Source organism: Limanda limanda, chromosome 22 (genome assembly GCF_963576545.1).
Source record: "Limanda limanda chromosome 22, fLimLim1.1, whole genome shotgun sequence".
Taxonomy (NCBI): Eukaryota; Metazoa; Chordata; class Actinopteri; order Pleuronectiformes; family Pleuronectidae; genus Limanda; species Limanda limanda.
In genome coordinates this window covers 9091914-9164002 of record NC_083657.1, presented here as the reverse complement: position 1 = coordinate 9164002, position 72089 = coordinate 9091914, and the positions used below count along the sequence as shown (strand labels likewise).

Here is a 72089-nt window from a genome sequence, read left to right as displayed (position 1 = left end):
TTATAAATGTATGGATATATAGAAGCTCTGGAAAATCCTAAATGGAATGCAAAATGTATATACATATTCACCAACATGTTATAACATCACAATTATAAACTTTTTAGCGTTAACGTTACAAACAATGAATACAATATTTTATACAACTAGTCACCATGGTTACTTAGAAGAGCCTGGCGATACTATTAATAATTTTAATTTATAGCAGTATAAAAAATCAATATATCGATATATTGCTTATGGGTCGTGGAGCTTAAACCACAATTGATCTTCCTCAGATTCAAGAATTTCAAACTTCAACCTTCACTCGTGTGCAAAATTTGTACAAACTTTTAATAAATAATATTGTGACATATATCGTGACAAGTAGAAAAAATTTACCGTTATGGCCCAGCCCTACCATTTAGCATTCTTTCATGTCAGGTAAGTTTAATGTGATTATAACTCTTCTTTATAGGCTCTAATTACCTTTATTAGGGCCTCTACAGGAAATGCTAACACTAGATGCAAAACAGGTCTTCATGTCAGCATGGGGTTGTTAAATGCAAAGTGTTCAGTGGTGGTATGGTGTGGGGGGGTGTTGTTGCCCCGAGTCTTTTCAAACTCACCAAGAAACAGTAGGTGAGAGACGTTCACACCTACAGTACCACAGCAGTGGGCCAGAGCTCTGCTGATGAATGCTCCTCACTCGAGGGGATCTCTCCTCCCTCTTCAAACTACCCTGAAATCCCACCAGTGCCTGTGTAATCACCTTTCCAATCATTACATGCTTTTTATCTGCTAACCCTCGGCCATAAATCTTCCCTTTTTTCTTTTTTTTTCAAATGCCACGCTTGTTACAGAGTCAAAGCAGAGGGCCCGGCAGTAAGTAAGGTCACAGAGGGTATTAGGATTCCTGAGCAGATGGCCGAGTTGACCGAGTTTTGCAGACTGTGGCAGAGCTGTGTCATCGCCCTGGGACACTCTGTCTTGATAGGCTTAGTTGGATGTTGACGTGACGGAGCACTGAGACGTATAATTAGCTCTGGGTTTGTCTTTGCACATGTAAAAACCTTTTCCCTCAGTTTAAAACTAACTTTTTTACGAGTATATGCAGCCATTTGAAGACAAAGGATCTACTTTTAAATATGAATCGACTCATTCAGAATCCGAGCCATCTTGGGCCTTCTTGTTGTTGTGGCCCGCTTCACCACCAATCCAGCCAGCTGCTCGGTTTTGGTTGTGCACAAACACACACTCCTGACTCACCCACATTAAATTGAGAGGCTACAATAATCTACCGCCTGTCAGAGGAGCAGATGAACTCTGAAATGTGCCGTTCCCAAAGAAAAAGAGATCAAGGCCAGCTCTTATTAGTTTCATATGACTGAACGCTCTTGCAGCTTCACTGTTGCCATCCAGTGCAGCACTAATTGTGTTTCCTAAACTCATTCTGTGATACTGACGCACTGGGGGCCCTTCCGACATGAAAAAGCCGCTTGTGCGCCACTCTGTGTTTGTCTAAGGCTTGTGGTAGCACACACAAAACAAACACACTGGCATGGCCGGTTTTAAATCCACAGAGAGAGAGAGGCTGCCGGGGTGAAGCCAGCTGTCTGTAAACACTGTACCAGCCTCGTCCGGCCTACATCCGTCTCAATGACTTTTCCCCGTGGCAGGATGTTCCAGCTGTTCCGACCGGGCGTCTGTCACCCGGTCGACGCAGAGGAATCCCTCTGAATGGCTCCGCAGGCTGTCCCCGTCCATCCACAATCAATGGCAGGGCTTGTCGTGGCGGGGGGAGTTGAGTTAATGGCCATGCTGTGTAAAGTGGGCCCGTCATTCATTATCCTGGATGGACCGCGTCTCCTGGCTGTGCAGCTCCACGGCGATTATACGTCCTCCTTTCTTCAGCCACGCATAGTTTGGCGTCTTTGTTCCTAACAAAAGCCCGATAGTCCCGACAAAATAGCACAAAATGTCCCAGACGTGAGACGACAAAAGGGAGCTTACAGTCGAGGAAGCCGCTCGGTGTAAGGTCGTGCTGCTCCGGAGCTTTCAGTCGTGTCATGCAGTTTTCATTACAGTTCATCATCTTGAGGTTTCAATCGCTGATGACGTGATGGAAAGCTCCGGGTCAGTCGCTCCACGGACCTCGTGGCGTGAGCAGTTATCTCACCTGCTGCTCTCCGGGGTCTAACCACTGCACTTTGAACCTCCAGGCTGACAGTAGTTAACAATGCAGCACTTGTTGTATTTTCTGCTGACTTGTATTCTACTTCTGAAGCCACAATGTTGCATGTTGCAGCTGCGTTGACGTTTCTGAGGAATACGCGTGAAGATTGCAAGTTCTTGTGTTTATTTGTTATTTTACAATAGGAGGTTAGAGCTTGCAAAATGGTTCAGAGTTCAGCATATTACCCAAGCCCTCGGTTGTTTGTCTTTGAAAGTGTTAAATTGTGACCTTTAGACGTGCTAATTGGGGGCTTAGGACAGAGCTAGCATTTACCATATTGATGCCAAGCTAACTGGCTCTTTTGCATAGCCTTATTGATACAATGACTTCTTATAAAATATGATAATAACATCAGCAAATGGGTGCATTCCCAAAAATATGTTAATCCTTTTTAAATGTTGATCCTCTGTATGTATCGTGAACCTGACTGCCATGTTCTCGTCCAACAGGCCCATCTCCGAGCCATCGACGTGAAGCTGATGCAGCAGCTCATGTCCATCAACGAGGGCATCGAGTCCATCCGCTGGATAATCGAGGACAAGGGAGGTGCCGCCAGCCAAGATGGCAGCCTGACGGGCAGCTTGTACAGCCTGTCGGACAGCCAGGACGGCACGTCACTGCGCGGCAGCTTCAACAGCCTGAACGACGGCAACAGCGACGACTCGGACGGCCTGTCGGTCGGCAGCTACCTGGACACGCTAGCGGAAGATCTCCCCGAGGATCCGTCGCCCACGGACCTGGAATGCTTTGTGGAGAAAACTGTTATCGAAGGCGACTCCTTCAGCAAGTCGCCGCTGAAACTCAGGGTGGAGGCGGACGAATACTACTGCTTTGGATAATGATGCTGAGCTAAATGCGGTGTTCAAAGACTGAAGTTGTCGTGTTGTTTTTTCCCCACACGCATCACATTTTTTTCTAATATCTTACCAAAAAGGTCATTTTGATCTTGACATTGAAACCAGCTTCCTCACGTCGTTTGGAGTCACAATATAGCCTTCGCTGATTCGTCTGGCTCCAACCCCCTTCTGGAAGAAAAACAACCATCATTAGCCTCGGCTACTAGGGAAGAACGCAACATGGGTTATCATGGCTGAACTCTATACCAGCAGCTGTTGTTAAACTCTGTATTTTACAGTGATACTACTGCTTTCATGTGTAGGAGACTATCACTCATGCTTTCCTGTTTACACCGACACGCACATGCCCAGTGTGCATGAGCCGTCACGTGATATAAGTTTTCAGACGGGGATTTAAACTGATATGGAGCCAAAACTCTTGTGTGGACAGAGTCCGGTTTTCAAATGAAAACATAGCTGTGTGGATGTCGCCTTAATGTCCAAATGCAAGTTAACATGCTGTAACTGTTCCTTTATGTCTTAATTTTCTTTTAATAATTCAGATTGATTAAACCAAAAAGGTGCAGGGAGACCAAAAGTTAGTTTATTTCTTCCTAGCCAAGGGTGGACTGAAGCAGTTTCCTTCTCGACCTGTGGACCATTCGACTGGTGTGATTGTGCCGTGACGTCCACCGCAATCCCCAGATCTGAGTCAAGGAGTAGATTAGGATTTAGCAGCCATTTGGAAAATTGGACATTTCTTGCAGAGCGATTCGAGAGATCTCAAGTGTTACAGCAAGTGCAATTTGTTCCAACGCCAAACGCCGAGCACCACCTACTGTGGGTGTTATGCTTTTCATTGTTTCTCACTTCATTGTTTTTGACTGATGCAAGTCCCCTAAACTGAGCCGCCGCACTCAGCGAGTAGAGAATTCACAACAAGAAGTCTTACACACGGGAGATTAGTTGCACATTGAAAAGCACAGATGCTTGACTGAAGAAAAAAAACAAAACACAAAGCAGTTTCATTGTCTGATAGATCATTTAGGCCTGAGGCGAGAACCCTGTTAACACCAGATGGGAGATTTGCTGCTGGCGGACAGAAGAGAAACACATGTTTGCCTTGTGGGCACATTTTTTTAATTCCCGGTTGTGCAAAAAGGTTTAGTAAGAGCTTTACATCGCTGTGCTTAAGTGTGTTGTTTCGGTTTTTTAATTCCCAAATGTGTTGATTTGTGTGTATTTGTAATGCTGCCTGCTTTGGAAATGGCTTTATTGACTGCTGATGATTTTTTTGTTGTCAGAAATGAATTAATAATATATTGTAACTCGTCTCTCGGCTCAAATTGTGTTACGTTGTGAATGCAAAGAAACGCACACGATCCCCAACTGAACTGGGTTAGTGTCCATTTTTAGAAAAAGCAGTTCACTGCCCTTATTATGGAATCTTAATGGGATGGAAAGTGAACATTATGTCACGTTCCCCTCGTGGTAAAATTGAGTTAAGAATAATCTGTTAATAATAAAGTCCGACTTGACGGTGCCCTGTGAAATGTGCCGAGGATAATTACCCTTGTTAATTCACTTTGTCACATTCCTTCGATAAAACACAAAAGCAGGAAGAGGGTTTCGTAATTTGGGAGACGTGCTTATTTGTACCTTTTTCTTTTTTAATTAGCAAGCTCTGGGCGGAGGACGGTCTTAAAAACGTCAATCACAATTGAGGAATGATGTTCTCGAAGGCTTATAATTATCTTTCATCTGTGCAATGCTTGAACTGAATGACATTTAAAATAACGCTAGACTTGAAAGTGAAATGCCAACCACGTCGAATATGTGCCTGCAATGCTATTTTCTTTTTTTTCTTATTTCATTTCGCCAGCTTCTTATCTTTCACTTGATAATTGAAGTTCCAGAAATAGAATACAGGCGAAAGTCATTATTGGAAAAACGGGAACCTTGGTATCTTTGGCTTGCAAATGAATGAAGGCACGATACTTCACTTGCTGTCACACTCGGGTCCTGACATCATGATACACTTTTGGAAATGCTGTCTTGTTAGACCAGTAATTCACAGAGTCCATATATGTTCTGGTTTTATTTGGAATGAGCAGCTGGGACGAGTGATTCTGTGGATTGTTTTCTTTAGCATTGTGCAAAACTGGCAAACTAACAAGATCGGACATAAAGGACACTTAGCGTTACATTAGTTCCAGACAGATATCGTGTAATCGCTTTATCCAGGCACATTAAGCACTTGTAACTTTGTCTCACTCCAAGTGCAAAGCAGCTTTATTTGGTTTTATGCTGCCTTCCCTTATCTCCACCTCCCAGAGGCTTTTCCTGAGCTTAAGCTCCCTGTCAGGCTGAACCAGACTAAGGCCACTAAACCAAAAAGAGCCTTGTGAGTGGCACCATGACCCGCCTGTCAGCGATTCAATTAAAAACACAAGGAGGGTTTTCTTTTTCCTTTTCAGCTTGTCTAAATTCCATGTCTGAACAAATATAACCATGTCTCCACTGATTGGGGGCTGGTGTCCCTTGGGGTAGCATGTTGAGACGTGAGCCAGTGGCCTCGAAATAATTGGACGGATGGAACAGGTTCTGCAGGTTTATGTTCTAATAAGTCTTGAGTAAAAACCCTCCTGAGAGCTGCATGGTACAGCACACATGAACAGAAGTTTTCCTATAAGTGTGTATGTCGTACATGAAAGGAAGAACCATTTAAACAAGTTGTTTGTGGCGAGGAGAAGTGCAGTCTTTCATCAAATCCTCCAGTCACGTTTGGAAAAATTGCATTTTCCCTGTATTCCGAGCTTCTGGCTTAAATCTTTTTCCCCCTTCGTCCCAAGTCCATATTATCACATAATTATTCCTCTTAGAAAGTAAGGGAACGAAAACCTGCTATTAGTTTCTATTGCAGAAGGGTTAGGGTTAGGGTTAGTTAAAGTAAAAACCCTCCTGTCAGCATTTGTAGTCCCGACGTGCTGAGGGTGAATGACATCCAGGCTCTGTGGGAAAAGAAAAAACAAGAGCAAACAAAAAGAATATCAGCTGCATCTCCCCGTGTTTGGGAGCAGAGGGCGAAATAGTGATTTATTCATCCCTCCATTCCCCCCCCACTTACAGCATTGGAGCACAATTACGCTCGCATGCGGTCCAGACGGCAGCTTCCAGCAGGGATCCATTAGCAAATTAGGCACTGGAGTTGGGCCTTTGCCACAAGATGAAGGGAAACCGATACCGTCGGGTATCTGGGAAGCTGTCACTGGGCGACCAATTGAGGATACAGGATCTGGGTTACTGGAGTAGGTTTTGAGCCGGGGATCAAACGAGCCGGAGACACAGTGGACCCCCTCAGACAGGAAGCCACAGACACCGAGTATACACACACACACACATGTTAAGGCACTTTATTCTGGTTTAATTAGGTGATTTTCCCAGTTGCCATTTCTCTAACAACTTAAGAAAGACCAGAGAATAAATCTACATCTATAACCCGTTTAACCAAAGTGGATCTGAGTCTCGTGCATTACGCGATCACCCTAAGTCTGAACGTTAGTGATGGCTCGGCGCTGTGTGGTCATGCTTACGCCCGTGATGGATGTTGCACATTAGATCCACCGTGTCAGCCTTATTGCATTCCCAGACACGAGGAGCTCCATGTCGGGAGATTTATGAAGCCGTGGAAAACTTAATAAGCCACCGTCCCGTTGAATGAATATCTCGTTTCGTTACGGAAAAATACTTAACGGACGTCAAGGGGGTTGTAGCCACAAGCCTGATGCTGAACCACACACGAGATGTTCCCTCATCGGAGATTCAACGATGGCGTTCAACGTCAGACTGGGCACGTACGTCATTACTTCATTACATGAGTGGAAGTCATATTATGTCAACTCAGTACTTGGGTAGATTATACAGGACTTCTCAGTTGGCCTCGTGCCAGCCTGTGCAGCCATGAATCACTGCAGAGCCACGTGAAACCCGCTCGTCCACCGCTGCGTTCATTCCAGCGGTATCAGGCCAGGGCCGCTAGTTCCTTCAGTGCACAATATATTAGACTCGAGAGATGCCCTCTGGAAGCTTCTGTAAACATCCCAAACAACACACCTGAAACCAAAACAAATAGAGAGAACTTCAGGAATAGCTGTAGCCGTGAAAGTGGATAATAAACTCAATGACTTGTTTTGAAATTATGTTCCGATGGAACCGGTGCAGCCAGTTACACACTGTGACCACATCTAATGTCAACATAGGATGTACTTTTCTCTATTATGCTTTCCCACACAAAGGCCCTTTCATAAATCATTGTGCTTGGAGCTCATAAGTCATCATTAGTCATATGAGGGTAACCGTTACCCTGGAGACGAGTGTGTTTCACCATCTGTGGAGAATAGGTTGTCTTCTCTGAACAGTGCAGGTAAAGGAAACAGTGAACCTACAGGAAGAGGACAGAGAAAGTCCTTCTGGGGTATTTGGCTCAGACACCTTTAGTATTGTCTTGATTCATCTTCCATTAGCTGCTCCTGTGTTAACTTGGTGTCTGTTGATTCGCCGTGTGATGACTCCCCGGCGTTCTGAGCCTTTCCCGACTTCACTTCCGCCGGCCGAGCCGTTGAGCCGGGCTGAGATAAAACAGCAGGCCTCATCAGCCAGGAAACCTTCGTCACATCGAGAGGAGAGAACAAAACAAACCTCTATCCCATTTGATCCCCCCCTCCTTTTTTACACTCCCCTTTTTCCTCTTTCTACTCCGGCCAGGGAGCCTTTCTGTGACGTTATTAGAAATCAAAGGGACTTCTACAGAAGGTGCCGACCCTGTCTGAGCTTTTGAACTTCTGCTTCGCTCTCTGACAGTCGTGTTGGGAGTCATGAAAGAGACGGAGAGAAATGTGTTATCACGGTTGCTTTGAGGTTTACAGAAGTCGACACATAATCATTCCTGCTGTATTACAGATGTCTTTGGAAGGGCCATGTTCATGTTTTTAACTTGTAATGTAAAAGAGGAGAATTATGCCATCACAAATGGACAGGGACCGCCTGTGGAGATATTCTCACTCTGAGAACTTCCTCTCTGACTCTGGGATGAGAAGCTCTCCCAGCAACCGGCACCATGAAGGCAAAATGTCAAAAATCCTTTCAAGTGTTACCCGGCAACCGGCTGACCCCTGTCCATTTAAGGAGGCAGGCAGGGGAAAGGCGGGTTGGTTGGCAAACAGGGTTGACCGAAACGTTTCCCGGTGGACCAGTGCTTTGTTATTCCCTGGACGCTCATTCAAGTCGAACGAGGGCAGTTTGGGGTCAAGCAGGACAGCGTTACAATTGATTGACCTGCAGGGGTCAAGAAGTGATTAAATGATTTGGATATTCTTCCAATTTGCTGGATGTCACCTCCAAAACCATGTTTTTGGTTTGTCTGCCCAAGAGGAGGATGTTTTTTCAGGGTTGTGTTATTCTAAATGCAGAACATTTGTCCTCAGCGAGAGTAGTTACGCAAATACTATCATTACCTCCAGCAAGGAGGTTGTGTTATCACTGCTGTTTGTCTGTTAGTAGGATTTTGCAAAAACCGTCAACCGATTTACATGGAATTGAGTGGAGTGGATCCGCTTTTCCGTTAGTGGAGGTGTAAATTATTTTCTGAATGCTATGGTTGTTCCCTCTTATCAGCTTTGGGATAGTTGCCGTTCGAAGGCCTTATTTAAAACTGCTATACTGTGGAATTCAAAGTAATTCAAATTAATTAGCATGACCGGTTTGGCAGGATCTTAACTGTAATGGGGCGTTCATTTACATTTGAAAGTCTGGGACTCCACCTTTAACTGGTGCTTGTTTGCATTTGTCATCATGCGAGTTAGCTTCGTTTCCAGTCACAACATTGCATTTCAAGTGAGTGGGGTGGAAAAAAATAGCGGTCGTAGATCATGTTTGTTGTGTTTGCTTCTTTAATTTCCTTCCCTTTATTTTCCAAGTCTCATAAAGAATTCTTCCGAGGAATCTTGTAATTCAATGATTGTTGCCTCCAGCTCCTCGATCTGTAATTTTCTACTCATATGAGTTCATGGGAGGATTTGCTCTTTTTTATCTTCATTACTGTTCACACACACACAGAGGGTTGTGGAGCTCTCTCGTCACTGTGGGATCCCATTTTCCCAAAACTGCCCGCCCTCATAAACTGTCATCCTTCATGGGAAAGAGATGTGATCCCCTTGGGAAAGGAAAAAAAATGCAGCATCAACCCCTGCTCCTATCACTGCCATGGTCCTCTCATGGCACTTGTATAATTCTTCATAGCTTTTATAGATGTTCCTATCTGATCAACAAATGTGTTCAAACAAATCCACTCACACAACCGGACAAAGTATTCTTCTCTCAAGCCCCTGAGATTCACCATTTAGCTCCAAATCTCAACCCAAAGTAACATAAAAACATTCCTGGTGCCATTTAAGTTCAAACTTCAGGACTTGTCACCGAAACCATTCCTCTGCAACTCAAAGCAGGTGTAACACAGCCTGAAGATTTGGCTCAAGTGATTTGGTTGAAGAGGTAAAGGACCTCCAATATCCGGTGAGGTTTCCTTTGGCACCCTCTTAAAGCCCCCCCGATCCCAGAGCTTCAATGAAAACACGATCAGGATTTGGATGGTTTCCACGGCAGCGGTTGTAGTTTTGGGAGGTTTGAGTTACCATCAGGCCTCATGCACCTGAAAGTCTGCATGCAGAAGACAGAGCTTGATTTAGAGTCCGGGTCAGGCTGGAGATACAGATGGATAGAGTGTCAACATGTTGCACAAATATGATACGAGATCGATTTCCTGTCTCTTTTGATAATCCATGTTTGTCATCAACTCTTATGGTTATGGACGTTTTCTGAAAGGCACTGCAGGAAGGGACCTGTTAATGTGAGGGAGTGTGGGAAAGATATTGAACCTTACAGCTCTCAGCTTTCAGTCCTGATCTTGACTTTGGAAAAGCAAAGTATTCCTCATTATAATCAAAACTTGTTTTTAAGGTTTCTTCAGTATCAACTAATTCAGCGTGAAGTAGAAGTAGAAAGTACTTCCTTTTGAATTTACTTTATGTATTAAAACTATAAAAATACTTGCAGAGAGTTGCCTTTTTCCTAATGTAATGCAAAGGCCTGTGAATAAATACACTTGAGTATAGCTGCATGGAAATTATACAAAGTAAACACAGTAACAGAGGAAATGTACTTTTTTGCACAAGAGATTAACAAAGTAAACAAGGGGTTTAAAGGATTAAATAATGAATAGGCAATTGTCAAATCTTTTTTTACTTTAAAGATAAGCAGATAAGTGTTTTGTTGCCATAGAGTCTGGATAGTTGTTGATCGGGATAATGTTCAATTTCCTCACAAAAAAATCGTGCAATTATAGTCACCAAAAAGAAAAATACATGACTACATCCCAAAAATAACCTAATTCAGTGTGCAGAAACTTTGACTGCTTGGTGACATTAAAGATGGTTAAACACCCAACATGCTTTATTTCTTGTTTCCCTCACTGTGCTGTGGTGTTGCTCTTCACCAAACATTTAACACCAGACTATTGAACAGTTGGAAACGCACACCACTGACATAACACCGCGCTTTTGTCTTGACTTGTCTCTGATTACTCCAGCGTTCAGCCCCCCAGCCCCCCCCCCCCCCCCCCCCCCATACATCCCCTGTGGGGATAGCCACCTGTCCCAGATGACTCCTGGGATGCCTTCCTGGCCCAACACACAGCCCTTTGTGCTGGGGGAGGGGCTGCTGCTGCTGGTGGTGGTGGTGGGTGGGGGGTGTAAAGCCTCTTAGCAGGCTGTTACTGATAGGACTCAGGAGACCTAGTGCTGTCGGGTGGGGAAGGGGGCGTGGTTACAGCAGTGTATAGTGAGGTAGTCCACCTCCTGTCTTTTTGTTCCTCATCAAGCGTGTGGACTGGGTTCATATGATGTCATGCAACCTTGCTGGGTTGTCGTGCATGTGAAGGTTTGCCCGGGGTTATGGTTGATCCATGTGATCAATACGGCAGCACCCGCACGCCAGGGTGACATCAGCCTCAACGCACACAGTCGGGGGGGCGAGTGCAAGCGAGAGGGAAGGCTGACTTCACAGTGTTCAGGCCGCTGGCTGTTAATGATTCCCTCTGTACGGGATCATCGCTGGAATCGCCGGTGCACCACTCGGTGACAGCTCGTCTCCCCCCACACCCCCACACACCCTCCTCTACCTTCCCCGGGTGCTGCGGCCACATGGGTGTGGACGTTGTACTTTTGCAAAAGAGCCTAATGAAGACGAATGATGGCGCCGGTTGCTAATAGGGTAGAAGTCCTGAAAGAGCAAGGTTGATTCCCTGGCCTTACAAAAAAAAACGAAGAAGCCATTCAGTGGTGAATTTCTCCACTAATGGCTTCTCAGGAACATGTCTAGGCCTCTGGAGCTTTTGAGCTTGTGATACTGCTTTCTTTAGGGGAATGCACCTTTTCAGATATGACCTGAGTAAGGAACTTTGGTCACGTGATAAGATATGGTCATGTATATGAAGGGAACATGACCCCAGGAGATAACATTTGCTTTTCAAGAACTTAATTTCTTTGCCTTTAGTCAATAGTGAAAGTATGAAATAAGTCCTCGGATGGGAAGACACCATATGAGGAGGACCTATGAGACTTTTGTTACACCATCTTATTAACGCCTACACCACCCAGATACCTAATTTGTTATCTTTGACCCAGCATGCAATGAATCCTCGGATAAGTTGGCCCAAGAGGGATCCACCTGTTGGTTCTTTCTAAAGGACGTATGTTGAAGGAGCCCTCAGACTGGGACGGCCTAGTTGCTCCCCTGTGACACAGCCAGTCTTCAAATGCATCCTCTGAGTAATGCAGCTCCCTGAACCGAGAGACACAGTTATAGTTGCTGAGGGAAATTCTAGTAAGTGATTCTTGAGTTGTGGATCTTTTAGCACAGACACTGAACGTGTTTCCAAGGTCATGCTGCACCTCTGACGCTGCACTTGATAATATCTGAATCATTTTATATAATAATACACTGGCACAACAGAGCAGTGAAAAATGGGTTGAAGAAAGTAAAATGAACCATTAGCTTCTGGTTCTCCGTCTCTCTTACACAGGGCTGGAAAACTGAATCCATGGGGGATTTTCTGGATCTTGGCAAGTGAGGCGGCATAGCAGGGATTCCACTGCAGCCCACTTCTGAAAACAGTGGGAGGAGAGATGTGCGGCTGCAGGACTTTGCACAAAAAAGATTTCCAGTTGTCGCCGGGACGCTGATGTCCTGTCTTCAGATTCAAACATTGTATGTCACCATTTATAATTGCGAAGGATCCTTTTTATTTTAATTTTCATTAACTTCGGCACTGAATGTGTCATGGTTTATTGTTGAGAGTCGTGTGTTTTGCTTATTGAACTTATCACAACTGTTGGTTAAACACGGCCTCTGTGATATTCAGCAGCTCAACCATCAACAAATGCATGTTGATGGTGTCGCCATGGCGAGACCAAGCCTGTCATGTGAAAGTGCCCCCCCCCCCCCCCCCCAATGATGCCATGTGTTAGCACGGCCCTGCAGCCGCCTCTGTTGTCAGCACAGCAGTTTGTCTGTCAACAAATAGAAATCGTGCTTTCACAACAACAGCCGACCGGGGCCCTAGAAGTCATTACACACATCAGCCAGGGCAAAGTGGCAATTTCACCCGAATCAGTCCCGTTTCACCGTCGTAACTGAGGAGGAATCGTGGGGTCTCTGATCGTTTGATTATTCTTCAGGAAACGAGATCGACGCAGCAGCACATCAGGAGACTTCCATCTCTGCAGCATGTTCCCAATTGTTTTTATTTGACTTGTGTTGTGTAGGTGTGATCGGTATTCGCTTGGAAATTCCTTTCAGTTATGCACCGCGTACCCGGAGTGCAGTTCCCGTGTCATACTGTTTTTTTAACAGCCCTTTATAATCTCTTCCCCTGAAGTAGATTTACAGAACAAGCCCGAACGAAGCATGTGCTGTCATCTTCAGACGACGTGCAGCATTGTCACCGAGTCACATTTCTGTCTTTATTACTCACGTGCCCTTCAGACATAGGCCTGGCAGACGGCTATCGATGGATTCCAGTCTCAAAGCCACCCATGGGTGCTCCTCTTGGCAGAAAGGCGCTTTATAAATACAAAACCATTTACCATTTAAACATGTTCCTCTTCCTCCTCGGCCTGATTTATCAGTGATAAGAGGACACGGTTCCACCTGTTTAACGCTTGGAATCCACTCAGGAAGTAAAAAGCAAAGATCTATCTGGCATCTGTGAGTTTGAGATAGAGGAGAAAGAACGAGCAGTGGCAGAAAACGCTTTAACAGCACACACACCAGGCAGGAAACATGTTCACCTGGTCAGGGACATGAAAACAGGCTGTAAAGCACTGCTGAGGCCTGCACTCTGCCTGTTGTGGTCTCATTCAGAAGCAGGTGGGACATCCTCGCGGCTTCACCCCCCCGCGGGGCCATCCTCATAAATCAGAGCCGGATTTAAAGCGCAGCGGCCCATGTGCTGTCACGGCAGCGTTTTGCAGAGGCGGCAAAACGGCTCCATTAATTGCTGCTGTTGGACAAACAGTAATATTTTCAAGCATGAAACTTATGTTGTGGGGCTTGTGAGGTCCGGTGGTTTTCGTTTGTCTGTCTGAGAACTTTACAACAAAGTCTAGAGACTCGGAACGTTCCCCTCCAGCAGCTGCTCGGCTCCCGTGAAGCCATCGCTTGGATGCCGCTCAAACAGATAAGACGTTAACCCAAATAAACCCTGCAGGCTTCAAAGTGATGAGTTGCTCAACTCCACAGCGGCTGAGCTTTTATGACTCTATCGAGCCTTTGTGACACTGGAACAACAATTACAGGTGAGGTGATATAAGGGTTTGCCGGTAATGACTTGGTGAGATGCCACATCAGAAGAAAGCTACAGGTCAACAGGTTTGAATGCGAGAGTGAAGTATTGTCCTTATTTCTCACCGGGGGTTGACAGCTGCCGAATGACTTATGGGTCACCCCGCCACCTCGCTTTTAAAATTCACAATTTGTAACCCAGTTTTAAATAGAGGGGTTAAAGCCCAGGCTGTAACTCTGAGACTGATAACGGCGGCACTAAACATGTCGTCCTCGGAATAATAATAAAAGGAGCCGGGCATGAATCAAAAGTTAAGACACTCGAGTCAGAGCCTGAGCGAGTATTACTCTCAGAAAAAGGTTATTTACGGCACGCCGTTTAATTTAAACGCCCGTTCCGATGTAATGGCGCAGGCGGGTCGGCGGAATGAAGATGGAAAATGGGCTCGACACTGCAGCAAGGGCCGGAGGCGTAAATGGGCTTTTATCGCCGGCTCATTTTTCCATCCTGCCTTAAAAAATCAATAGGATGCCTTTATTTTGAAACCAGCGGTGCGAGGGAGATGGGAGTCGTCAATAACACAGGCCATTAACAAATGTGGGACAAGCACATTGCTGTGTGGCTGCAGGGACTCTGGTATGTCACGCTACTGCATTTTACCCACATTAGAGGTTGATTGTATTGTGTCGGGTTGTCCACACCTTTTGTTCACGATATTACATCTCAGCTAGTGGATGGCTTGTCGTGAAAGTTTATACAGAAATTCACGGGCCCAAAAAGATGAATCCTACTAACTTTGCTCATTCCACGACTTTTCTTGTAGTGCCACCATGTGGTTGAAACATGCACTTACATTACATTACATTACATTTCTTTTAGCTGACTTTTAGTCCCTTTAACCCCCAGGGTACAAACCAAGAACAACAAGAATCAAGAAAGTACAAATTCTTCAAAAATAAAGCAAAACTACAAAATGCTATAAGTAAGTGCCATTTAAGTGCTACTAAATTGTTAGTTTCAAAATTTTGTTAGTAATTTTTTTTTATTCAAGGTATAGTCTGAAGAGGTGTGTTTTTAGTTTTTTAGCAGCAGAAGATGTGTAAACTGTCTGATGTCCGGATGTCGATGGGGATCTCATTCCACCATTTAGGATTAAGTAAAACATCCTGATAATTATTGGATAGATTGGCAAACTTGTTTCCGATGTTGACGGTCCCCTGATGGTGAACCCTTATTGTGACTTTTCATCTAGTGTTCCCAACGTATAAAAACTTTCAATGACCCAGTTTTCATTGTCCACAGAGGAGAATATTGAATGTGGTGATCCCCTGACTTCTCTAGAGCCAGTATGAGGTTCTTACAACTATTGGATACTTTGCTTAAAGACATAGAACTTGGAAAACTTGAATGCTAATCTGCTTTTTTGCTTGAGCATCACACTTTTTCTTTGATTTTCATTATGTAAATATTGAAGCATCGCACTCAAATCACCACTTTGTTATAATAAGGGAATAATTCTTTGTATGCGTCATGTGATTCCTTGCTGTCCTTTGGTCTCCAGGTTCCACACAGTCCTTCAGCCTCGTCCTTCACCGAGGTCGGATCCCGGCGCCTCTCGTTTGGCAAACACAGGTTGATTCTTCTCCCCCGGGCTCTGCAAACACTTCCCAGGAGCTGTGTCACCACATTGCGTTACACACAGCTCATAAAGCGGTGATTACACACTCGGCCTTATCGGCTCTCGGTGATGTAATTTGGGAGCCGCGACTGAAATGCAAACATTCCGAATGAAACACGCAACGGTGGAGTTTGTAGACACGCGGTGGCCTCATGGTGGAGGAGCTGCCTGTTATCAGCACGGTAAAATAGAGATGGACTGAAGCTTACATTAAAAAAACGTCTTGTCCTCCGTTTTGTTTTTGTCTTGGCCGAGGCGACTATTTGCTTTGGTAACATGTAATAACCGCGGTTAAGTGCTCTCCAGCCGGCGTTTGGCGTGTCCTCATCGAGCACGCGGTCTGTCGTCTGTGTCAACACGCTGCAAAAAGGTGAGGAGGGAATCCAATCCTGCATGATGTCATCACCCACTTTGGTTCACTCCAAGATTTATTTAAACAGTGAAGGAACGTGAGACCCGGGTGCTTGAGCTCTGGCTCTGTCTTTGCAGCGTGGAGGAAAAAAAACAAACCTCACCGTAAATCATGATTACATCCAGCTTCCTGCTCGCAAAGTATGACTCTGGCATAATTTGGGGTTATGAAGAAGAAGAAGAAGAAGAAGAAGGGAAGCATGCGTGTGTGTTTACTCAGGAAACTGCAGTTACCATCTATTTTAAGAGCTCTGGTCATATTTATTTTTGTTTGTTATGGAAGCAAGACACCAAAGTGGCATTTGTAGAAGTAAACAATTGCAATGCGATACGACGGACGGGTAAAGTTTGTCAGGCAAAATATTTTTTCATTACTTGTTCATTCGACTGGGAATAATTCCTCACTCCCGGCTCGAGTTGAAAGACTTGTTTAGCAGACTCAGGTAATGTTTCCCTCAAGGTTTGGACTCATTTCCAGTTGTCTGTGCTTATCATTAATCATTAAGTCAATAACGCTCCATCAAACATATCAGTCTGGCGATAACCACAAACTCAGTTAATGAGTCTCCTCCTCGCATTCCAATCCTTATCAGGCCTTTAATTGACCGGATTCAAAGACATTAGAAGAAATGACATTTGACGTGTTTGTCTCGGCGGGTGGATTCCATCGTCGCCGACAATCACCACTTGATCTGTCGACAGTTACACCATTGTGCTGAGAGGAAGGAGCGCTGAGGAGAAACTAATGCACGCTGACTCAGACAGTGCGGATCTTCCGACGCGCCTGTGATGTGCTAATCTCCCTGACAGCCCAGAGAAGCTCTGAGGCAGCAGTCAACGAGCAGGAAGGTCAAACGATTGCCGCAGGAAGCTGTTTTGAGTAGCTTCTCAAATGCCGGTGAAGGGAAAGTCTCGTCTTGCTTGTAGAGAGGGAGCAGCGTTTTTTTTTACACCGCTGCCACAGTGGAAACTTAATTATCTTTGCTAGTTTGTGACGCAAGAGCGCGGCATTGTGTGGGAAGGCTCGGATAGACGACCTTGTTAAGGGCCTCTGTTCTCCGAGACAAAAAAGAGCCTGGCCGTGTAAAGGAGATGTCTGATCCGTGCACGAGATAGCAGGCTCTCTCTTCCATGACGCTGGAGAATCCACAAGGCCGATCGGGCAGTCGGGAGATGAACGGGTGAAGGGTGGGTGAAGTGTTTGAGTCCACAAAACACTTTTGGAGTTTCAGGCGTGAACAGGGATGCAGCCAAATCCAATCCAATTTAAGTAAATGGTGACATAAATACACAACAGAAAAACAGAAAATGGCTTCATACGGCTCCCGACCATAGATATCATATATAAAGGCTAGATGTCTCGTCCGAGTTGTCGGCCAACGGAGACGAACGTCCGCACATGGCGGCCATCTTGCTACGGGGCAGCTCGCTCACCCATAACAGCAAACATGCATAATGGAACATCACCAAGCCGGTTTGCCAATTTGTTTTTTTGAATATCAGAGATCAAACGGGGACACATATGAATTACAGCTTAAAGGGATAGTTCGCAGAAAAATTCAAATCCACTCAATATATATACACACCGTTTGGAGTCAAATTTTAGTGTTAGGAGCATAGATATCATATATAAAGGCTAGATGTCTTGTTTGACGGAGCCGGACGTCACCACATGGCGGCCATCTTGCTACGGGGCATCTCGCTCACCCATAACATTGTGTTGGTAGTGGTAAATAACCATAACTTTTAAACGATCTGGTTTGTTATAAACGTCAGAGATGTAGTTATGACACTGCATAAATTATTCATTTTTTTTAGAAATAACATAATTATTCATAAGTAGGCAGTGTCATATCTACATCTCTGCATTTATAACAAACCAAACCGTTTAAAAATCGGTTGAAAATTGAGCAAGTTATGGTTAATTACCACTACCAACACGATGTTATGGGTGAGCGAGATGCCCCGTAGCAAGATGGCCGCCATGTGCGGACGTCCGGCTCCGTCGAACAAGACATCTAGCCTTTATATATGATATCTATGCTCCTGACACTCAAATTTGACTCCAAACGGTGTGTATATATATATTGAGCGGATTTGAATTTTTCCGCGAACTATCCCTTTAAGCTGTAATTCATTTGGGTCCCCGTTTGATCTCTGATATTCAAAAAACTAAATTGGCACACCGGCCTGGTAATGTTCCATTATGCATGTTTGCTGTGTCATCATGACCCAATTATCCACCAGTGTGCTTTGTCGTCTTGCTGGCCGGAGCCACGGACGGTGATACCGGCTCTTAAATGTTTAAACAGGCGGCAACACGCTTCTTTCTTTGAAGCCTTGTGGGTCAAACTGCATTAGTGACGCAGATGACGGTGTTTGAGCAACAGGGCGTGAAAAGCGTCTGTGATATTCACGTGGTCAAGAAGTCTTATTATTGGAAAGTCCCCGTTCAGCCCTTTTAAGTGAGGTTAGCTTTGGCGCCATTGTCGCTGAAAAGTGACACCAGGTGCCGGCGTCCCAGTGGAGCGTGACCTCACAGCCGCAACATGTGATCTCACATCTGAGGCCTGTGCAGACGAGCCTTGTGTAAACCAGCCGGCGTCTCCTGAACCTGCGGTGGGGGGGGGGTCCTTGGGTTTTTGTATCTCCAAACCGCTGGGACCGACGTGAACAGGTGCTTGGTCGGACGCTCAGCTGTCGAGTGCAGACCGGAGCTGAGGGTTGTGGTGGAGGTGGCAGCTGCTGGGGGGGGGGGGGTAACGGCGCTGGGTCTCGACCTCAGGGTGAAGGAGCCGAGCAAGTGTGCTTCCACCATACAGGCGCTGCAGTGTTCGTCTCTAAGTAGAACCCCATTAGACACAGGACTTCAAAGGTCCTGAGTGATGAGTGGGAGGAACTGGTAGCCCCCCCCCACCCTCTTTGCCATAAACCAACGTATGGACGTCATGCTTCGGGTTGTGAAGCAGCAGCTGTGCATGTTCTCTCAAGTCTTTGGTGACAACAGAGGGTCTATTCAAACGGGACCATACGTGCAGCTCCTCACGACCGTCCATCCTTTATCTCCTAATCTCTGCTCAAGTGCTAATAAAGACGCCTTATTATCTTTTTTTTTTTCTATTAATCTTTTTTTTTTCAAGTGCCACCCATTTAATTTCAACTGTACGTTGCTTTTTATCTCCCGGATTTAAAGATAGAAGTGATCTCAGTGATGTTCTGGCAGAGGAGATGTGTCCATCGCCCGAGCTTTCCACCAGGAAGCGGTTGAGATCGACCAGAAGCCGGTGCACTTGGAAAGTTGCTCTCCATTTTTTTTACAACGCTCAATGACTATCACTCATTTAATAACATTATATGGTTGTGTTAAAGTTTATGGTTCGTTTGTCCGAGGGTGTGATGGGTTGGTTTTCCCGGAGGATTAACCGGTGACGTGTGTAATTGACTCACATTAACTCGACAACGATGGAATCCAAAGGTCACTTTTATTTATTTCAGTGTGAATAAAATCCAATACCGTCCCCTTGACGGTACCGGACCCACATTTTAAGGTGAGAAGAAAGAAAACAGTCGACTTTCTCCCCCGACACTAGACAACAAGACAGAATCCTTCAGGACTTCCTAAAAACACTGGATGTCTTTGTTCTGGGTAAACACAACATGGTCAAAATGAGCTCAGGTCCGTTATATAATCCACCTGACAACAAGAACCACTCGTCCACTCCGACCCTAAATAGCAGATCGTTTGCTTTTCTGTTCACTTTCATCAAGCGGACACAGTTTAATACTTTAAAAATCCGAGTATTTTGACGTAATAGTTTATATCAGCTTTAGCAGCACTATATCTCAGTGAATAGGTCACACACACGTACATGCACACGCTCACAGTTCCTCAACTAGTCAAGTGTGTACAAAAAAACCACAAACAACACTCCAAGGATTTCACATGTTTCCCTTCAGAAATGTGTCAACACACAGTGTATTTACAATAGCAGGCGTTTTCGCCCCTGGAGCAGAAATGCTCTTCAGGCTGCGTTCGCTGAAACAACAGAGACTTGGTGAGGAGTTCAAAACCAGTTACAGCATCATCAGCCTTTCGGGGAATTCAGAGTTTTGTGAATTACCTGCGGCCGTGCAGAGTAAAAGGCCAATAATGCTGTTTTCGGCTAATACAGTAATTAGCTCGGTCCTACTAATTTGTTTGTCGCCTAAAGGAAAGAATACTGTCATGCTCTGAATTTAGCTGTAAAAATAAAACAAAAATAGACCTCTGCTCTGTAGAAATAATCTGATATTGCTTCTATTGCTTAAACGTGTGTATGTCAATCCAGAGCCATGGAGTTTCTAATACTGTTAACCACATGATTACTAATCCAAATAAGATAATACAAAATTAAAGTATAAATTCATATTTCTACAAGACATACGATTTGATCATGATTGGTTTGATTGATTCTTGTGAAATATGAGATATAAGTCTCCATCTAGTCGGCTTCATGGATCCCAGTGTTCAGAGCTACATGGGGCAACAGGCTCCTTCATTATTATCGATGTGTGGGTTTGTTCATATGTCAGTTTGCATCTGGTGCTTTGGACACAATCGCCCAGATGGGAAATACTGCTGGTGTGAGCTCTATTGTGTGAGTGTGTGTTTGTTTGTATATGTGTTTGTCTATGAAAGCACAGTGAGCGTGACAGTTCCTTTGGTTCTCTTCAGGATGCCGACAGCCTCTTCGTGAGTGACGCCCTCCAGGGTCTGTCCGTTAACCGCCATGATCTGGTCTCCTCGTTTCAGCCGCCCGTCCTCAGCCGCTGCTCCCTGAACACACGGATTGTAGAACTTTGGAATGACGACAACCAAACGTGTGGGTCAGGAGGAGATTTGCTCTTGCGACTTTCTCGACTCACCTTTCCAAAGACGGTTTTCACATAGATAGGCAGGTCTCCGTGAGGGCTCCCGTACCCGCCGACTATACTGAAGCCAAGTCCGTCTGGTCCTCGGTCCAGAGTGATGCTCTTATACTGAGGGGGGCTGATGGGAAGACAGAGACACAATTTTAAATGGTGAACTATTTAAAATCTGGTTTAACAGTTCATACATTCAAGCTACTCTATTACACATCTAACGGCTACGAACAAAAAAAGAGGCTACATCCACACGACTACTTTTTTAGTTACATGCCCCATTGACGCCACATTTACAGCTTACAGAGTTTTTAGAGCCTTTCAAAACCGAGAAATGTGGAAATGCTGCTGGCCCTGTTTTTAGTTCGAAAATGTTTGGAAGCAGTCGCCCGTCTCTTCTCCCTGATTGATTGTTATCAGTCACATCTCGAATACCAGCGGCGAAGGCAGAAATGCTGTGAACAGTTACTGTCAGCAACAGTTAAAAAAAAAAATCCCTGCTCATAAACTCATAAATACTCGTTGTTAGTATTTTTTTCTGCAAGTGAGCAAAAAAACTGCTGATAATCTGCTTCCTGTTTACACCGGCACACACATGCCCAGTGTATGTGAATGGTCACGAAAACAAAGTGACATGGGTGTAGCCACAGACTGACACAGGGTTAGGATGGATTATTTTGTATGACATATATATGTGTAATAACCCGTTCATACCCGATGTCATCCTGGAAAATGCAGCTGGGCGTGAGTCCTGCTGCTGCCTGCTCCTGAGAGGGACCCGTCACGGTCGTGTCACCACCTGCTACCACCTACAGGTGCAGCAACAACCACACACTGTCACGGTCACGGTACACTTCACACACTGACAGGACAAAAGACAATGATTGTGATAGTGGTGGTAGAGAGGGAAGGACGGAGGGTTTATGGTATTTCAAAGTCTGCTGCTAGTAACCTTAGACTGTTCTTTTTAGGGGAAAAGATAAAATGTACGTATTCAGCAGAAGTTTATCAGCAGATTATCTAACTGTGTTTGTGGGTTATTAGCTAATAAGAACAGAAAAGGTAAGAGAATGTGTCAGTGTGTTAGTGTGTGTGCGTGTGTGTGTGTGTGTTTTCAGCGAGACCTGCAGCTGGATGGTGCCCGTGGCGTTCTTCAGCAGAGTGACGGCCTGCGAGTGGCTCATGCCTTCAGCAGAGGTTCCACAGATGCTGACAATTCGGTCCCCAATCTGGAAAAGTTTAAAAATAAAGAGTGAACATGAGGGAAAAATGACAAACCTGACAAATTCTGCAGAGGAGCTCGATCTCAGGGAAAGTTCAGAAACTGTTCGTAACAATAACACAACGAGAGGATACAAGACGCTACTCGAAAATGTTTAATTCACCGCCACATAATACAAATGCACGACTATGCCTGTGCTGAGTAATTTCATTATGTGGCGTTCTCATCTCTCTTTCTGTCTGAGAAGACAAAGCAGCATGAATATACGATCCAAAACCCACCCCCCATCCCCTATTCATTTCAATGAGCCCTTCTGTAGACTTAATAATGTGAATGCAGCAGTGGGAGATTTACGATGGATGTTCCGGCGAGCCATTGTCCTGCTTGCTTCTGTGTCGCACACACAGACACAACTGTTGGTTTCTCTGTCGTTAAACCGCAAAGGTCACGGCTACAGGCGGCCGGCTCTTGACCTTTTGGGACGCTGTAAAACTCCTACTGGCCAAAAGCGAGTGGGAACAACTCCGGCGTGAGGAACTGGCTTTCACATTCAATACCACCACAAAAATGACTGGTGTGACTGGAATGCAGTTTATGCGTTTATTTGTTAGTTAGCAGGATTTCACCAAAATACAGATTTACCACGAAACTCGGTGGAAGAATGTGGTGTGGGTCGGGAGAGAAGCTGTTTAATTTTGGTGTGGAACCGGATCAGGGTGCAGATGTTTTTTATTCTGAGGGAAAAATAGTTCATGGATCTTGATGGTAAAAAAATGAGGGAGGTTTAGGGGTCTGATAATTATGAGTGTGAGCAATTTGCGGAAAATGCTTTTCCCTTCTCGCTGGTTTTGTATTCCACGGCTGCTGAGAGGGAGCAGGATGTCCGGTACCTTAAGCTGCTGGGTCTGAGCCGCCAGGCCCACGGGGTTCATCATGGCGATGAAGATGGGTATATCACCCAGGGGACTTCCCACTCCGCCTGCTATGCTGATCCCCAGGGAGTCGCTGGGACCTTTGGTGAACTCCACCGCTCTGGTGTCCTGCGGCTCCGGGGCTGAGAGGAAGTGAAAACAAACACAATGCTGTGAGCGGATTGTTGTTGTTTTATCACATGGCCCGTGGATTAAATGTCTGCTTGTTACTTTACGCTCGCAGAAGTCGGGACACTTACATTCCTGGCATTCCTCTCCGGTCTTGTCAGGGTCGACGGGAAGGTTTCCAGAGTCTGAACACGACTGGGAGGCGGCCACCTTGGAGATGCCTGTCTCACTCATCTGAAACAGAAAGCGTTTAGGGATGTTATTTTCCTTTTCGGCCGTTTTCTGCCGTTACCGAAATGACAGATGTTAGAGGAGAGGGGAAATTACCTGACTGGTTTGAGACAGCCTTCTCTCAGAGTGGAAGGGACCAGCTTTAAACCTACCCACCTCCATGCTTATAGGCCCCACGCAGCACTACAACATGGAAGAACAACTTATTTAAAATGTCCCGGTCACACACAGTTAGAAGATGTTTTATTCAAATACACAAGGTATACATTTACAGGGTTCATACACATTTTGACCAATGGATTTCCATGACTTTTCCATGACTTTTCAATAACTTTAAACCAAATTTCAATGACCAAAGATTTTGTGAAATCTCGGTGTATACATGAAAGTGACAAAATTTTGTATTTAAGATAACAATGAGAATTTCAAAGCATACAGTATACCTTAAATGACACAAATGAATGAGACAATAGTTTGATTGGTCTTTGTCTGTTGTAACCCATGGCATGTACTTTTCCATTTGTAGCCAAGCATGGCTAAATCTACACTTCCCTGGCATAGTGCATTATCCCACCTGCTTCCCCACTGAATTTTTCAATAAGTATGAGAGAGTATGCCTGCTTATATTTTGAGCGTATTTATTTTAAAAGCCTATGAATTATTTAAAACAGCGTAAATGAACGACATGGAAATATGAATATACCAAATTTCCATGACATCTCCAAAACTTTTGGGATTTCATTTTTTTCAAGCACTTTTCCAGGCCTGGAAATAAACATTTTACAATTCCATGACTTTTCCAGGTTTTTGATGACCGTAAGAACCCCGCGTTTACCTTCAGCAGCGCGGCCACGGCCTCCTGAGTGGCCGACCGGACATCCTCGCCGTTCACGGACATGATCTGGTCGCCCTGCGTCAGCCGACCGTCCGTCTCCACCAAACCTCCTTTCACGATATCCGACACAAACACTCCTGTATCGTTCCTGGTGGGAGGGGTGGAAAGAAAAACTCTGGGTTACTGCCTGAGCCTCCATATCACTGAGAATCTCACTGAACCCCTTTCTACTCGCTGACCTTTTCCTTGATGATACACTATTGATCCAGCGGTTTCACATTTTTTCCCTGGGCCTTCGCACAATTGTGGCTTATGCTTTTTTTTTTTTTTGGGTGGGGGGAGAAACCACTGCCACACAGCTTAGGAAATGGAATATCTAATAGCTAAGAGTGTGTGTAACCTCGATAAATGTGTTTTCCATCTTGGATCGTGTGTATATTCTTACTGAGGACATTCTGCAGTCAGACACAACTGAGACTTTACTGTGTTTAAAGAAAACATAACCTGGCCTGTAACTTGTAGTTTTTTTTATCTAATTATATATGAGAGATATATTTTGGGTCTTTTTTTACTAGAATGAATGAATGATGGTTGTCGACACCTTCCAAAGTTAGCTGTGATGATTGTCACATGTCCCACTACCAATTTTGGTTTTGATGCTCTGCTATTTGACACAGTGGCTGCTTGTGGTTCAAATCTACACCTCCTACTGTCTGGCCCACCACAGCTTGAGATGTAAAATGAAAAATACGGTTTGTAGAGTTTGTCCGGCTACAGCCAAGGTCAACATCGTCAATATGTCTGCTTTGCTCTGAGCACAGCCCTTTGGGTTGTTAACCGGAGACAAGTTGACATATCCTCGGCCTGTGTCTTTCTTTCCAGATACGTATGTGAGGTGCCAGCCTCCACGTGGATGAGGACTCACAAAAAGCCGGGAGGCGAAAAGCAACTCGATCCCACTTGGTCTCCACTGCCAGAGATGCTTGGCTGTCACAGCTCCTCACCACAAACTGCAAGCTTGCTCTTTCCGATTTAGCAGAGGGATTTTCGGTTGTTGGTTAAGTTGCAGTTTTTTCCTTCCTATTGAGCATTTTAGTTGAGTTTTTTTTTTTTTGCACTTCTGTAACAGAGCCGCTGCGACCGAGGCAATCGATTACAACTAAATCGAAAAGTTGATCTGCCTACAGCTGTGCAAACTCTTCAACCTCTGACCCAAACTCAAGGCTTTTTTCGTGCAGTTACGACGACCCAGACATGTGTAATCCAGAGACTGAGGACCTCAGGGTATATAAATGTAGTTCACAGGTTTGTGCGGTCTGTATAAATCGTTCCTAAGGCTTCTCCCCAAGGTGAAATCAGTCATCACACACTGAGCAGGAGCAAACTGTCAGCCTGTCGACCAGCGGGCCTTTTCCCACATGTCTCTTAACTCATAAACGCTCTACCAGAATAAAAGCATGAAATGATTTTTACGTGAAAGACAATTCCTGCTCAGGCCGCTTTAAATCATCCTGCACAGCTGCGGCGGGAGCAGCATTCCTACACACAGTGAACATGTGGTTACAGCCGTGGCCGTGGCAGAACTCTGGGGTACTGGTCGGCACTGGTGCCACTGGAAGTGACTGTAACAGAACTGGTTGGGTGCTGACTCACTTCTCATTGTTAGAAATCCATCCAGGAAGATAAATACAATATTGAGAAAGTATTTAAAAGCCACAATTTAAGATTCTGTGCTGTCTACGTGAGAAAGGAGGATTTTCTTCTCAATCTACTTGGAACCAACAACTACTAAATACACTTTTCACTGGAAAATAAACCCAGTAAAGTTGAGGTTTAAAGGGGAAAGGGCCTCATGACTGCATCTGATTCTCTATGTATTAGTCTATTTCATTTCTCTACTCTATATTTAAAGTTAAAGGTTTTTAATGACGGTTACCTCTCATCCCGCGATCTGCGTTTTAAAAAAGAAAAACAGAGCAGTCCCTAATTACTGCATAATGTCACTCACAGAACAAGGTGGTTATGTTCTTCGTTGGCTTCACCTCCCTTATTATAACCTCCACCAAGATTAAATAGAAACTAAAGAACAGCTTTTCTTGAAACTTGGTGTAATGGTGGGGTTTGGGCCAAAGAAGAACACAGTTCATTTTGTGGTGGATCCATTTCCTGATAGACCAGTAAATAATTGATGGTTCACGATGAAGAAAATATATCTATGACTCAGTGAAAGTTGGTGTATACTCTCATTACTTGTTTATATACTCACACTGAAATCACCAGCAGCTAATTACAACAATCTGAGTACATTAAAACATATTCTTAGTCCGGCAAACCTATTTCAAACTATTTGAACTTGATTCCTAACACTCAACAAGAAGGTAGCTTGATCAAAAAAGCTTTTCGAGTATTCAGCTGACTGCAGATCTGTCTCACCTCCTCCCCACGATGCTCAGGCCCAAACCCTGGCCGGGCTTCTTGTGCAGCTCCACGCTGAACGAGTCCCACAGGTCCTCCTCCTTGTACTGGGCCTCGTCCCTGTAGACCGCCAGCCGGACCCTCTGGGGGGTCTGCCGCAGCACGTTGATGGCTTCATCGTGACTGGCTGCGCGCAGGTCGATACCGTTCACCTGTTTGAACACAGCCGGGGGTTATTATTGCAACGTTCCAAGCAAAAACAACAGATTCAAGGTTCATTTTCAATTATTTTGAACTATATTGCTTGAGCACATTTCCAATTATAAGAGGAAATTCGGCAAAGCAGTAAATCCTGTTATAGTCCTTTCATATTCTGAAAGTGGAAGCAGCAGGGGGGGGGGGGACTGTGTAAAGTGCTAACAGCCGCATTTAATGCAAAAACTGAATTTTTCCGATTCAGCCCTGAGCTCCTGTTTCCCTCTGAAAGAAACCTGCTGATACGACTGGACACTGGGTCCTGATATTTAAACCACAGGGTGACGTTGGAACACTTCGAGTAAAGGGAAGCAGCCTCACCTCAAAACTGTGAGAAGCTCAACTCTCAAACTTTAAGGACACGTTCAAGCACCCTCTTTTTTTAACCGCATTAAACAGAGGAAATACCCCATTAGCTTGAGACGTGCGAAGGCTTGTTCCCATCGTGGCTTATGGCGTCGCTGTGGACTGGGAAAACGGCTCCTTTCACTTTCCTCTGACCCTATTTTCTAAACACTCACTTTGCTTAACAGCTTGGCTCGGGGACAGAAATGAATAGTAGAGGGTAATTAAGTCATCAGGGTGTGTGTGTGTGTGTGTGTGTGTGTGTGTGTGTGTGTGTGTGTGTGTGTGTGTGTGTGTGTGTGTGTGTGTGTGTGTGTGTGTGTGTGTGTGTGTGTGTGTGTGTGTGTGTGTGTGTGTGTGTGTGTGTGTGCGTTTGTTTGCCTTTCAGCTCCGGTCGACTGATCGAGCTTCCATAACTTAACTCCTCAGCTCCACCCCCCCGGCCCTGCCTCTGTGACAAAAGCATGAGGTCACACAGAGGGCAAATCCAAGTTGAGCTGGGATACTTAACTTGTCAATCCTCGGTACACATACAAAATTTATACTAAAAGGTCACTTCCCCTAACCTTTCACTGCATTCCTCACCATCATTGTCTCATTGGTTTGAAGTGTTTTATTTATATATGGTGAGAACTCAATATCGTTTTTCCCGGAGTTTTTTCGTAGCATCAAACTATTTGATCTCTGAGTGAACTTTGAAACCGGAGCTCTCGTGCCGGAGCTCCTCAGGCAGCCACGTCTCAGTTATCGAGAATCCTTCTTTTTTTTTTTTTTTTGATCTGGGTCATAAGTGATGCTTATTATTCCGCAGCTCACCTCCAGGATCTGGTCTCCTGCCCATAGCCTGCCATCTTTAGAGGCTGCCCCTTCTTCATAGACCTCGTGGATAATGATGGCCCCCTGGAGAGAGAGAGAGAGAGAGAGGAAAAAGAGCAGAGATAAATCAGAGATCAGAAACAAAAAGGTGAGCGCTGCCTGTTTATTTAAAGGGAATTAGTTAGGATGGTTGTCATAATGATGTTGATCTATTCTGCGTTTCACATTATTTTTTTCCATTCTGTGATGTCCCTGACTTCCAGTGTATGTTTTCCTCACGTTCCACTGTGTCATTTGGGGTTCAGAGGTCACATTCCAGGGCGGGATATTGTCTGCTGCGGCCAAGGCCAGACAAAGAGCTGCTCCCCCCCCCAAGCCTGACTGAGCAGACAGAATAGATGGACCGAGGAGAGGACGGCAGAGGAGTGCAGGAGGAGGAGGACGACTGTGACAACATAATTTCTACATTCCTGAGCCGCCCTGGCTATTTTGAACCTGCGCCTCTACCACCACCACCAAAGGTTCTAAGTGGGTGGCATCCTGGGTGGGATAGTACAGTCCATCACTTCTAAATAGTGGTGTATTTACAGTGTATTTCTAAAAACAGCGAACACATTATTAGCCTAATTGGTGTTTTTAAGGTTGAACTTGACCCACAGGATGTTATATTCAGAATCCCCCCTCACACCAGCTTATTAGTAAAGTGATACTTCCTCATTAGCAGATTTGTTTTGTGTGTGTGTGTCTGTGTGTGTTGCTTCCCACCAGCAGAGTGTCGCAGCCTCCCACAATGCTGAGGCCCAGGCCTGTGCGGCCCTTGGAGATGTCGATGGTGGTCTCACAGCCGGGGATGATGGGACAGGTCGACGGGTCAGAGGCCAGAGTGGAAGGACTGGGGGAGCGACTCGGACCTGACATAGAGGAGGAAGCATTGAGGTATAATACAAAGAAAGAAATGCTATTGATAAATCAGGAAATTGGTAAAGCTGTCTGATATATATTCAAGGTTCAGTGTGTAAGATTGAGGTGGAAGGTGTGATGTTTTCACTAGTGTTTAATCATCTGAATTGTACAAATTGAGGTTTTCTTGTAACTCTAAGAATTCTCACTCGTGTCGGCTTCGGCCTCTGCCGGTATCAACACGACCTCGGGGTCGCTAGGCATGCTGGGTAGGCTGGCGAGGACCCTGTCTGAGGAAACCCTGTCCTGGCAGGTCGACTGCAGAGAGGAGAGGAAGGAGGGTCCTTCCACTTCTGATGCACCATGAATTTCCTCTTCGCTCTCGGTGTTCCCCTCGACAGAAGCGAATCCAAGTCCTCCGTCGTCCTGTAGAAGACAAAGTGCATTAGTTAAAGAATAATAACAGAGCTGCACCAGCCACGGAAAACACAGCTGCCTTTTATCTCTATCTCCTTTGTTCCTGGTCGCATCAATAAGCGACCAAGATGCATCTTCTAGTCCTACACTGTCATCCCCAAATCCGCAGAATCTAGCTGCAGCTTTTAAAGGAATATTCCCCTTGTCTCCATCACTTTCTCCCTTGTTTTGTCAGTTCGCCTAAATCAAAAAATAGCATGTTTTCCCCCAAAACCTCTTGTGGTGTCTTTCCCTTTGTATTTTGTACGATTTTGAGATATTCCCTGGCGAGAGCTCTGTTTTCTGAAAAAGACACGTCACAGCTTTCCGAATTGAAATGTGATATTTTCACAGGAATCAGACACCGCAAGTGGTAGAATCCGTTCCCTTTATTTGTCGTGTCATTCTTCTCCCATTCACCATTTTCTGTTTATTCACCCTTTTCCCTGACATTGTCGTGTCTCTTTTATCCGTCTTGACAGCCTGTCAGACTCGACAGATCCCGTGTGTTCCTTCTCATTCTCTCCCGCGACGCTCCGGTGACTTTTTTGTGAACATCTCCCTGATTATCACGCTGCTTCTAAGACCTTTTCTCTCTATTATTGTTTTCAATTTTACAAATTCGAATGCACTTGCGTGTGTGAGTCATGTGTAGGAGGTTTAAACCATCTCACCTCCAGCTGGATGATGTGATGGAGATATTGGGAAGCATCGGCATCGCCATTAGCGGCCTCCGTGTCCAGCTGTAGGGACAAATACAGTAGTTGTTACAGTATGATGCAAATAAGTTTTGTGCGTGTGTGTTAGCAGGAGGGAGGACAGGACAGTGTGTGCACTACTGTTTGTGGTTTCTGGTTGAGTGGCACACAAGCCAAGGGAGGAAGGGAAGTCCAGGACCACCCAAAGTGACTTTTGGAAACATTCAGGAGCACAAAACAGCATAGAAAGGGTAGAAATTAAATACTAAGAATGTTTTTTTGTATTTTGTGTGCAGCTGCAGCTTCACTCTGTAGCATCCCCCATGAGTAAGTCTGTTTGATCACTTGTGTGTGTGTGTGTTTGGTGTGTGGCCACGAGCAGCGTCTCCAGTACCTCAGCGTGGGGCTCCGCTGTGTCTCCCTCACGCTCCCTCACAGGTCCCACAGCCATCTGGTTCAGCGCCTCTGTGTTCCTGTTGCAGAAAGTCATAACTCTTGTAAATCGTCGCTCCTCCGCCGCCTTGACAGCGGAGCCGTGATTTATGTGCGCTGATCACAGTGTGTCTTTCAGGGGGTCGGCAGAGGGATGGGACTTAAACGGGAGGTTAAGTAGTGTGATCTGCTGGAAGGTTTCGGTAGAGGGGCAGTGGGCGAGTCTTATGTGCCGGCTGAAATATCCCAATCCGAAGTTACATTAACTATGTATACTAGTGTATATATATAGTTTTTACACAAATAACATTAATACTTGCTTGTCAAAGAGACATCTACATGTTTTATGTAGTTTTTTTGTGTTTACCTTTTAAAAATGTCTAAATCCTTCTCCCTATTGTGGGAGATTAGGGTTCATAGACGCGTTGTTATACATAATTTAACTTTTCCAGAGTCACACTACAAATTTAAAACACCACGTTTAGTTGGCCTTGTGGAAAAGTTGATTAATTTATGATATTAGAATGGATACATTTCAATATCCACGTATTAATTCCTAATAAATACTTTTTTCCACACACCTGTGGACGAAACTGCTTCTCTACTTAATATTACTGCAAGTACAACTATCTGTTAAATTACAACAGCCCCCTCTACTGGATTTTAAGTGGCATTACATTCAACTAGAACATTTTAATATGGAAATCTTTTTCTGACAGTACATTTTCACAGCTGTTGCCATGGTAATGAGTCCATAGAAGCTTACATACTAAAAGTATTTTTTTTACCTGATAAAGATGATTTTGACTTTTGATGGTGAGCTCTTGATGATGGAGGATGCGTTCTGGTGACTGTGGCCGTACAGGACTTGCCCATTGATCTAAAAGAATAAAAAAAAGTTAATTGCTAATATTAAATATGTAGTCATGCAAACATCAAGTAAATAAGTATTTAAAATTCAAAACAAAAAATAACTACGACTTACCTCCAGCAGCTCGTCCCCCACCACCATGCGTCCGTCCCTGCCGGCCGCCCCACTGGGATCTATTCCCACCACGAACACACTCATGCGAGAGCGGTCCCTGTTCCCTGCCAGGCTGAGGCCCAGGCCCGTCTTGCCTTTCTCCAGCTCAATCATGTGTAGGACTCCTGGGAGGCTGCCATAGCGCTGGATCACGTTCTCTGAGAAATGGCAGACAGAGTCATATTGATGTAAAAGCCCACAATGCTGCTGAAATGCCAGATTTGTCTTGATCGCAAGGGTTTGCATATTAGTTCATGTCATGTTGCTCAAAAAAGGGGGTGGGTGTTTGGGTTTGGTAAAAGTAAATGGCAAAAGTTTCAAATGTCAACACTGCTTCAATTTGTTTTTGCTTCTCTTTGCCTCGCCTTCTATTTTTGTCTCAGGCCCCGTCTCCATTGTTCTCACTCAGGTCCCCTTCTCTTTCTGTCTTTGTCTACCTCTCCTGTCTCTGGTGTGGTAGATATCTGCTCAGACCAATGGGCGCGTGCGTTTCTGGGCTCCCTGCCACCGTTGAACCATCAGTCCTGTACTAATCTCCACAACTCACCTCCCCGGGCCCAACCTCATCAATCTTAAACCCACAGGACGGACACTGTCTCTCCGTAAGTAACACACAGACACACACACACACAGACAACCACACATACACACACACTCTGTAGTCCCAGGTGTTTGGAGGCTGGAAGTCTGTCCTTTATGCCGGCTACCTGGGATGAATGTGACCTGTTCTCCTTGAATCTGAGAGCTGAACCTACAGTTGACGTTACAGTATCTGCACGATGCTAATAGCTTAATTGGGACACTGAGTCCTTAAGGATTTGCTGAGGGTACAACCACGTCGAGCACTTTATGCAAACTGGGTGGATTTGTAATATATTACATATAATTTGGGGGACCTCTAGTGGCAGTTATATGATAATGCATACATGGCAAGTGTATAAATATATTAGTTTAAACTTTAAACTCAGAGACTAGGTCACAGGTCACTTTTTGTATCGTTTACACTGCACGTGTTTAAAAAATCTTATAATTAACCAAATTAATTGACAAGAATATAACAAAACTCAAATTTTTACTGTTGTTTAAAAGATGAAACAACCTTAAGAAACAGAGAAAAATTGAACTCACTCCAGTTGTATCCAAACTCATCCTCCTCCTCTTCCTCCACCACCACCTCCTCCTCCTCTTCCTCCACCTCCTCTGCCTCAGCAGGTCTGCCAGGAATCTCCGTCAGCGTGTCTGTATCAGTCTCTCCCACATGGGGCATCACTGGCAGGGGGAGGACAGCGCTGGTGGGAGATGCCTTCGCCGCTTCATGCTTCGCCGGCTGTCACGCCGCAGATGGAGTTGGACAACAGTTTATTAGAGAAAATTACAGGTAGAGACAGAAAAGCATTTGGCATATGTGAGGTTTAAAGGGATAGGAAGGCACCTGAGAGCTGCTGATGGAATCAACAGGGGGCCATATGCTTGGTTTTCAATAAAAGCGTCATCGCGTTTAATCGGACATGTTAGTTTTGGGTTGAGGTACAATTAAAAGTTATGTAATATGAGGCAAAAAGCAAAATTAGGCTAATCAGCCTGTTTCAGCTGCTTACAAAAAATCCTAATTATCTAATAAATTATGCAATTATCAAGCCATTTGTATTTGTAATTGGAATATACTTACCTGAAGACTTAGAGCAACATAATCACAATTTTGATGAATATAAAAAAATACAGCGCGTGTTTATAGCCAAAAATCAAAAATTTGATTTTCTCAAAATTAATATTGATCCAGCTCTTTTTTTTTAAAGTTAGTGACAAACAACAAAAGACAAAAGTGCACGAAGCAGACGGAGGAGATGTTGGGACGAGACAGGCGTGTATGCAATGTGCGGCGTGTTCGATTTCCCCCGATGCACACCCTGCATCGATGAGTATCAACACGTCTGCACAAGCATACACAGAAAGGGGGGGGGGGGGGGTGAAAAGCACAACACAGAGACCCACAAACCTTAAACGGGGTAGGAGTGAAAGGGTTAGTTGGGGAGAGGCGGAGGTAAAGTCTACTGAGACTGTCACCCTCCTACAGAGAAAAGACAAAGGGGCGACATCTTTAAGAGAGACAACACAAATACAAACATGTGTCAGCGTTCCGTTTTGAAAATGTATCTCGATGTTCACAGTGACGTCGTTTCTATTTTCAAAAAAACCTGGTTGTGACTGTTGTGAGCAACGCTTTCGGACAACGACAACAAATACACAACACTGATACACACGTGTTCGGCGGAGGATCATTGGAAACACCAACCTTGTCCTTGTCCCTGGTTACGGCCGCGGCTCTGTCCTCACTGGAGTCTGTTATCAGCGCCTGTAGCGTATAAGACGAGAAGGTAAATCACTGCTCTCCGCATCAGATGGTCACAATCAGGAATTTCTCATTAACTCGTTTCACGTACGGAGAGAAAAGCAAGAAAAAACCCCCACAATATTCACTTCAATGTCACCAGATAGAGAAAGATACTGTATCGTGCGGCTGCATACTGCAAAACAGTAATCCCATAAATATTAATAAGTTCGTACAAAGTCAGGAGTGTTTTGAATGACGAAAACCAGAATCACGCGGCATATGCTCTATCGTGAAAAGCCATCTGTTTATAACCGTTATTACTGAGGGGAAAATCCATATTTCTTAAATAGTTTCTTTTAGCGATTCTTTTGGCAATAACAGACACACACACACACACACGCACACACACACACACACGCCAAAACACTGATGTGTTGACTGAAAAAGCTTGGCCAGCACCACACATCCGTCCAAGCTTGACCAATTCTTCCCAGTGATTGATCTTAAAAGGTTTTGCCTCGAAATTCTGGCAATTTTGAAAAGAAAAAGAAAATGCATTTTCCAGTTTCCACTTTTTGTCACATAATAGCAGCATCTGTGTTGATGGCTCCTGTCTTATCAAGTTGTCGTCCTTGCATTAGTTGTCAAGTGAGACACTTTGGACGACGTTTCAGGGATAATTAGGAAGAATTGTGCTTTCAAAGCTGAGGGAAGAGGGAAAATAAAAGGCACCTTCACAGTAGAAGCCTCTGCTTTGAGTTTACTTTTGAGTGCCAGTATAAGAATTGAGCACATTTCCCCCTTAAATTTCTCCAAATCTCTACAGTAAGATCACTTGAAACTTGACATGCAGACAGTGAGGAATTTTTTTTTGCCACCTCTTAGGAATTGCCTTTTATTAATATTTAATAGGAGCTAGTTTTGAGTGCCATTGTAAAAAATGTGAGAAAATGTTCCTATGCAGGAAAACACAGTAGAGCTGTTTTCAGACATTGTAAACACAAATTGCACAAATAAAAGCAGCACAGGTCAAGGGAAAGACACACACACACACATACACACACATGCTAAAGCAGGCGGACACAGACACGGGGTAGCTTGCTAACCTGAGGGAGGGCGGGTGCTAAGTAGGGTTGATTAGTGCGGCAAAGGCTCAACCCGCGGCGGCTATTTAGCTGCGGAAAGGGCAGGGGCGGCTTCGGAAAGCAACACACACACACACACACACACACACACACACACACACACACACACACACACACACACACACACACACACACACACACACACACACACACACACACACACACACACACACAGGATCAACAAGCTGACAACATGACAGATATATAATACGACGGCTGAGTCTCTGAGACACAACTGAATCAGAGGCCATCCAGGAGAAGAAGAAGAAAAGGAGGAGCAGTGGTGGTGGTGGGGAAGGGGGGGTGCACGCAGGATTAAATCACCTCCAGTTCTATTTAAATGAGGAAACCATTAAAGCAAGCAGTTTCCTTGAGGACAGCAGTTTTCCTCTGCATCAGTAGGAACCCGAGCAAAGCTCCTTTCTCTGAAATAGTTTAACAAAATGTTTCAAAGATTCCTCGGGGCTACCTTGAGATTATTCACTGCTTACAAGGGGAGGAAGGGGAACTTCAAGGGAAGCAGCGAGGATTTGCTATTATGCTCCCTAGTTGGCCCCCAGTGGCTGCATTTAAAAACGACACCACTGACCCGCCTCCAGCACTCGCAGATATCGTCTAATCAAAACAATATTTTCCAAACCATGCCTTCTATTCTCGTGAATTTCGTAGGAGCTGCAACTCAATATCAGTGACTTTATGGTCTCACCACAGAATAACACAAATAATTTTCAATATTTGCTTTGCTATTGTTGAGATGATAGGTAACTCTTCACAGAGTTGCACTGCATTAAGAATCTGAGTCTAGTCTGCTTTATACACCTTTAGCATAGAGGTTCTCTAAAATACTCTATTGCCAGTGATAAAATGGGATGTACCACTTGCTGACACTTCTGATTCAAATGAAAACACATTGTGGCTCCTTCCATTGTTGCCGTTAATAAAAGACTGGATATTATTATTATAAGCCTTCAGTTATTTTCCTCCCGGGATGGAATCTCCAATTTCAGTTTGTCAGTATCACATGTGCATCATCAAAGATGCAGTTAGAGAGAAAGACTCGGCTGAGGGACGAGGCGGGAGAGATAATGCAACAAAGATGAGGTGTAATGGAGAGCTGATGCAAGAGGAATACGAGAGAGACCAAGAGAGGGAGACAGATTACCTGACATGTGGGATGCGGCATGCATGTGAAAGCAGTGCTGTGTTTCTCTAAAGCAGGCGATGAGGCTGGGCTACATATAGACTCAGGCTGGGAAAGCAGTGTGGGGGGGGGGGGTAAAGAAGGAGGGTTGAAGCAACTCACAACGTGCAGAATTAGAATTAACACCATGGGACATAAAGAAACCTTGTGTAAAATGTTGGAAATTAGAGATAAAAAATATGTTTTCTACTTTCTAATGCTTGCCATTTAGTGCTGTTTCCAATCCAAGCTTAACTATAAACATAAAAGTTTTTTTTTATAGCATTAAATCTGTAAGTAAAACCAAGCTGCTCTAAATAAATTAGACAGAAATGATTTGTGAGAAAAATTCTATGTGTACTCTTTGTTGTCAGCAGGTGGTGCTCAAGGGACTCTTGCACCTGATTTATTTATTTATTAAAGTAAGTCCAGTATCCACCTGTGCTTTGAGCTCTGATTTTGATCTTCAACATCTCCTGAGGAAAATATCCAGCTGGTGAGTTAAGCTAAGTTTAATTTATTATATGATTCTGTATTAAATTCTTGGCCCTTCTTACACTATGAGTTGCTACCAGGCTGAACGAGGAACCAGCCTGTTGAGGAGAAGCATGCTGGGATGTCTCACAGACAGGAAGTAACGCATGGGAAGTGATTGACTGTGACACTGGAGCAAATCCCCAGCAACAAACCTCCTTAGTCATGCTTTAAAAGCCTTTGGGCACCTTCAAACCACAAACAATGCTGTTGACACAGGGATGTTCAACGAGCTTCACTTTAAGGTTAAAACCCGCTACTATCTTTAGGATGGGATTGTTGTCCCTGTCATAAACGACTGGATTTTCCTTTCATCATTTGAGAGACGGGGGTCGTATATATATTTTATGTTTGAGTTCTTGAAAGTGCCCTAAGTGGCCTGTGCCGATACACTTAGCTTTTACAGGAGTAAAGGTAGAGAGTGGGGGAATGGTGACCTTTTAGATAAAAATGAAGAGGTAGAGACTAGGAATTTGTTGGAGACTGTTATAGAGACTTACCCTGGGCCTGTGAATAATACTCTGCACCAGGAAGGAGACGGGGTTGCCTGCCCTGCGGATCGCCTCCACTGCCTCCTCGTGACTAGCATCTCTTAGGTCTGCTCCATCCACCTGACAAAGACAGACAAGAGAGAGATTAATAGAGTTGTACAGGAACCTGAAACATCCAAATCACACGCATTCTTTGGTGGGTTTTTTAATTTCGTATTCTGCAAATTTCCTCCTCAAACAACGTCAGATTTGATCAAAAAGATCTGCCACTCGGATTCCTTTACCTCCACGATCCTGTCTCCAGTCTTCAGGGTCCCGTTCTGTCCAGCAGGGCTGTCCGCCAGGATGTGTTTGATAAAAATCCCCCTCATCACTTCTCCGTTGCTCAGGCGGCTGCCCATCCCTCGCCCCCCCACGATGCTGATGCCCAGGGACTTGCCCGGCTCCCTGAACAGCTCCACTCTGAGAAATATATACCGGTGTCATTTTTTAGAAAACTCACTGCTGTGACTCTGGTTCTGATCTGATTCTGAAAGCTGCATCACGTCGGCCAAAGCAGATTAAAAAGCTGAGATGCAAAGTGTAAGTGCTCACTTTCTGGGTTGGTTCCAGTTGTTGTAGGAGGCACTTTCCTCTCCCTCTCCGTCCTCACGCTCAGGGAGATTGGGAATATCTCTAGACAGATTATAATGGGGAAATTCAAAATGATTCAAAGTGAATAGGGTATTCAACAAGAGGAGGAAGGAGCACAGCAATCACCCAACAGAGGCACGAAAGAAGAAACCTGCTTGTTCATGAATATGCACGAAAAAGGAAATACAGTTGATTTAGAGAGAATGACTCATGTAAACATAAGTTTATTTGTTCCAGTGACGGAGGGTGAGGACGTACTTTGGAGCTGGATCTGGTGCCGGAGCTGTTTCGGAGAAGCCATCGTCTTTAGCCTGCTCCGAGCTGGTTTTGTACTCTTCGAGATATTCTGCTGGAACATATGTAATTCTATACACACACACACACACACACACACACACACACACGCATTTGAGTCAAACATTCCCTGAACCAAAAACAATTTAGCTTCCTCCCGCTTTTAGAAACTGCACTACCCACCTTAGTGGCAATTATGTCGCTGCCTTATCGCTGAACCCAGATGGTAATTTACCCAAAATAGCGACACTAGCATCAGATACAAACTGGTCCCAGCGCTGCACAACTACCTGCTTTTTTAAATGGGCTCATTTACATTCAGAGGCCTGCTCTTCTTTCCTCCGTTAGATTTACCTCTGACTGAAGAAACACTGAACTCAGCCTGTCTCTTAGCAAACTCCTGTCTCCCTACTCGCAGCCCAGAAGTGAGACGTCAATGAATTATATATAAACTCTTGACGTCTGACTGTTCAAAAACAAATGTTTACCTCCGAAAAACGTCTAAGCAAATCAAGCCTTCCATCAATCTATCGTTTCAGCGATGAACAAGCGACATGTGACAAATTTGAAGGGGGGCGTATATTATTAATTCAAGAGTGAGTAAACTGATTCGCGCCAAGAGATGAGAAGACGACAAAATGATGTGACACCCACTCAAAGTCCCGTTTCCAAACAGTTTTAGAATGAAGTCGATTCTGAAGGACACATTAACACGTTGGAGTGAAGCTGACAGATCCTCAACAGATGGGTTGATTTGCTCGTTTAGTTTTTTTCAGAGATGGAAATGAGTCCCAGTGAAGTGATGAGCTGGATGAGTCAGTTCATTGAGGACATTAAAAACATGCAGTGAGGGACATGGCAGAGCTTAAATACCAATGATTCACATAAAAAGAACACAAGGGTAATAAATGGTGTTAGTCATGTTAGTCACGGAAATGAAAGAAAGTAATTTAGTTGGCAGGTTATGTTGGAAAAACAAAGTGATGCAGTCAGTCGAGATTTATCCAGATATTATTTGATTATGTGGTTTTAGTTTTGGTGGTTCATGCTGGAGTTTAATAGCATAACAGAGACATAAATCAGCGTATCTGAATGTTATTAAAAACAGCATCTTCGTTAGCTGAATTCCATATTTAAGTATTGTGTTGTTTCTGTTGTTGAACTGACTTCCTGATTCTTTCTCTGGATAAAACTCTTTGACAGACTGCAGGTGAAGCACGGCGGCGAACGGACAGAACGGACAAGAGAGGGGAAACCAAGATGGCGGCTTCCTGCTGCTCGAACACCAGCAGTGTGGAAGGTAAGTCATACTCACACATAAAACGGGCACAGATCGTCCTCGGGTGAACAAGCAGATCTAGAACGTGAAGAGTTGTCTTTTATGCACGGAATCAAACACGTTGCCAAAGTTAAGTTCGGCAAGCAGAACTCACAAAAACACCACATGGAAATTTAACCCTGAATGCATCATATGGCCAATGCAGTTATTGTGCTTTGATTTCTGTATTTTCTCATTCACATTTTAGAAAAAAACAGCTGCTAACATTTAATTAAACTGCAACTTTCTTTAACACTCTTCACATCAACCAGTTTATTGACAAACAGATAAAGGTGCTCACGATTGTATTTGCATTGTTTGTAAGATTTGCAAACAAGCACCCTTCCTGTAATTGAGGTGCAATACAAACAGACTTTACAAAAATATATATACCAGACACTTAACAGCTCTGCAGCTTTCTGTGGTTGTGCGACACAGCATCTTAACACCATCAATTTTTCAACAGCAAAGAAACACAGCGCATCAGCAAAACCTCGGTTCTGAAACCTCAGTGCTTTTTAAATACAGCGAGAGAGAAAAATCCGGCAAACGCACGCAGACTTTTCCAAATGCCATATTCTGGGTCTTGTATTTCCTCATACGTTGATATATGTTACACCCGCGGTGCACGACAGAAGGGGTTATGAAAATGTACCATTCAGAGAACATGAAATTTAATAAGACCGACAGAGCTGGGGGAGAGGGGGGCGATCAAACGCATTTTAGACCTGAAACAACTGAACCCCCCCAATGGGGAGAGTCACTCTGCGGTTCCTGATTTAATTTTTCAGACATGTCCTGCGGAGGAACTCTGAGGAATTGGGTCTGGACTTTCTCCTTAGTTTGCCTCTCACACATGCACAATGCAGTGGGGGGGTTCTCTACTCAGCAAGTTCACAACAACAACTAATCCTGAGGGGGGGTGCATTACGGTTGTATTCAATGTTTGTCCAGCTGCTATCTATTCTTAATAGTCTCTCTTACCCCAGGTCCGGTCCGATGAGGGAGTGTCTGCGCAGCATGGCCCGAGCCTGGGCGTTGGACATGTTGGCCGTGGGCTCTCCGTTAATGGCCAGGATGAGGTCGCCGACCCCGAGACGTCCGTCGCGGCTAATCGACCCGCCGTGGATTATGCTGCGGATCAGCATCCCCAAACCGTCTTTCATGGCGCTCACCGTCATGCCTTTTGAGGTAGATCACACAAATATACCTTTGAGATATTGGAGCAAGTGGGTTGCAAACTAAAAAGAACACAACTCTGTTCCCAGCTTTAGTTTCAGCCACCGACGCAAAGAAAACTTTCTGATGTCCCAGCATTTAATCCGAGAGGCTGTCACATTATTCACAGACTTGGTTTTCATATCATTCTCATCAGACTAATTTCAGAGTGCCACATAATACCGTCTGTCTAGAGACCCGTCTACTCCAAGACAGCTGGGAAACGGTGTGATTGAAGTCTGACATCAAATTTTAAACTCCTTTATGTAACAGCATAGTCTGTGGGAGTTCATTTGCAAAAATCAAATGTTACTCTTGCCCTTATAGGAGTAAATTTTGATTTTTAATTGCTAGAAAGAAATCCAAACATATTATAGACAATATTTTCCTTGACCACCAAATAAACACCTTTCATGAGCGACACAAAGCTAAATAAGATACTGTTTTCAGAAAGTCACTGAGGACTTTAAACACTGCCTTCCTGCCTTCCTTGTTTAAGAAAGCTCAAACTTAGTATTCTCTGGACCAGCAGCAGCCTCATGGGCAGGTTTTGAAATGCAAATACCTCGTGGAGCAATGGATTGACCCTTTTGAGACAGGAAAACAAAAAATAAATAAATCTATCTATCATTCTGGCTTCAAATCTGGCATTCAAAGTAAAGGCCAAATATGCCTTTCAGTCCCCCAACCTCATTTACACTTCTGCGAAAGATGGAGAGAAGATAAAAAAACAGGTAAAAAAAAAATGTCAAGAAATTAATACCAACCCAGGCTGGAGTTGCCCTTGACAACGGTGATGGTCCTTTCAAAATTGCTCCCTGAGGTCAGAGCTTCCTTGTCTCCGTCTTCTTCGGGTTCATTCACGCCGGCCTCCTCGTCCTTGAGGGAGAGAATTCAACGCGGTTATTCGTGAAAGTAAATGAAACATTTTCGTGTGGATTTTTACACAAAGCCCAGAAAGATGGGTGCACTGCACGAGCTGTAAGGATGAATATATACAACAAATAAATGTTTGGACGTTGTTTATCGAATATTTCACAAGAGCCTAACATCCAACCAAGGAAATGTCAAATGTTACTTTCACCTCAACTTGAGAATGGAAATTTTACAGCTTTCAATAATGTGCTTGTTTTATTCTTTCTGAAGATTTATGCTCCTTTACCTTTATTAAAATCTGTATATCTCTAATATCTCCAAAAGAGATGGGTGGGGGCTCCTCCAGGTAGTGACCGGACTCCAATGTTTCCTCCAGTGCAATCAATCCGGTTCCTGATTCAGCAAACTTGCTGTAAGAGTTGGAGCATTCCACCGGTTCTTTGGTCACGTGATGAGCCAGGAAGTGATCGGAGCCGCCGAGTGCGGCTTGATAGGAAGGGAGCTGACCTCTCGAACTCGGAGGAGAGAAAGAGGCCGACTTCTCTGGTGTGAACGCTTCGGTGTCGTCTCCGAAGCGCGGATGCTCGTCCAGCAACTGCAGGCGGGCTGTCAGCTGAGGAAAAACAAAGCGTAGCAGCTGAATGAGCGTTCTCCTCTGTTAGTTAGACAATTGCCCAACAGGGGGGAATCCATCTTGCTCAGTCGCCATCCTGCCCTGTTTGTAATGAGCCATAGAAAAGCCATCAGTGGCCAACAGAGAGCGGCAGAAATTACTGGTGATCTTGAGAGCAAAATGCACAAAATGTCGTTTCATTAGAGCAACATTCACGACTTTATTAGAGCCAGACCGGCTACTGATGAATTTCAGCGAGGCAGATTCCCACTGGAGGCCAGGAGAGAAATAGGACTCTTAAGAAAAAGTTAAAATATGCAAATATGTAATACAAGCGGGGCTCAATAAACAGACAAAGGGAAGTGGAGTAAAACAAAAAATAGGGTTTCGTTTTAATTAGGTAGAGGTAGAAATTGTGAGATGACTTGTTTGTGTATCCACGCAAATCAGGGGTCAAATAGGAGTATGACCTGTATGATAATTAGAAAAATAGACAGGCAACGGTGACATAATTAGTTTCAGTACATTTTGTATGTTCTTTAAAAAGTAAGTAATCACTGTACCTTGGTTGAATAAATGGTTGAATTTATAAAAACATAAATAATATATGATCTTAAGAAAGACCCAAAGAAAACTCTACGTCAGGTTCATGACGTGTTCTTATGATTCGCACTAGTGTTCTTAAAGAAAAGAACATTTTGAGGAAGTCAAGAATGGCTTAAAGGGACTCTTACCTTTGTTGCATTTGAGAATTACAGCACATTCAAATCATCCCGCCTTCCTCCAATGCCCCACCCCCTCGTTCCCATCCGCGGTGTTTTTTTGAAGAAACTTTATTTACAAGCAGACTTACAACCTACTGCCTCCGCGCACGCACGTGAGTTTTTGTTTACCAAAGCAATGGATTCGGATTCAGAAGCACCGGTAAGTTATATACATTTACATTCACATATGATGACGGGCCCGAATGCGCCACAAGAAGCAGACGGAAAACCTGCATGTCCATGCAGCAAACAGACAGGTCTGTCGGCCAATAAGGTCCTTCGGTCCGAAGAATTTTATTGGTTGAAGTTTTCACTAAATATTATGAGAGTGAAATAATTGTTTGTTTTTACTCCTGGTGGGTCTGTCTTGCATTTTAGAGTGTCATTACCTTATTAATACCAATTTAACCTTATCCAAAAAAAGTGTAAAAATGCAACAAAGGTAAGAGTCCCTTTAACGAAAGTATAAAGACATCGAACTCACCTAAATTACATTTCAAAAGGACGTCTCTCAACGACTCTACAAAGCTTCAGTAACATGACTTCCACCTATCACTGTTTCCTTCACAGTGATTTTATTCCGACTTTGTGAAGTCACTATATTAATTTGATCGTTACCCGGTGTTGACCTTTTATATTGTTGTTCCATTAACACGAATGGATCAGACAGGGAAACTGTCCATATTATCCATACTACATTACATCATCCATACACTGTGACCTTTGGTTAAAATGGAGGCACAGGTACCCTTAGGAAAACACTTTGTGGGGCTCTTGTTCGTCTTTGTTTATTTTCCCCGGCATTTAATATCCATTTTTGGAGATATGTTGTTCCGGGGGGGGGCAACAAAAGCAGCCCCAGCTTTAATCCTCATATAACTACAAAGTCATTAATGTTATCGCCGCCTTAACGAAGACAGAAAAAAACATTTCTCGTGACATTTTGGCTCATGATCGCAAAAAAAGAAAGAAAGAATAATGGCTACATGTTTTCCAGCTCATTCGGACAAAGGGCAGTTACTGGTGCAGCAACATTTCATGAAATGAGGGAATAATTTCACTCGGTCCTTCTCCTCTCAGTTATCTTTATTCTCTGTGGTGTAACAGTATTGTTTTCTTACCTTAGGCGTGGAGGAGTGCAAGTAATCCAGATCTGCGCTACAGCTGCTACCGTGAAGAGCGATCATGGACGCCTGGAACGTGTCGTCCTCTATCCCAGAGTAAGAATGATCCAACACCCTTTCATCAGACAGGTCTGCTTCACCGGTGTCAATCTGTGGTAATGGAGGATAACAGTATAACCAATCAGGGACAGAGAACTGACCTTTATTAACAGAGCTAACTCGTGAATTATCCAATCACAGACAGCTGAAATTACTCTGATACTCTAAATACCTAACGTCGCTAATGTTAACAACAAAATACAATACAGCACTTATAAGCTAATTACAATTACAAATAATCAGATCACTCTTGGTCAATAATAAGAAATAAGTAAGTTTGATTTTCCATTTTATTAGGACATTATGATTGATTTTCCATGTTTTCACCCCCAAAAGCTAACTAACCAATGCCGGCACTGCTCGGTAAACGATGCCCTCAGCCAGATCTTCTTCCTCTCCTCTTTCAACCAAAATACCGGTGAAGTCAAATGAATGGATGATGGATGATGGAGTTATTTCCTGCGCACCATATGAGTGTTGAGAGTGGGAATATCCACATATTCCCTAGGAAAGTGGAGAAATTCTTTCAGTGTCTCCAGCTTTGTGTAATTTGATTTTTAAATTGATTTTATTTTTTAAAGACCAAATCAAGTTCAAGTAGATTAATATGAAATGGAAAAAAGATGATAGGACTCATTGAGACTTCTTGTACACTCAGTCGAGTTGAATAATCTTGGCCTTCGCTTTACAATCAGAGAAATAGCTTCAAATTAATGTTGACAGTAGCATGCAGCTCCCACATATACTCTACAGGAAAAGCAAGAAGGCATGTTGGAGGATTACACTTGTCAATTTTGAGAGCCAATACAGCAAGATACCCCTCGGTAGTACATTCCACGTCCTGCAGGAGAGCTGGATAATTCCACAGAGGCTTCCTACTGCTCTGTAATCCAGCTAACCTTGGCAGCCCAGAGGTCTCATTGTGTAATCCAGTGGCAGATTCAACACAAGAGAAATGCAGCTCTAAAAGCCGAAAGAATGCAAGCAGCGCTGCGGAGAGAGAAACCTCCTGTACAGAACCGCGCGGGCGCCCCGGAGCGATGTACATGCCACTGCACAAACATCATATTCTGCACACCGGGGCCACGATGTGTTTAAACGATACGACAGGGGCCGCGCTCTTGGAAAATTCAATATCATAATAATGTGAAACAAAGAGCAAAGAGCATTTTCGGGCCGGTCACCTCCTCTGAAAGAACAGTGGGTGGAATGCTAAACCGTGCAGTCTCCCTCCGCGTGTTTTCCTGCATGAAAAATTCAAGCCCTTGTAAGATGAACCCCCGTGACTGGTTACTAAACTGCATGATACAAAGACAACCTTGCATGGCCAGAGTGATAAATCCCTGGCACGCTGCACAAATTCCTTAATATAAAATCACAAAAGCATGTACAAAACTCTACCTAAACATAAACACACACACAGGTCACATCCTGCCTTCAGCATGCAGACAGGTTTAAAGCAAATAAAACAGAGGAGGAATACTAATGCTTACAGGCAGCGGTTTGGCGACTCCGATTTGGACCTGGCCGAGCTGGGCTCCCTTCAGGGCCTGGACGGCGTCCTCCAGGCTGGCGTTCTCCAGGTCGGTGCTGTTCACGTACATGAGTCTGTCCCCGGGCAACAGTCTGCCATCGTGCTCTGCCACGCCGTTGGGGACCAGCGAGCGAATCACGATCACCGTCCTGGCAGAGTCCATCGGGTCCTGTGGCGGAAGCCGGACCAAGTAAAGTTCAGTTCGAAGAAGTTTAAGGAAAAAAGTAAACTAGCACAGCTTTTAAAGGCAAACACAAGAAATTCAATTTATTTTACTAGAATAAATGTTGAATTGACCAATTTCTTTTGAGGCTAAGAGGAGAAACAATTCATTTGGACATTTCAAAATACTCAAAACTATGACAATTTCCATCTGATTGTGGCCCTCAATGAGAGATTAGGATAAAAACAATACAGGAACATCTTTTAAAACTCATACTACACAAACATATCTATGTAAAACAAGACAAAGAAATATCTTGTGCCATAACAATCACAGCTGTGCAGTTTCTCATTCAATTCCCACCTGGTAGTCCAGAATACTGAATCCCAGTCCCCCTTCGCCCTTCTCCAGCTCGATATTCTGGATCGCCAGCTCCCACATGGCCAAAGGAGATCCTATTGCCTCCTCTGTCACATTATCCAGCTCCGCCGCTCCTCTGTTCACCTCTGAGTCTTCGGCAGCCAGTATGCTGCTCAGGTCTATTTCTTTCTGCGGGGGGGAAAAAGCCCAAAAAGACAGTGAGGAAGCCATGCTCTAACAGCATGACCTTAACTCCCAAACTATAGGCTGCTACCCTCTCGTTGTGTTCTTGGCTCAGGTTTCTGGCAGTGGGTGCGAGGGAAATATCTTCGGGATGGTCGGGCCTTAGTGCATTATCACAGATAAAGCTGGTGGAGATTAGAACCCCCTTCCCCGAAGAGAAGCTGCTTTTGATGTTTCAAACATCGGGCAAAATGTTGCTGGCTACTGCCGCTGAGTTATTACTAGAATCGGTTTTAATAAACATTCAGCCTTCCCCTGCTCATCGCTAAGTCTTAATCCATCATGGTTGGCAATGGAGCGATTGACAGCACAGGCTAAGCTGATAACGGCTGATGGGCTATAAAGGAAGAGGAGGACTGAGAGAGTATCGCTCTCCAATCATCATTCCTTTTTTCCTACGTGCGGGGGTGAGGAGTCATTTTTCACGACGATGCAGGGACCTTCTCACACTTATACGCATCGTCTGCTGCAATGCTCCGTAAGTTATATCACCTGCATGATTTTAGCACTGAGGCTGAAAAGATCACTTAGATTCGAACCTTATAACATCAAGATCTTTGTCACGGTGGATGTAAACATTTCAAAAGTAACATGTTCTACCTTCAGTTTGAATGGATTGGGCAAAACCTCTGGTTTTGGTTGGACAGCGTCCATGTCGGTCTGCAGGTGAGGGGCGGGTCTACAGCATGTCACGCTCACACACAGCGGGAGCTCCTTCAAGATGCGGACTACTTCCTTGTGGGTCTCGCCAATCAGAGCGATGCCGTTGACCTGTGACAGGAAGTGTTTATCTTTAAAGTTGTGTAAAGAGGAAAACTGTTCAAGTTGTTGTGGCGATCGTCTATGTACACCCAGCAGACACAGACCAAACATTAACTATAGGTTACGTTTCTGGCCACCGTACAAATTCAAGTTTAATATTCAGTTTCCTTTTTGCTCTTGTCTGGTCTCCACCAATTCCTGAGGGAAATACTGTATCTGAAAATGTAGCGACTGAATCCTTACTCCGTCTGCGTGCTGGTTGGTGCTGAGAATGTAGCCTACGCTTGGTTTTTAAATCTCTTTTGATGAAAGTAGCTTCCTGTTGGGGCTGGAAACGAGTGCAGTGAGAATGAGCTGTTAAGTTACAGGCAAGGTGAATCCAAAAGAAAGCACTGAAAGATGGGAGAATGCCCTGTAGAGCTGAGGGGAACTTCAGAGCAGAGCAGTTTTCTATAAAAGACGAAGAACTGCCCATTCAAATCTGTTTGTTTTTTTCAATCTCTCTGCCCTAGTCTAAACTTTGCTGCTCTGACTGGTCGTAGGTCTATTCTTCGACGAATGCTAATGACCCTTGGAATTTGAAAACGAAGTGAGAGCTTCTCATTTGATACCAGGCAACTCTTTGAACTTACAAACCTTTCATTTATACAAAATATATTGTTTCGTGTAGCTTTTTTTTTTAGCAATTCCTGGAGAGATATTCAACCTCTGTATTTATCCTTCATAAACCTTAACATAAATTGTGAGATAATAAGAATTTCTGATAGCGTCAACACATGCATGCCTATACGTATATATATATACACCTGTAACATGCCCAAGTGTCCCGTGAGCAATGTGGTTTTCTTAAAACATTTAAATATTTAAACCTCTTTAAATATTTGATATAGTATCAAAAGGTCTCCACTGTTAAATTGAAAATAGGGCCAACCTCGAGCAGCTCGTCTCCATTGAACAGCTTGCCACAGCGACCAACGGGTCCCTCAGGTAGAACAGAGCGGATGTAGTGATGTCCACTGTTGGCTTCCAGGTTGATCCCCAGGCCGCTGTTCTCACTGTACTTCTCAACCTGAGCCACCTGTCGTGGGAACAACAAAACACATCTCAATCAGCAAGTGAATATTTGTTATCCCTAAATACTGGACATGAATGACTCAATCCACCATTCAACTACATTCTTCTTTGCATTTCTGGAACTTGTTCTGAGCTGTTTACCATGTCCTTGAACTTAATTTGATGTATGAGAGAGAGAAATTCACTTTGAAAATGAAACTTACAACTACTTCATTACTCGGACCCAGAATCTCCTCCCACTTCTTCATCAGTCGTTCCTCTTCGAAGGGTGTTAACGTCATCCCTGGGGAAACACAAAAACAAAATACTTGTTGTTAAAATACAGCACAACAACATGAATGCAAATTTATGATCAAATATTTACGGCCGACAACGCAACATAAATTCATCACTGTTTCCAAAGTACTTGCGATGTGTTGGAGAGAAGACCAACATTAAAAAAAAAAGCTTTTTATCTGTCTCTCTTCAATTTTTACTGCAGCCTGTGAAAACACTAACAGCAGCCATCTCCCTATTTCCTCATGTTGTGTGTTGCTAGTCAGCATGGTCCTGACAACGAGGAACCTTTATCTGTCAGATGTGCGCGCCCACTATCTCTCCCGCTGTACAGAAACCCCAGTCCCAGCCTCCTACCATGTTTGTCTTCTGTTAGCTGATCCATGGCTGCGCTGACATCAGATCCTTCACTCTTTGTCTGCAGCGGCTCTTCATCTGCGGTGACTGGAAGCACACGATGAAAAGTGTGACGGACAGAAGCAGGCAGCGGCACAGACACCTGACAGCACGGGCACACGCGGCTACTGGAAAAAGTAATCGGCTCCAAGTAGCGTATACATCAATGCCGAATTGATTTGGAAAAGCAAGCATCTGTTTATCTGTTAATTCCTCCAACATAGCATGAGCACGTCTGACTCACTCATAATCACTGTCTGTCTAGAAGAGGAGCTAATCTCATTTCCCCATTAGTCCACAGAGAATATGCATGTTCGTGATGACAGTCCCGAAACACGCCAGCACTTTAAATACATATTAAATTATCCTGGTACCCTTTCATGCCACTGTTTATGTCATTGGAGCTCCACATAGCACCGAACAAGAAATTGTAAGTGTGTTACTTAAATAGTTATTTCTACCTGACCATCTCCCTCACAACGTGAAGATGGAGAGTAATGTGGTGTTGTTCTCTCTCTATTGTTATTTTAAATGGCTAAAAGTAATACATTTTCAGCGATAAAACCCTGTGTTAAATATCTATTTAATATATTAAGAAGCAAAACCCTTCTAGGACAGAATAAATTCACCAGCTGCTGGTTCTGTGAAGGGACAGTTTTATCTTGTCATTGTTATTCATAATGTTGACATCAGTTTGGACTGAATTCCATTTGTTTTCATGTGTCTGGAGAAAGTTGTGTTTCTGTTTTTAACCATCGGGGTTAAAGTGAGTGAAATTTCCATTTGGAGTCACTGGGAAATTACTCCTGACTGTTGTGAGCCACATGTACACAATGACAATTTTTGTTCCTGACAAGATGATGAGTGACAAAGCAATCTGTTTTCCTTCTCTGTCCCTCATTAAATTCCTCTCCCTTTCTATCCTTCCTACCTAGAGCTGGCTCCTCGGCCTCCTTCCTCTCCAGCTCCAGCTCCCTCAGGACGATGGTGGTGGTGGGGATGGTGGTGGAGGACGGCAGGATGGTGACGCTAGGGGTCACGGCGGGGGGGATCTCCTCCGGCCTGAAGCCCCGCCGGATCAACTGAAGGTGGACTACCTGGCCGGTGTGTTTGAGCACTTCCACGGCCTGCTGGTTGGTGTATCCTTGTATGTTCACCCAGTCGACCTGCAGGGGGCGATCATTCGGGAGCAGGAGGATTAAATCAGGGCAAAAGAGCTTGTTTGACAAGGTTGAAATTGAAATAAGATTGATTGGAGCAATTATCAACACCAGCAGGCATACACAGGAACAGAGTGCTGCACATGAGCATTCCCATCTATTTTAGCAGTTCCCTTTATTAAGATCACTGAGGGCCGCTTACTACTCCATACATTTAAATAATTCACAGTCAATTAAGTTCCTAATCTGAGTCCTAAAGCACATCATCATTTACACTTAACTGCAAACCTCAATCAAACACACAGAAGGCCCACACACACACACACACACACACAAACATATATATCAATGCAACAGAACAAAACAAGTCTCTGTGAGAAACGCGAGGCAAAGGTGATTGATGTTTAATAGGATGCAAGACAATCCCACTTCATTGTCAATGTCCTGCAGAAATTCAATTAAAGCTTAATTGCTCATTATGCTAATTTGAGACTATTTATTTTATTCGGAGTCACAAGTACCAAAAAAAAAATCCTTTTAATTGATTGTGAATTATTTCCAAATGATGTATCTCATAACTCCCCTCCAATGGCTGAATGGGCAAATGTGATGATTGTGATGTACTTTATAATTCTGCCACTGCGGACAGAGAAAATTGAAATTGCTCCAAAAAGCAGGATGGGTGTACTCACGGCGATTATCTGGTCTCCAACGTGAATGCGGCCATCTTGATCTACAGCGCTGTCCTTTGTTATGCTCTTAACGAAAATACCAGAGGGCTCTGAGCAGTCGGAGGAAGACAAAAACATCAAGATGGATGAGGAGAGGAGTCGTGAATCGTGACGTTATAAATGCAGAACCAGGGAGAGAAGGAAACAGATGTTCAAGCTTAATGATAGGAGTCTGTGTTAGAGAGCACGCTGCATAAGTCATAATCATTGAAGTTCATTTTAGCGAAGGCAATTCGAAGTTCAATTTAATTCGACGAACATAACAGGTTATAATAAAATGCTATCTGTGGTGCCATTATGTTTTGGCCGACGACTGGGGTTTTCAAAGCAAATAGAAGAAAGTGGAATTGTATTTTGTAATTAATTTAGAACTGCATGAACTGTGTGTGCACATAATAGCTAAAAACACAACCCCGACATTACCATATAAAGTTGTTGTCGTCAAAGTGTTAGGGAACAGTTATTATATCTATTAGACACGGAGCGACATTAGCAGGCACCAGTTGTGTGTCTCTCCACTTGATAAAAATAAGTCTGATATTCGCTCTTTTTAGTTGTGTTTGGACTCCTGAGGAAAACATGCACAAAGCTTACTTTTCAATAATGGCCTTATCATATCAGCTTATAGCTAAAAGTTACAGGCAAAAGTTGGAAAAGTGTTGATAAGAAGCAGGTCTAAAAACCAAATGAATAGACTAAAAGATAAAAAAAAACACTATAGACAGTTAGATGATAAAACCATGGATTAGTCCATGCTAGCAATTGGGACATAAACTTATATTAAGTCAATTTTGTCCCCTCTAAGATGGTTATGTTTGGTAGTTCTTATCGGACTGATGTTTGATTATTATGTATATATTATATTATTATATATTTATGTATTATAATAAGTATTTTTGCTTTATGTCTGAATAATGGGAAGAAGTGGGGACGCATAATCCATCTTTATTTACAATGGATAAACTTAGGTTTGTAAGACACGTAGTTTTGTTGACACTCTTACACATTACGCATCTGATCCTTCTGATTTTTATGCTCAAAAAGCATTGATTAGCGCAGCTTAAGTGAATTAAACATCAATATGACATTTTAATTTAAATGATCATTGATCGAAACAAGGTAATCTGCGGCTCCTCACCCAAATTCTTATCCCCAACGTAGCCAGCGATAGTGATCCCCAGTCCCTGGGTGTTCTTGGTAAGGCTCACATCGAACGCTTCACTCTCCTCTTCCTCGTAGCCCTGTGAGAAGATTAACGGTCAGCATCAGCTAAACAAATAAAATTAAATGATAATTCATTTGACAACAGTGGGGAAACACAAACGGTGACACATAACTCATCGGACGCCCCACACGGTCACCAAAATGCATTTTTCAACCTTGATGAACGAGCGCCCTGAACCTGTCAGCCATAAAACAAAACAAAAAACCACCAGCTAACGTGCGCCATCAAAAGGATATAAAGTTCCTCATTCATTCAGTGACTCGCAGGAATTCATTCATGTTTAGGGCAGAGAGCTGAGTGCAGCAATAAAAAGTGGCGTTTAAGTGCTGTTTCTGAGGCGGTAAAGCAGCATCCGCTCTCCAATGTGTGAGTCACAGGTGACGGAGCCTGCAATATTCTTTAATTCCATATATCCAGAGCTGTCAAGAGGTAAGAAAAGGTAAAAGAAATTGAGATGAAAGTGCTGAACTTTAGGTCTGACAGGTTGCAGAACTCTGAATGCGCACTTGCATGTGATAATCAGTCATCTTGTTTTGTTACAGAGAAACTGCTTCACTCCAGAGATGAAATCTATTTGAAAGTGAGGACGTTTCGTTATTGTAAGGATTCGTGTCGGATCACAGCACCACTCTCACCTGTTGTTCATTGACAGTGGGGAGCACCACTGGCATGACAGCCGAGGCCGAGGCGCTCTCCTCCACAGGGCCCCTGGTGACCACCAGCTTCACCCGATTGCCACACTGCCTGAGGACCTGCGCCACCTGTTCGCTGCCCATGCCGTGGAGGTCAGTCTCTCCGATTCTCAGGATGTGGTCCCCACTGCGCAGGCGACCGTCCTGAGGTAGAGAGCGTATTAGTTTCTGTCTTAGTCTGTGACGCATCAGTAGAAATCAAACCCAGTCCAACAAAACACGATGTGACAGTTAATTCTGTGCTAGCTGGCAATTAACTCGTGTACCCAGCTGAAAAGACTCACCTCAAAGTGTACAAGAGAATTTATTTTCTGTATTCACTGTACAAACAACAATTCGAAGTGCTTAAGCCTCCCAGCCCCCAAAGAAAGTTGAGATGCATTAGTACAATCACCTGATCAGCTATGCCTCCAGGAAGGATGGTCTTGACAATGACCCCGGTGGTCTTGCCTCCCACGATACCGAATCCGAGGCCAGTGCCATCGTTGACCAGCTCAATGGTCTCGACGTGCTGCAACTGGGTAAAGAAAAAAGGAAGAAAGAGTCAGACGAGTTGAGATGCAAATAAAATTAACTTAGGAACAAAGTGTTTCAGTTGTTATGGATTGGGATTTGGCTTTGGATATGTAAAGCAAATACTGTGATACAAGGACGACTTTTATATAGCACTCTTGATTTTCTTTGATGATTGTCGGCCTTTGAATCTTGTTTTCACCAGTACTGCTGTGTAGGACTGAGCTGCTTCTATGTGTCTTTGTTCAGTTGAGTCTTTGCGTAAGTTTATGACAAACTGCTCCTGCAAGTCTGCTCAGATTGTGATCCCAGTTTTGAGTGTATTTATACCGTGCTGGAGTTGGCGGACAGCGTGCTGGCGGCGGAGGGCGTGCGGGACACCACGGGACTGGCCAGCTGAGGTATCGGTCCTCGGGCCACTATGAGCTGCACCCTCTCCGAGGCGCACTGCAGGATGGCTATGGCCTGCTGGTGGGTCACTGTCTGGTCCAGGGGCTGACCATTGATGGCCAAGATCTGGTCGGCTTCTTTGAGCTTCCCATCACTGTGAGGGAAACAAGTGGAGTGGGTGATTTAGATAAGGTCAAAGGGTAGTACATGTTGTCTGAAGCTCTAAGATTGTTTCAAAATAATAGTTTCCACATTTATGATGTTTAATTTGACGAAAACATCTGTAAATATCATTCTAAGCGAAACAGACGTATCTCATTCTGAACTTCTAATTCAACCGTTAGCTAAATGTTGAACCCTTGCTGTGAAATGATTTGACTCCGTCTTAAAAAGATCTCTGTGTTTTCATTTCTCTTTGGGCTAGAGGTGTATTCATAGAGCACACACCTCCACCAACACATGTATTGAGATCAGATACCGCTGATTTCTTTTCACAAACTGCTTAATATTTAACCTGCTCATACATACATGCACTCTATGTATGCCTGATTAATTTTGATAAAGATCTCTGTTAAAAAAAAATCCTATTCCACCATTAATCAATAGGTTCTCCCTTGGGTCATCTCCCACCCCTCCTCTAAATTTCATGGAGATTGATTCTATAAATTTTGCACAAGCCCCGTGAATAACAAACACACACAGATGATGACATAGCCGTACTGGTGGAGGTAATAACTGCAGGTGGATTCTTACCAGTGAGCCACGCTTCCCAGTTGAATTTCCTGGATGAAGATGCCGAGCTCGCCGCGGTTCTCGCTCTTCAGACCCACCACGCTGAAGCCCAGACCTCCAGACACTGGCTTCTGCAGCTCCACATGAGTCACGTAGCGCCCCTGTGTCATCCACACACACATACACGTTGGGCCCTGGCTGATTCATTATAGCATCAAAGCCACAGGCAGCCTTTGGAAGTCTGTTTGAAGTGCCTCGAGAGGGGAGAGCCCTGTCTACAGTGTGAGCTTCTCATTTCTCACTGTCTTTAGATATTTAGCTTGAGTATCGGCTATCTACCTGTTTGTGTTTGTCAGATAAAATGAGCAAAAACAATATAAAAATGTGGTAATAAATCTACCAGGACTACAACAATAGGCTTACGGCATTATATCATTTAATAATGATGGATTTCCAGTTGGTTCTACCTGTGCCATGGACTGGATGATGTGCTCAAACTCTTCAGACGGTGTCTTTCCATTAGTGTGTGTAGCATCGGATGCATCTGAGCAGGAAACGTAGCTTCCATTGGGCTTCGCTGCTGTGAGTTGATCAATGGTGTCAGTGCCTCGTGATGACGGGACACTCCCCTGGAAAAATAGAGACAAACCAGACATGTGGTGACTGATGCTGCACTTTGGCGGATTATTCTAAAATGCATTTTCAAAAACATTGGAAGAAGATCAAACATAACTCAAAACTGAGAAAGACACTGGACCCTTCACTGAAATAGCTAAATATCAAGTTTGCAGTTTGAATGCGGCAGATTAGAATTTCTGATGATGCACACAGCAGGAGTTCTGGTGTTAATCCCCCTCATGACCATTTATCAAGTTTAATTTTAGACACCAAAAGCCTGAATTGGGCTGAACTTGATGTCTTGACACCACTGGGATGACGGATAGTTTGTTGTCCCGCCATGATAAGCAGGATCTGTGGCGGCCTAATCCTTGGACAGAGATAATGGCACTTAGCTGATGTTCCAACAATGACGAGGCTCCAAACACAATATTTCTGTCCTGGTGCAGGAAAAGCCTCACCGGCCATCTGGATGCCTTAATGCGCTCGGGTTTTTAATTAGTGCAATGACTTGACTTCTGTGACAGATGAATAACATGAACGCGTCAACTGCCTGAAACTGAGTTTTTCCCCAGTTTCATTAGCCAAAGGCCGAAATGTTTGTGGCCATCTGAATTGGATTGGATTCATATAGTCACGTCCAAGCACTGCGATAATTTCATAAACAAAGTATTTGGCGTGGTAAGCAGAGACTGTCCTTGTGAACTTGTGGGTCTGCACGAGGAGGTTGACTGTGCAACTTTCAGAGTTCATGAGAGTAAAACTGTGCCCTCATTTAAACACAGTCCCAGATCAGTTATCAGACACTGAATTCCATTGGACAGGACACATTAGTGCTGCAGGGTGCAGACAAAACCCTATGGGCTGGGCTAAGTTAGCGTAGCATGCTGCTAAGTTGCTGTCCTCATGCATTAGCTTTGTTAGCTGGGGCCTTGCTAAGAGGATTAAAGTTCCAGTTTGGTTCTTGCACATTTAAGAAATTGTTTCTGCCCCACTTCACGCCGTGGCAGTGGCCTCTTTCTCACTGGAGTGGAGAGAGGGGCCTTGTCGCCATAGCGACATGAGCTGAGCTAGGCCTAACTGGCGGAGCCAGACGACGGACAGTGGGTGTGTGTGTGTGTTTATGTGTCTGGCTCTTGTGTAACAACAAAACACAAAATACACACTTTCTACAAATTGTTTCTGCTTGAGGCTAAACACGTTCTGCTGGGTTTGGAAACTCTATAAACACACACACACACTCACAAACAAATATTATTGTGACCTATTTATATAAAACCTACATAGTTTATACGTGTGTGTTGTAGTATATGAAAACCATTGTTGCAATGTGGAAGGAGTCCATTTAAAGATGTAGGGACTTTACAATGGATGGCTCCTTGATAAACCTTGCTTAGTAAAACACACACACACACACATAGAACCGACCCCTTTTGCAACAAGCTAAATCGCCAGCACACAAAAATGCCAGCAGGGCTTTCATAATCTAAATTCCACCAGGAGTAAAAAGCTCCAACATCCCTGCCTCCCACCGCATAGCAGAAATATTTCCGTCTCCCTTTCTCAAACGCTTATCCCGGCCCCTTCCCACTGTGACTTAAGAGCTCTCTCCTTCCACTCAGACGTTCCAACTCTCAAAGGGGAGAATCAGCTCGAGAAAGAGTTTCTGACTTAGGCCAACTATCTCTGCTCATGTATCCATATTATATCTGGCTCTTGTGAATCCTGGCAGCAATTTGGCCACAGCTGGGGGGATGAGGGGGGGGTGGTAGAGGGCTGAAAGAAATGAGTGTGTTGGAGGGGGGGCGACTTGACATGAGTCACATTCTAAATCAGAACGGTCGCCCGGGAAACAGGTAAAGCAGGAATTTAAATTCCACCTCTTTTCCAGCAACGCTATGATTATCATACAACCACTGACAATAGACTTGCTGCACTCCTGTCTCTGAAATATTCACTGTATGTGCTCTGTAAGACACACTAATCTATTGATTCATAATGTTGCTCCGACAAACTGAGCAAAACACATGGACAATGAGGATAAGTTGATGATATCTCCCCCCCGCCTGTCCTTCTGCTTCAATCCCCCCCTAAACCAACATAATGATGAAAACAGGCAAATTAGCTCTTACTTCTCATCAAACGTGGCTATTTCTGTTTATATTACTTGCGTGCTAGCAGAGTATGATGCACCCATCTGGCAGTGTTTATTCTCATACAATAATAATGCAGAACTTTTAAGTGACTATAATTGTGTAACCTCTTTATGACCTTCCATGGTGCGTCTGCATTCTGGGAACCGAGCGGTATTTCTGTCACTCGTCCTTATTTATCGTGTCTGCAGCTCTGCACGCCCAGTTAGGCTTATTAAAGGAAATTATGTTTTCTATGAACTTATACCGTTTAGAGTATTATCACAGTTGCTTGGACCTGGAATGTGTGGTTTACCTGCTCCCTGATGTGCTGGACCGACTTCTGCAGGGCCAGGATCTGGTGGAAGAGGGGGCTCTGGAGCACGGACTTGAGGAGGCTGAGCTTCTCCTCGGCCGGCACCTCGCCTCGCTCCTTCAGTTTGGCCTGGAGACGCTCCACCGCCTGCAAGGCACGCTGTGTGTCTGCAAGCCGTCAAGTAGTTTTCGGTGACAGTGCCAGGGCCCGGAGTGAAGGAGTGGGTGCAGGGGAGAGGGAGAGATAGAGGTGGAGAGAGAGGTGAGGAGACCGGGGGTTTTATCAGCGCAGGGCAGAGATAGTGAGACAGGGAAGGGTGTGTGGAAATGACCTCATCTACTTGGTTAAATACCCTCATTCAATTTGACCTTTATATGCTTGTTAATACTATACAGGGTTCATACACATTTTGACCAATGGATTTTCATGACTTTTCAATAAGTTTAAACCACATTTCCATGACCGAACATTTTGTGAAATCTCGGTGTATACACGAAAAAGTGACAAAATGTAGTATTCAAACTAACAATGAGAATTCCAAGGCATACAGGATACCTTAAATGACACAAACCCAAGTATGCCTGCTTATATTTTTAGCGTATTTCTTTAAAAGCATATGAATTATTTAAAACATTTAAAGCGTAAATGAACCACATGAAAATATGAATATAACAAATTTCCATGACTTTTCCAAAACTTTTGGGAGATTATTTGTTTCCATGACTTTTCCAGCCCTGGAAAAACACATTTTAAAATTCCATGACTTTTCCAGGTTTTCCATGACCGTACGAACCCTGACTATATAGTAATGCATAACCATTTGTATTTGTTTAACGATACGTTCGACAGACCTTACGGTATTGAAACCACATCAGGTTTTTACACCTGAGAAGAAAAAGTTGGATTTTCGACAAACTGTTTGTTTCCAGAATAGCAAAGTCTGTTATGTCTTTAGGGTCAATTGTAGATTGCACAGGAACATAGAGAGGATATCCAGGGGGGGGGAGGAGATAAAAGAACCATAGCCCGCAACAGTTTGCTTGCTGGACCCTGCATAAGCCGCACAATCGAGCAGCTCCGGGGAGGCTTGTTAGTGAGCTTGGGCCAGCGCAAGTTCATCTGGAGAAAAAGAATCAAGCAATTTCCCCGGCTCACCGACTGAGACTAACACCTAATAGGGCGTGCACCAGGTCCAAGGCAGGTTTTTTGGGCGCTGAGATGCATTGTTGTTTGAACAACCGCTGTAAACAAGCCAAAAAACACGCTTGACCCTCGGTAGTTCGATTTTTTTTGGAGGGGGTGCAGTGCAGGTAGCTGTATCGCTGTCAGTGCTCTCGCCTCAGTGTGCGTAATGAGCAGTCGCACCACAACCGCGACATTGTTGTGCAGCTGTTTGCATTTGTGTGCGTTCCAAAAGATGTAATAGAGCATATGGAGGGCAAACATTGTACTCGTCAAAAATCGAATTCAATTTGAGTCCGATTCAACAATTAATTCTGCACGGTTTCTTTAAATGTGGCTATGAAGCCTCACTTCACATTATTAAACAACTCGAGTGGTACGCCTCATTGCCTGAACCTGAGTGCACACGATAAACACGCCAGTCTTGAGAGTCGCCACAGACTGCAGCTTAAAGAGAAAGAAGCTCCCGGCACCGATTTGGCTCCGTTTGCTGACAGTTGGACAAATAAACCTCGACGGGCACAAACAAACAAACAATCAAATATATGGCAACATTATCAGATATGGCAACATCGGGCAGTGCACAAGCCCTTCAACCGAATCCAGGGCCTCTTACGCTGGTGGAGGAAACACACAGCAGCGGCCAAACGTGGGATGCGGAGCCAGCAGAAGACGAGCGTGCTTGGATCCAACTGGCGAGACCAAAACCCCATTTTCTAAAAAGTGCTTGTTTTAAAAAATGAAATTGGAAACGAAGAGATGCAGCGATATTGAACTCTGAGTCTTGTTTATCGTGGTCGTTATGAATCTTAATCAAACTGAGTGATGGTATCGGAGTCTGAATTATGTTATTGTGACAAGACGAGACACTAAAGCTGATTCAGTTCGATTAGGGGCAGAAGTCAGGCAAGAAAAATAAACATTTGATATATATGCATATTATAAACCGTTATTTATATTAGAAATATGACAAAAAATAACTTACCCATTGTTTCAATCATTTTTAAATCTCAACCGATTCTTCTCCTTTCACAGCAATTTCCCCCGGTTCTTCAAGGCCTGCGAAAGAACAACACAACACGTTATGATTGTGTCTTAATCAGAGAACTGTATGTGACATCAGGACACAGAGTCAGTCGTATCCATACAAACAGGAAGTCAGAGCAGGAAATGCTTTCTCAATACACTTTCTCCATCCAAAAGGTCAACATGAAAGAGAAAATGGATTTATTTCCTTTGTGTCTGACCCATTTTTATCTCTGGGAGAATAGTTCACCCCCAAACAAACCTCACAGAGAAACCATTGTGCTGCAGAACTATTTTTTACTGAGTCACAGGCGAGAGGTGCCAGGTCTCCTCACAAGCACACATCTACTGTAGGCTCTTTCTTTCTTTATAATTTCCTAATTGCTATTAAAGATTGATTAACAACTGGTAATTTACATTCTTGGGACATTATTCAACCCACTGTGGCATTTGTTTTAATTAATGCAGAAAATAACTGATTATGAATTAAGTTGCAATCTCATCACATTTGCCTCTACCAACGAGTTTATGTTTTTGATCAGCAATAATCACATTCAGTCAAACAACCTCATCAGTTATTTTGAAACTATTACAACACCGTTATTACACCATTATTACGCTCTCTACCTCGTTTTACTTTCCACAAGGAGGTTGTGTTTTCTTCTGTGTTTGTTTGTATGTTAGTTTGCCGAATTACACAAAAACTGCAAGATGGGGCGTACATTTTTCTTGACTTCACAGAGAATAATTCACAGATGATATTAGTCAAGCATTTCTAGGGGACTGATATTTAAGAGTGTGTGAGATTTGGTTCAAAACAAAAGTTCAGGTATTTGCTCTACCGAGTGCTCTAGTTTACTTTTCTCAAAATATATATACTTACTTTATCTAGATATCAGTATTACTCTCATGACCTGCAGTGATTCAAAAATACATGCTGCTTTATAATACAGTGACAGCAGCTAGACCACATGCATACAAACACGTTGCTATCAAAATACACGAGTGTTTAACAGGCTGCTTGACATCCCGACCCTCAAAGCCTGAAGAGAACATATGAACGTGTTTATGTCTTTATCCCGGACTCGTGTGTTTATTAGTGCGATGGCTGTCAGCTCCCATCTATGGGACATCATACTTGAGTTTATAAGTGGCTCTGTAACAAGCATCACATCACTCAGGGAGACATTACACGATTAAAGGAGATTGGTAAGATAATTAAAGGCCCGATACCGGCTCTGAGAATAGCCACGACACTTGTGGCAGATAGGATCGACCACAGCGGCGGTTTGTTTGTGGTCGTTTCATTCGCTTCGTCAAATGTGTGTGTGCCCAGCTGTCAAAGTGAAGAATCAGCTTTGGAAATACAGTATATTGCATCTGTCATTACAAAGTGTTTTGATTAGCGGATACATTTTCTGCACGGGTAACTTGCTGCCTGATAAGATAACAGGGCTGTAAAACTCTGATTATCTTTAGTGCTACCAACACCTAGGAGGTTATGTTGTCACCATTGTTTGTTTATAGTTGATATGTTTGTTTCTCTGCATCTACACAAAAATATTGTAATATGTATTCCAGCATATTCACCTTTTGCCCCAGGGAATAATTAATGGATCTTGATGGGGGGGAGATGCGTTCTGTCTTACTAGTCATTTAATTAACTGTATGGCCACCTTACTTCAGATTCATGTTGCTAATAATAATAATAATAACAACAAATCAATAATAAAAGATGGTACTGTGCCTTTCAAAACACCTTACAATAAGTAAATTGTGGTTCTAATTGGGAAAAAATACACATTCCTCTAATATGGTCTTTTAATTAGTTTATCTCTATAGGCTCCTCAGTTGTGTGTGATGCTTTCAGGGACACGGGGAACACTGTGATTTCTAGTACTGGCAATGTATTGTAAACAAGAGGAGAAGTGATTGGCAGGAGGCATTAAACATTTCTTTTCCATTTTTTTTTGTTACTTTTGAAGATTTGGTTGCCATTTACTAAAAATGTATTAGATTGAATACATTTATAGTGTATTAAATCACTTTAATCACAGTCTACTCACAGTGCTCAGTAGATAAGGAGGGAATTTATCATTTTGGGGTGAACTTCCCCTTTAAGAAACCATCATCAGATTTCCAAGTGGACCTTGAGCTGGAAACACAGCAGCTTTAAAAACCAACACATCATAACAACTTGTCCCTTAACAAAAACACCAGGTTGCATATTTACTAAAAAAGCAGGTCTGATGCTGAGTACGTGTTAATAGCTGCAGCACAATTGTGTGTCTGTGAGTGTGAGTGTGTGTCGGTGTGAGTGTGTGTGTATAGTTAGTAAATCCAGTCAGTGTTTTTGATTCTAGTCTCCAAAGCACTCGGGACAATCCGCTTTTCTCAACCCCTCCTCCTCCTCCTCCTCCTCCTCCTCCTCCTTCCTCCACATCTCCTCTCTTCCATGGAGCAACAGGCGTCCCACGGACACACAAGTGAACACACCACCGCTGCTTTTAGGCTAAAAACTAAAAAAACACACAATCGCCCACGGTGTCTATTCACAAGTTCCCATAAAACAAAGTGCTTCCCCCCTGAGGAGAGGCCCGTGTCTCTCTGCTCTGGGACCCGACAACAGGCGTCTGTCTCCGGGGGTTGTCCTGACACTAGCGGCCGCGCAGCGAACAAAGACGATTATTAGCTTTTTAAAAAGAAAACAACTCACACAAGTTATCGGACGTGAGTGTTCAGGAGTATTCCACGAAGCGAAGCCGTCAGGAGATATCACTTACATTCAGCGGGGGAGCCTTTACTTTCCCCCCGGCGGGCAGACGCTGTGTCCCGGCCTCAGCCTGTGTTGTCCCGCGGCTAACGGCCTCGGACCGGGGCTTAAAGATGGGGGGGGGGGGGCGGGGCGTCACCAGAGTGTAACCCGATCCTCTGTGGACATGTCCGGCTCAGCCGAGGCTGAAGCGCCGCTTGCTGGCTGCAGCCCGCACCCAGGGCTGGAGGTCAGACCACCAGACCCACGGCTTGAGGTCAGACCCCCGGACCCAGGGCTGGAGGTCAGACCCCCGGACCCAGGGCTGGAGGTCAGACCCCCGGACCCAGAGCTGGAGTCAGACCCCCGGACCCAGACCTCCAGGGGGACACAGGCAAAATATACAATGAGTAAAACCAGTGGAGAGTCTAGAATCTACTGGGGCCCACCAGAAAAGTCCCCCTCAAAACTGTTTATCAACATGTTATAAATAATCTTTAAAAAAGCTGAATAAAGGAGGTAAAATCATTAAAAGAGATGTTTTTAATATGTTTTAAAGCAGCTTTATTCTATTTATAATGCACACGAATTCCACCCTAGCTTTTAAAAATACTACGGTGCACATTATGGTACACACACTATGGTACATTAGTTAGATACCACAGTACTTGTACCATAGTGGATTACCTACTCTACTAGAGTACATTCATTATAAAAATAATAACAATAGTCCTTACAATTTCAATAGTGCCTCACTGTCTGTCAGTGCCTGTCAGTGGTAATTTAATTTAATTAATTTATGTTTTTAAATTTACATAGTGTAAGATTTTGTGCAATGAATGGGTGGTTGAAGTCCTGCCAACACGACAGCCTGCCAAACTTTAGCAGTTATATTAACATTAAGGATTGGATTATCTGCTCATTCCAATGAGAAACTAAGCACAGGAAGAAGATTGAAAAATTATTGTGTGTGTGTGTCTGTGTCATTCTATGCTGCTTTTGGTACACATTTCAGATCTCAAGAGCAGACACACACTAATAAGTCCCTGTGTTTATGTAATTATATATAATGGAGGTGATTCACAGTAAAGTTTCTCAGGAGGATATCATCTTTATATGATGGACTGTGAAACAAATCTTTAAAATATCAAGGCACAGATCCAAGGCAGTTGAGATGGGCCTTTTCAATTATTAAAATCTGGAGAAAAATAACAAAGCAAAAGTAACACCGTTATTATTAATTTAGAGTTGCACATAAAAAAAACAAAAAAAACAAATAGAGCTGAGCTCATCATTACAAACATCGCTGCAGGGGATTCATTCTTGGCAGGATTGACACAAACTTGTGTAAAGGTTCACATTTCATCAGGGCTTTCACTGTTCGCCGTAAAGTAATGAGTAATTTACGAACACAGTTATTCTCGGTGAATCGTGCAACACGGCTGTGAAGGAGCAGCGTTGTTCATCCTGCTAATGAAACATGAATGAGTGCAACACACATTTAGTTTATCTGGCACGTGCACACAAACAAGCAACACATCGTTAGTACACTCCTACACAAACAGTGAAGGCTGAGGCTGTATACAGTCATGAAAGATCCCCAGTAGGGAAGGCAAAGCATCTCTATCGCCACCTGGTGGCTGGCTGCAGTATAGGTCTTAAATGCCATCTCCTCCATGTTAGTGGATGAGGCATGAGCCAAATCACACTGATGTATGTTCGGGTGGTATTTTTAGTTATTTCATGATATAAAGATGAGCCTTCCGTCTTTATGTACAGACCAAAGCTGAGACCCACACATTTTAACGTTTAATATTCAAATGAACCAAAAAATAAATGTTAATTTGATTACAAATAGAGAGTAAAGTATTTTTAGGCCCAGGAAGCACCTTGGGAAAGGACAACATTCTCTGCGTGTCCTGTTCAGAGGATTAAACACTATTTCTGTCCGCCATGCTCCACGCTTATCAAATTCGATATGAGCTGCTGCTCGAAATGAAATGTCTCAAACGCCCTCTGGTGCAGAAGCTGTTGACTCATGACTCATATCTAACAAAACCAAAACATGAACACAGTGATTATTTGTGCCGGTTTTCCCGGCCGTCGTCAAGGACAGAGAACTGTGTCGAAGGTGATGTGTGGTCAAGTTGTTGATCAAGTTCGCCTTGTGCCCTCACCGCTACCGACTCAAGGACCCTGTTGCCGTCATGGATCGAGACCTCGGGGGGGGGGGGGGGGCAGGAAGGAGCAGGGTCACGCAGTAAGAAGTCATTTCAGCGAGAAGTAGAGGGATAAAAGCTGCTTTCAGGAAGCTGATACTGACTAAATCCCCCTCACCATTTATATCTTTACTTCTGCCTTCCCTCTTATCCACCCTGTAACTCCCCTCTTACTCTGACAATAAGCCACTTTTATGTGGGAGGTCTGACTCAGCCAAACACCGAAAAAGAAGAGATTGAAACAAGAGAGAAGAGAATAGAGAGAGAGGGAGAAAATACATCTCAGCCCAGTGCTCGGCAGCTTCAGCGTTTTGTATTTTTGTACCTGCCTATTACATGCCTTCAGCAGCCTTTGTTTGAAAGCGCTTAGTAACACGAGGCACCAAACTGGTAATTGGATTCAAATCTTTATTGTGTGTTTTCATTCATTTGGGTATTTTAGTTGTTTTTGCTCCAGCCTACTTACTCATACTTGCTTGGATTTAATTTCAATTGTTCAATTCATTTAACCATTTGAAATAGTCCAGCCCGGTTTAGTTAAAGCTGAGGATGAATAGGTTCATTCAGTGCAAAAACATATTTGCAAGGACGGGAATTAAAATGTACTTAATGGGCAAATGCATTTTCATCTCCATGGATAAAGAGCGAGCGGAGACCCAAGGTGAAATGTTTAATCAAAGCGTCTTTGTATATTTCAATAATTTCTAGATTTGTGAAGGTAGCTTGGAATAAAATGTTCAAACACAACTCAATACACTGTACTTTCTGTGGCAATAAACCAACTAGCACCACTGATGTATGCTTCAAGCGTACACACTAGGTCTATAGATAGATCGATGGCGTATAGCACTGCGTGTCGGTCCAATTCCCACTTGAACTTAAACTGTACATTTGAATGTGGAGATTAATAGCAAGATTATTCACAGTAACAATGATTTAGCAATGAAATGACACCTCACTCACACACACACGGTGTCAGTACCTGAACCTTAACACACATTTGCTCTTAAAGGAACTCACTTCCAGATCCCGTGCTTCAATGGGAAAGCTGCGCAGTGTGTGAAGTCATACGTAATAAAGAAATGCCCTGAAGGGATCGCAAATTCAATCACAGAGTCCTATTGGCAGACTGAAAGCTCGCATTGTCTGCCAGCCTTGATTTATTGCCAGTAGAGCCATCACCATTGAAATAGCCTTTCAAATTATAACATCCCACAAGATCAGAGAAAGAGTCGGGGCATAGTGATTTTATTTCACACAAAGTATGCTGGAATATAAACGCAGGTAGTCATGTGTACTTTATAAATCTTTTTGAATCCTTATTCAACTTTGTGACTTGAATTTTACAGTAATTTACACTGGCTGGTAAATACACAGCTGTAGTAGTATGGCACACGACAGTAAAGAGTTGGACGATGCTGATCCAAGAGGGAATTCTAGCTCCGTGTCAGTAGGTCGTCGGGGTCATAAAATTGGAAATTGAAAAATTTATCCTGATAGGGCTGTAAAGGAAAAGGTCACACGGGTCAAAGCTAATCAATAGCTCCGTTCCTGACGGCAATGTGAACGTGCAAATAAAATTTAATGCCAATCTCGTGGACCCTCTCTGACAGCGCATGTTGCCTACAGTAATTATGATGTGGGGGGGTTGCGCTGGAGGAGAAGGCACCAGGTCACCGGCGTCAATCGGCTCGTGCCTCCTGGAGGCGAGCATGTGCAGAACAAATACCATACCAAGCCAAACATTAAAATCGAAATCAACTGTTTACACTTTTGATAGGGTACTGAACTATAACAGTCAGATTTTGAACATACGTCGCTGTGACAAGAATAAATCATTACAGGTATAATTTGACTTTTAGAATTGTTCCATATCCCAACTGTTAACATAGAGGAGATGGGATTTGTCACCTTTACTGCAGCCACCCCCTAGGTGGATATGACCAAAAAAAAGATTCTTGCAAATCCTCCTGAAAGGAACATTTGATTTTATTAATTTATTTGAACAATCACGGAACACAGTGGCAATACAATAACAAGATGTCAAGAAAAATCAAAACTGTCCGACACATCCTGCAGCCTTTTTCAACATTTGAGCACCAAGTTTACATGTAACTAACTTTTTACAATACTAATAAGCTTGAAGGAACAGATGTGCAGTGACACATTTCTCCACAGGGTGTGTTAAATATGGGTTGTTGTTGTTTTAATGGTCTTGATGTTAGGTTAGCCCTTTGTACAGTTTGCTATCTGATTCCTTGTAATTGCATATTTTTAGGCGGCCGTCAATACTTTATCAGAGTTTTACACAGTGGTAGAAATAAATGTCAGCTTGTTTATGTCTTTAATCATATGTTTCTGAAGCTGTGAACTGACGGCATGATAACACTTTGGAGCCCTGCTTGAATTTAATTACTTTATTATTATAATTTTCTGGTAATTATTAGGGGGAGCTTGTGGAAAGAGGCATTTTGGACGTTTTAAAAGTTACAGCAACATAATGTGACTCTCATACGACCAACATCTGGTTAGTTTTAGCTGTTTTTGACGACATTTTCCAAACTTTAAAAGACAGCAACTCAGATAATCATGGATGCTTCTAACTCCGGGGGAAGTGACTGTCATGCTGTGTGTGACAGGGTGGAAATTAGTGCATCTTGTCAGGAATTGCTGAGATATCTGTCTGGTTGTTGACTGATCTTCCATGTAGTGATGCGCATGATCACCTCTGTGTTGTTGGATATCCAGTCAGCTGAATTTAGAGCTGATAAAGACACAATTAATTAATGCAGGCATGTTCCAGACAACACTGCAACTCTGCAAATGTGTGTTTGTTGTCTCAACACAAATTTGAAGACCTCATTAATTCTAGTATTTGATCAGCTTTCCATCACTGTGTTTTTGATTTGGATTATTCAGCGCATGAATGCACTTATGGAGAAAAACAAACAGATCCGACTTCGGCACCTTTTTCTTTGTCTCGGCAGATGATGGCTAAAATGTGTTGTCACCGAAAGACACATATCCAGCAGTGGCATGTTGTTTGCCATCCAAATGTTAGTTAAATATTTAGTGTCCTTCTAGGTCCATTTTGGTCTCCACCACCTCCTGAGGGGGAACATCCGACTGCTTAAACTGATGAATACACCACTAACCAGCGAGCTGACTATAGTTGCTAACCTCATCTGTTGCCTGCTTCTAGGTAGTTCACCATCAAATTCAACAGCTGCCTTCTGTGCTTTAAGATATTTCTTTCCTACAAAAGCAGAGAAAGTTGGCCCTCAACTCCCCAAACTTAACTAATAATAGAAAGTCTACAATGTGTAAAAGTCGATGCATTTGCCTGAACCAATATGCATAACATCAGAATCGCAAAAACAGTAGTAGCATCGCTCCTTTTGCTTTTCACCGACCTCTGAAGATTTCTTCTCTTCTCCCAAGTTTACCTTCAGCTTAAAATAACACAAATAGCTGGGGGAAGAGTCACCGAGATTAATGCGACTTTTCAAAATAAACCATTTTTAACAAGTGTGCACATGTATCATGTTGTGCAAAGCTGACTGTGACGAGTAGAAGCTGTTGGGGAAATAATGAAGTGTGCGTCGAAGAAGGCTATTCTTTGAAGAAAAAAAAAGCTCCAGTCATTTTCTTTGTGGTGACTCTGTATATGTGCTGCTGTGTTTTTTGCGTTGCAGGGATTTTTTTCAGTCATAAAGGGTCACACTCAAATCTCAAGGAACACACAGATAAGAGTGTAGGTACATAGTTCACTCCTGTTGTTGTGGTATTGAGATACATTTGTTAACGCACAATGCAAACACAACTTGGACCTAGACTTACAGCAGCTATAGTACAAAAAGCTTTATAAAAAATGGACGCCAACAGTGCTAAATAATAAATTAATCCTATAATTAGCATAAGAAGGGGATTCAGTGCTCTTCTATAGGATCTTTCCACTTTTTCCACACAAGCAAGGACACACACACAACACAACCTATATGACAGAAGGAGTGTGTATCGTTCCTGGATCCTACACACAAACACACACACACACACACACACACACACACACACACACACACACCCTCGTGCTCATCTAGCCGAGGAGAGGGCTTTTCATTTCAGGATATTGAATTACACCCTAGTTTCTTTTAAGTTTGTGTCAAATCCCATCCAAAGTGGATAGAAGCCGATTGTCAATTAAATTATGCAAGCATTTCTATTTAGGCTGACTGCAACATGCCTGAGTCAGCATTTGAACGAGGTTCAAACGGGAAACTTTTACCTTGTCCCACCCCCACACACACAACAAAAACAGGTCTGCATTGCACATAGACTCCCACACAAAAACACACAGTCATGAGGAGCCTGGTGATTCGTGCTTGTAAACCGACTCGTGACAGTTTGAGCTGCTGGGCCGACTCACTTTTTGCCATCGTAGCTAATTGTGAGTCAACCCTGAGAAAAGTTTAAAGTATTATTTCATTTTTGTTTGATTGAATTGACGTTGTTGCTGAAGTTTCTTTCTGAAGTGTTGAAGAGTCGAGGCTGCACTTCAGTGGGTGAAAAGAAATGTAGGTGCTGTGTCGTGAAGTCGGCTCCAGCTGATGTAACGTTGGATGTGGGCCCACAGTCATAACTAGCACCCACTTAAGCTAAACAATAATAACTATGCGATACATAGAGAACCACATGCAAATTGATTTACTGATGCAGGACAAGTTGTGTAGATGAACAGATTGGACCAGATTTTTAAATCAAGGGATTAGGGGTTATGCAAAACTCAACCTAGCACCCTCTTATTGTAAGTGTGTCATCAAAGCCCTGCTCCCGAATCTGCTGTTGTTCCCAACCACTGCGTTCAGGTTCAGCTTATGTCTTGAATACAGAAAGAAAGAAACCACGTTTTAGTCACAGGACCTTCCTCCGACCTTCACTCGTATCTGATGAAGAACGAACAGCCTTGGTTTTGGAACAAATATACAGATTTGGGCCTTGATATTCAGAAGTCTCCTCTTTGTCATATCAGCTGTTTATTTAGTTTTGCGTTCATCTCATTTCTGTACATCTCCCAGCTGTTGTTAGAGCAGATATTTCCCCCATGAGAGAGAAAACACAGCATTTATTATTTGTTCAAATGTTTAAAACGGTGCAAATCTAGTCTTCTGTGACACAGCTTTGTAGTGGCAGTGGGAATTATGATTCTTGTCTGTCAGGAACAAATGCAGATTCAAGGCAGTGGTATTTTTTAGTGCTATTAAACCTTTTAGACAGTGGACAGTCGTAGATAATCAAATTGGATGTGGCTCTAGAACAGATGTACCTTGGGCAGGGAAGTCGTTGGGCCTTTCCCTCTGGCTGTTAATTTCATAAATCAATAATTCTTGCAGTTAATTTCCGCTGATTTCATTTTACCATCACCAGGTCTCCCCTTAAATTTAACCAAGTAGTTCAGCTTTTAAACGTGAACTAAGTGAGTCCATATAACTTTTGTTTAATAGGGGCCAGTGAGGCCACATATAGCAATAACAGGATAGTGTGCAATGCTAAAGCGTGGTGCAACCGTGACTTATAAAGTCTGCAAACTGGCTCAGTGATTTCAGTCACACTCTTCGGCATGGAGTGTAATGGATACTTGCAAGTGTTTGAGGAAGAAAGTGTCACTTGTTTTCTAAAAGTTACACACGTTTCCTCTTGAACTAAGTTGTGTCTGAAGATGGACGTTGATCTCCTGGGTCTGGAAAGTGAGTCCGCTGCACAAATGACCAGCGGAGGGCGATTCCACTGGTTGCAAAAACATCAGTTTCTCTAGAAGTCAATGAAAAAATGACCCTATTGTTTTATAACGTCTGTAAACATTTTCACATGGAGTTTATGATCTCTATTGCTCGTTTTATGTCTTCTCCAATAAATCATGCTGTGTAATTGGTTACTTGTGGTCCTATTTCAGAGAAAAATAGAAGATGTGATTTGACGGCTACTACCATCCAATGAGTGCAGGTGAAGGTGGGTCAGTCACTCACCTCCTGTTCCTTCAAATACGGTTCCTTCTTGTTTGGAAGAACCAAGGCTTAAGGCTTCAACATTCCAGTTCATAAACCATTTGGCACTTGGCCTAAACGGTGCAAATCTAGTTTTCTGTGACAGCTTTGTAGTGGCAGTGGGAATTATGATTCTTGTCTGTCAGGACCAAATGCAGATTCAAGGCACTGGTATTTTTTAGTGCTACAAAACCTTTTAGACAGTGGATAGTCATAGATATTCAAATTAGATGTGGCTCGAGAACAGATGTACCTTGGGCAGGGAAGTCGTTTGGCCTTTCCCTCTGGCTGTTAATTTCATAAATCAATAATTCTTGCAGTTAATTTCCGCTGATTTCATTTTACCATCACCAAGTCTCTCCTTAAATTTAACCAAGTAGTTCAGCTTTGAAACGTGAACTAAGTGAGTCCATATAACTTTTGTTTAATAGGGGCCAGTGAGGCCACATATAGCAATTACAGGATAGTGTGCAATGCTAAAGCGTGGTGCAACCGTGACTTATAAAGTCTGCAAACTGGCTCAGAGATTTCAGTCACACTGGAGTGTTGTACTTTTAAGTGTTTGAGGAAGAAAGTGTCACTTGTTTTCTCAAAGTTACACACTTTTCCTCTTGTATACTTGTGTCTGTAGGTGGGCGTTGATCTCCTGGGTCTGGAAACTGAATCTGAAGCTCAAATGCACAAATGACCAGTGGAGGGCGATTCCACTGGTTGCAAAAAGGTCAGTTTCTCTAGAAGTCAATGAAAAAATGACCCTATTGTTTTATAACGTCTGTAAACATTTTCACATGGAGTTTATGATCTCTATTGCTAGTTTTATGTCTTCTCCAATAAATCATGATGTTTAATTGGTTACTTGTGGCCCTATTTCAAGAAAAATAGAAGATGTGATTTGACGGCTATTAGCATCCAATGGGTGCAGGTGAAGGTGAGTCACTCACTCACCTCCTGTTCCTTCAAATATGGTTACTTCTTGTTTGGAGGAACCTGTGATGGAAATCTGGAGATACAAGAGGCTAAAAACAACAAAGTTATCTACGTGTATTTAATAAGGGGCTTTCTGCAGAAAGGATCAACACAGGGAGTCCCAAAGAACTCAGAGTGAAGATGCAGAACAGTCAGATACACAGATCTTATATACCAGGGGATAGGGCTGTCTCTCTGAGCCAATCCAGACAGGTTCCCATAGGTGGGGGAAGGACAGGAAACTAAACATAACAGCTGATTCACATGTGTTCCCTGAGGTGATAAGAATAGATACACTCCTTCCTTTGATGGGTAATTAAGTCGCACAAGGTCTTACTATATTGACGTCATAAACAG

The 72089-nt window shown here is 43.6% G+C and overlaps 2 protein-coding genes across 6 annotated transcripts in view; one reads left to right on the top strand and one right to left on the bottom strand.

The window, feature by feature from the left end:
- The window catches only part of LOC133028775 (leucine rich adaptor protein 1-like), a 5159-nt gene extending 565 nt beyond the window's left edge, over positions 1–4594 (top strand). Inside the window, exon 2 of the mRNA XM_061095811.1 lies at positions 2665–4594. Coding sequence (XP_060951794.1) covers positions 2665–3054 — 390 coding nt within the window. The 3' untranslated portion in view covers positions 3055–4594. The remainder of the gene's footprint in view (positions 1–2664) is intronic.
- Positions 4595–19498: 14904 nt separating this feature from the next.
- LOC132996315 (multiple PDZ domain protein) lies at positions 19499–62614 on the bottom strand. Of its 5 annotated transcripts, XM_061066659.1 has the most exons (47): positions 62538–62614; positions 61821–61909; positions 59714–59787; positions 57547–57713; positions 54948–55109; positions 54502–54641; positions 53689–53902; positions 53240–53362; positions 52789–52989; positions 52067–52169; positions 50890–50978; positions 49969–50203; positions 48999–49085; positions 48569–48648; positions 48223–48369; positions 47130–47300; positions 46290–46475; positions 45723–45932; positions 44575–44733; positions 44128–44280; positions 41916–42242; positions 41521–41632; positions 40520–40718; positions 39533–39574; positions 38182–38289; positions 37885–37965; positions 37575–37752; positions 37300–37410; positions 33902–33961; positions 33605–33676; positions 32737–32935; positions 31570–31766; positions 31373–31464; positions 30547–30625; positions 30129–30197; positions 29208–29424; positions 28864–29009; positions 28099–28182; positions 26701–26894; positions 24268–24415; positions 23529–23615; positions 23333–23435; positions 23052–23215; positions 22064–22168; positions 21654–21748; positions 20943–21066; positions 19499–20853 (listed from the first exon to the last, which is right to left on the bottom strand). In XM_061066659.1, the coding sequence occupies exons 3-47, from the start codon at positions 59727–59729 to the stop codon at positions 20707–20709; spliced, it is 6183 nt and encodes a 2060-aa protein (XP_060922642.1). In that variant the 5' UTR covers positions 59730–59787; positions 61821–61909; positions 62538–62614; the 3' UTR covers positions 19499–20706. The 5 variants fall into 5 exon arrangements, with proteins under 5 accessions (XP_060922642.1, XP_060922641.1, XP_060922640.1 ...); XM_061066658.1 differs by lacking the exon at positions 61821–61909 and having other exon boundaries at positions 62471–62614; XM_061066657.1 differs by lacking the exon at positions 61821–61909.
- Between the last annotated feature and the right edge of the window lie 9475 nt (positions 62615–72089).

Bases quoted from the DNA above. Each gene is read 5' to 3' on its own strand.
- LOC132996315 (XM_061066658.1), bottom strand. The intron at 32,936-33,604 runs GTTTGTGGGTCT...GCGGCGTGACAG, and splicing joins TCACTCCTACCCCGTTTAAG to CCGGCGAAGCATGAAGCGGC. The intron at 23,216-23,332 runs GTAAGTGTCCCG...ACTTCCTCTCAG, and splicing joins CGGAGAGGAATGCCAGGAAT to CCCCGGAGCCGCAGGACACC.